This window comes from Eptesicus fuscus, chromosome 6 (assembly GCF_027574615.1).
Source record: "Eptesicus fuscus isolate TK198812 chromosome 6, DD_ASM_mEF_20220401, whole genome shotgun sequence".
Classification (NCBI taxonomy): domain Eukaryota; kingdom Metazoa; phylum Chordata; class Mammalia; order Chiroptera; family Vespertilionidae; genus Eptesicus; species Eptesicus fuscus.
This window is the reverse complement of record NC_072478.1, coordinates 65004197-65076285: the sequence shown is the minus strand read 5'-3', so window position 1 is coordinate 65076285 and position 72089 is coordinate 65004197.

Sequence of the window (72089 nt, the reverse complement as noted above, 5' to 3'; positions counted from 1 at the left end):
TGTGGCTCAGCACAAATAGGGCTCTTCCTCCATCTGTTTCCACATCTTAACCCTCCTGGACACAAAGAATGTCAGATTAGCTGACAGCACTTGTGGAAAGAAGAAAGACAAGTATGGCTAGGTTTATCCAAGAGTAGAGGTCCTGGCTCAGCCCAGTGATGTGGGGCATAGGCCACTGGAGAGTGCCAGAGAGAGAAGCTACTCCCACATATGTGAGCCACTAGTGTCCTGTCACCCCAAATAACCATTGTGGCCCAATTATAATCATGAAATTTGAATCCACTCAGAGTAATGTATCCGAGAGAGAGAGAGAGAGAGAGAGAGAGAGAGAGAGAGAGAGAGAGAAGGGGCATAGAAACACTTTCCCTCGTCATTAGACATGTGATGATGAAGAGGGAGAGAAGGAACCAGGCACGCCCAGCTAGGGAAGTGTGAGCATCAACTACATTAGAGAGAATCTGCAGATATTGAAGGCCACCGAGTCACCAGCGTGGAGACATCCCATATAGATGGCAACTGAGCCTACATAGTTGAGGAGCCAGGGCTTGAGGTGCAGGTTAGGAAGTCCTTTGCACAGAGATTCCGTGAGAGAGCAGAGGGCAAAGAGACTAAATATTCAAGAAAATTCACGAGAAAGTGGTCATTAGTAGGAAGACAATCCATGAAAAAGAATATAGGAAAGATGGTAGTATATGTTGAAACTAACCCCTAGTTTGACGGTATTAGGAGGTGGGGCCTTTGGGTCATGAGGGGAAGGCCCTCATAAGTGAGATTACTGCCCTCATTAAAGGGACCCCTGAGTGCTCTCTTGCTCTTTCTGCCTTGTGAGGACACAGGGAGAAAGAACCAGGAAGTAGGTCTTCACAAGACTCCAAATCTGCTCATGCCCTGACTGCTGACTTCTCAGGCTCCAGAACTGGGAGAAGTAAACACTTGCTATTGAAGCTGCCAGGGCTGTGGTGTTTCTGTTGTAGCAGAGAGAGTGGACTGAGACAGGGAAATGGAATGTTTGGAGATGGGCAGTTGGACTCGCTGCTTATTTCATCTGCTCCAACTCTTTCTCATACACATGAGACAGTAAATCCTTTTGTCTGGTGTGGTGGATTGCATTTCGTGTGCGAGCAGCTTCTATCTGGGACATTTTTGCCCAGTATTTGATGAATAGTGCTTTCTATTCCACTCTTCCCCATCTTCTCTTCTTTACCAGGGCTGGACAGGACCCAGGCTGCTTAGACTCTGACTTCCTTTTCCTGCTGTGTTGTGCCTGCATAGATCTACCAGGGGTTTCCAGAGAGTTTTAAGATGATAACATTCACACTGGACAGTCTTCCTGCGAAGCTTGCCAACCTTCTTTGTCTTGCTGGAGAGGAAGGGACCTGGATTTTCCCAGGGAGAGGGATTGGGCGATAGGAAGCAAGGAAGGGCTAGTGGGGAGGGGGGTAAGGGAAAGATGATTGGGAACATTGGTCTGCAGTGAAAAAGGAAATAGGGCACAACCATCATGTCTAGCTGACAGAGGAGGCTTAATGGGCATTAGGGTTACTCGTTGCTACTTCACAACTGTAATTTTGCTACTGTTAATGAATCGTAATGTAAATATGTGTGTTTTCCGATGGTCTTAGGCTCTACAGCAGCAGTTCTCAACCTGTCGCGACCCACAGGTTGAGAACCACTAGTAGGGTCGCCTAAGACCATTGGAAAACACACATATTTGCATTACGATTCGTAACAGTAGCAAAATTACAGTTATGAAGTAGCAACGAAAATAATTTTATGGTTGGGGGGTCACCACAACATGAGGAACTATATTCACGAGTTGCGGCATTAGAAACGTTGAGAACCACTGGGTTAGTGTCATGGTTGAGATAGTTGGTCAGGAAAGTTTTTATGAAGAATAGTGGAGAGAAAAGCTTTGAAGGGCATTTTGCTGAATGGGTGAGCATGATGGAATGGTCAGGTGCACGGAAGGAAGACAGGAGGAAGGATCTAACCTTAACCAGGTGCTCACAGGTAGACACTCAACATATGATTTCTGATTTCATCTGAACTTTAGCTGTGTGGGCTAGTTGTAATCTCCATTTACACATGAGGAAAATTAGATGCATAAAGTCAAATGACAGGCTTGCCTAGTGTTATAGAGCTGTAAATTGACTTTCAACTCAAGCTGAACTTATCCCAAGTCCCTTGTGTTTTTCTCTGCACATTAATACTTTCCAAAGAATGAGGAAGCATTTAGAGGAGGAGGAAATCAGACAAAGTGATAGGAGATGTGTATGGGCATGCGTGCGTAGATTGTAATACAAGCTGGGAAGTCTGAAAGAGGCAGATGGAGTCATTAGAGGTGCTGTCACTTTTCCTTTCCAGGTGTCTGTAACTCACTGCTCCTTCACGTGAGATATGGTATTTTTTTGGAATGAAAACAACTGCATTCCTGTATTATAGTAACACAATATAGCAGCCCTCTAAATAGGATGCTAATAATGTAACAAAGCATTGCACCACGTCATTGCTTCTGGATATTTTTATTGTAGTATCCTGCTAGGAGTGAACTTTATTTGAACTGCAGTGAACAAAGTATTTGGGAAACAGATCGTTTTCCTATACAGTGCATAAGAGTAAACTTTTCTCAACGTCAACTTGTAGTATCACATAAGCCGAGAGATTGTCTCATTGCTAAGGATGCTATGTAGCCTTTGGAAAGACAGGTCAAAAGAGGAAGGTGTCAGTCCATGGAAACAGAAGACACTGTCTGGAAATACTTGAAAAATAAATATACAGTGGTTAGTACTTCCAGAGGAGATGTAGCCATTTGCTGTTTCTGAAAAGCAAGCAATTTAAAATTTAGCTCTGAGATTTTTTTTCTCATCTGATTAATTTTGCAGAAAAGTAGCATATTTCCCAAGTCAGATTCTACTATTTCTGTGTTAGTCCTCGATCAGAAGAGCAGATATAAATAAAAATAAAGGACAGAAATGTTATTCTTCCTATATTTTACTTTTACTTTGAAATCAACAGTTAAAAGTTAAGGAAATCAAAATAAATATTTTGAGAATAAGCATTTTGTATAATGAGTCAAATTAATAAGTCCAGTTTGTAAAAAATGCTTCAAGTAATATAATTCATTTATTAAGCACAGTAAATATCTGTAGAGTAAAACTTCAGTCATGCAAAGCTTTTTTGCACATTTATGTGATATAAGAACCAACAATTTAATGTTGTCAAGTGATCTTGTGTGTGTGTGTGTGTGTGTGTGTGTGTGTGTGCTCGCACACAGGTCTGTATTATTTCCTCGTTAGGTACCCTGGGCAAATCTAAATATCACTACTGAAAACAGATTTTCTGCTTTTATTTCTTCTTGGGTGAACATTTGGCTCTCCTATTCATTTATCTTTCTTACGTATTTGTTTGTTTATGTGTCCAATAACTAAGAGTATAGAAAAAACAATATTTTCTGCTCTTTGCAATTTTTCTAGGATGCCAGGTTCTGTGAGAGACCTGGCTTATTAATGTACCTGACTTTTCCAGCATTTATCACAAATGTAAATGAACAGTCAGCGGTGTAGCCTGTTTCCAGGATTGCTCTGATGATCATGTTGCTATGGTGATAACAGAGCATCCAGGTTCATGAGACAGTATTAGTAATGCAGCAGCTTGAAACTTAATCAGCACACCGCGACTTCTCCCCCATATTTCAATATCACTTCGGCAAATTGAATTCCAGGCAGTTGTCAGTCCAATGTATTCCCTGTGGTTTCTTCTCTGCAGAATTGCCTCTTTATTCTATACACTGATGATCATGGAGTAATTGAAATCTGCAGCTGTTTGTCATGCTATTTATACAACTCTGCCTTGTAGCCAGGGACCTTTGTGTGGTGTGCACTGCAGGTGACAATTAGATCTAGAAACCTTTTTTTGGTTGAACAAGTGAGTGATTGTTTTCCTCAAATACGCCTGATTTTGGGTACTTTATGTGATACCTTGTTTTGTGGGGGGAAGTTCAGCCAAGGTTTAATCACCGTCTATTATGGCAGCGTGGCAGGGCTCTGCATTCGTAGCTCCCAAGGGTTGTGAGACAATGGGAGTGTTGAGAAAAAGGGCTCACTCCTCAGGGAAGGTGCCCCTGGTCCCCCAACAATCTGCTCTCCAGCCGCGTCAGAAACGGGGCTCCCCAGCCTCCAGTGGCCCTGAAACATTTACCACAACAGATGTGAAAGCACAATTCAGTGGGCAGAAGAAAGCAGGACCCGGGCCTGTGGCATGGCTGGGGCGCGGAACAATGCTTTCTCTTCGGACTGCTTTTGTAACTTGGGAACTTAAGCCCTTTGCTCTCTTCCAGCGGACTGTTCCATTGTCAAGTCTCCCCATAGCCCTTTGGGCTTGTTTTGAGGGTCACTACATGACTTTTGTTCTCTGACTCTGAACTCCAAGGGAACATAAACCGTTTTATTTGGAACCCAGCGGTGTCCCTTCTCTTCTCCTCTCTGTAATATGGGCTGACATAATTGGGAAGCTGTTGCCTTCCCCTCCCAGGTGAAGGTAGATGATTTTATTTTATGTGTCCCCCCCCATCAAGAAAGTGGGCATGATAGCATGAGATGGGAATGGAGGATTTCTATTTTTGTAAAATAAAATAGTGACTGGAGAGTTGCGGGGTCTTTAGAGACTCGGGAGGGATTGGTACTCTCGTCACCCCACGACCCATCATAGTCTTCCTACCACACTGTCCTTTCCCTGCATTGACTGAGGACCACAATGACCTCCTTCCAGCTAAGCCCCTCCCCTGCTGTGCATTCTTCTCTTCTCTTCCATCCACCTGCCTCCCCACTCCCTTCCTCTTGCTGTCGTATTCAGACGTTGACATTGTTTAGGGATTCTTTGTACAGTTGAAAAGTTACGGAAGGTCAGTCTGTGAACAACCCTTTTGTTGTTCTGTGGAATTCCAACTGGCTATAGAAAAGGAAGTTGCTAGAGAGCTCTTAATGGGATAATCAGCAACAAACTTGGATTGTATCTCCCCACTGCGCAGCCAGGCAAATATGAGAGCTAAGTTCTGCACTGTTTTGCTACAGTGTTGCTCCCCCTCCCTTCTCCCATCTCCCCTCCCCCATGATTTATTAAGACAGTTGTCCAGCAATTTGACAGTATTCGTACTTAGCTAGTTGTGGCCTTCTGGCCAATAGGTGTGCCCTGCAATACTTCTCTCTTTACAACAGATGGCTTTGCATGTTCATGGAAGAGCTGATGACAAAGCTGAAATTTAGTGGATTGATGGTAGTTGGTGATCCTGGAAATCTCTCTTTAGCATCAATTAGATTTATCCTTTATTTCCTTAAAGATTTCACAAGTATCCCTCCTCCCGCTCCTTGATCCCTTTCAATAATATTTTAATTTAGTTCAAATGCCAATGAAACAAATGTCAAGGGCAGAGCTGTAACTAGGGCGAGGGCATGGAAATTCAGAGGATACCCAAATAGAAAATAATGTTTGAAAAGATTGCTACATTTACACGTTTATAGCATAGCCAGTGTTTGGCAAACTCATTAGTCAACAGAGCCAAATATCAACAGTAAGTACAACGATTGAAATTTCTTTTGAGAGCCAAATTTTTTAAACTTAAACTTCTTCTAACGCCATTTCTTCAAAATAGACTCGCCCAGGCCATGGTATTTTGTGGAAGAGCCACACTCAAGGGGCCAAAGAGCCGCATGTGACTCGCGAGCCACATTTTGCCGACCACGGGCATAGACCCTCCTTCAGCAGCATTGCAGGAACAGCTGATCTTAATACCTACTTAGCAAGCGTGAGTGGTTCAGCCCTAGCCGGTTTGGCTCAGTGGATAGAGTGTCGACTTGCAGACTGAAGGGTCCCAGGTTCGATTCCAGTCAAGGGCATATGTCCAGGTTGCGGACTCGAACACCAGTGGGGAGCGTGCAGGCGGCAGCCAATCAATGATTCTCTCTCATCATTGATGTTTCTATCTCTCTCTTCCTTCCTCTCTGAAATTAATTAAAAAAAAAAAAAGAGTTAGTGGCTCAAACAGGAGGCTACCAGATGGCCCAGTTTTGTTAATATGCCCTTCTGAGAGCTGTACCAGGAATCACACAGTTGAGGCTCCAGGAGGCAATTGAAACGAGATTGTTTAAAATGTTTATTTCATAAAAAGGAAAGAAATGAATACCAATATGCAAAGTGGAACCACTCTTTTTTGTTATACAGTATACTCACTGTTACTCAGAATTTGCTGTGACTTGACTTGATATAAGAAAACCCCGAGTTGTTCAAAATGGGGGGGGGGGGGTTTCTTTACTTTTGAATTTCATTTCCTTTCCTTTTTCCCTTCCTCTTTCCCTCCCTCCCTCTTTCCCTGCCTCCCTCCCTCTCTTTTCTTCCTACCTTACCTTCCTGTGCTAGGATTATGCTTTCTTTCTTAAAAAATATGTTTTTATTGACTTCAGAGAGAGGAAGGGAGAGGGAGAGAGAGAGAGAAACATCAATGAGAGAGAAACATCATCAACCGACTGCCTCCTGCATGCCCCCTACTGGGGATCGAGCCCACAATCCAGGCATGTGCCCTGACAGGGAATCCAACCACGACCTCCTGGTTCATGGGTCGTCGCTCAACCACTGAGAAACACTGGCTGGGTTAGGATTATACATTGATGATATTAGATAATCTGGAGGATTATCACCTTGTATTGGTAGGTTTTGGTTTTTGATCACCCCAGGTAACCCTTTCTATACACAGAAAAAAATCATGTTTAATTCCACTTCAAAGTGGTTCTTCAAGTATGAGACTCTCCTCGGTTCCAGTCTGAAGAGTTTCCAGGCTTTTATGATAATCTACCTAAACCCTCAGGAAATCCTGCAGGAACAGGCCCTCTTTAGACCACTCCTTGGAATTCTTAGGAGAAAAATAGAGAAAGGATGGAGATATGAAATAGGATAGAATGGAAAATATTAGAGTATATCACAAGGAATAAAGACAATGTGGCTTTGGGAATTATTCTTTTCAGTTATATATTATATATTCATACAAATTATGTATATAGAGAAGTTTGTTTGTACTGAGTCACAATGTAAGATACATTTCTTCTTAATTTAAAGCAAGTTCAAAAAGATTGGAAGAGCCCTAGCCAGTTTGGCTCTGTGGATAGAGCTTTGGCCTGCAGACCAAAGGGTCCCAGGTTCGATTCCAGTCAAGGGCACATGCCTGGGCTGCAGGCTCGATCCCCAGTAGGAGGCATGCAGGAGGCATCCAATCAATGATTCTCTTTCACCATTGGTGTTTCTATCTCCTCCTCTCCCTTCCTCTTGAAATCAATAAAAATACATTTTAAAAAAGTTTGGAAGACACTCTAGGGTTTATTCATGGGTGTAAGTAGCTGAGGTTAAGGCGATTGAAGGTGTTTGCATGTCTTAAACAATCTAGAAAAAGCTGGCCAGTTCCTGAGCCTATTGTGTGTGGGGAAAGTTAATACCACAGCACATTCAAACCAGACAGTGACACACTTATGAGGCCTCTGTTGTTAAATTTCCAAGTCTTCTTCACAACTAAATACCTTTAAAGCTATTCTTTTCTTTTTCTGTATCTTACAAATACAAATTTTTTTGAAAAATAAATAAAAAGCTAACCCTTTTTATTGAAACTTTTATACTCACTGAATATATATTTAGTAACTTTTACACACACATACACACACACACACACACCACCCTGATTTCCTTCAAGCCCAAACAAAATTTGCCAATTGTGTGTTTATTTTCCTGGCCAAAATAACATCATTTATAAAATATATGAACTTATCGAGATTAAAAATGAAGACACCTCCATGACAAAACTTAATGACATTAAAACAGTACCCTTCAGCCAAATGGGTATATCCTAGTTAAACAGATTATGTTTCAAAGGTCCATATTTTATGAAAATTATTTGAAATTTAAAACCACTTCTCCATGTTATCATTTGGTGGTTAGCTCTTCAAGCAAGTCTATAGGATTCAATGCACGTGAAGTATGAGTAAAACAAACTCATAATTACTTCTGAGTACCTTTGACCCCTGGGAAGGGAAGGGTTTGTTGGCGAGGTTGATTTTAGGCCAGGATAAGCCTCTGGTAGGTGATGGGGGGTGAGGGTGGGGGAGTAGTTTCCTAGACTTCTGTAACAAAGCACCACAAAGTAGGATGGCTTAAAACAACAGACACTTATTTTTGCACCATGCTAGAAGCTGGGAATCCAAAATCAAGATGTCAACAGGGGCATTCTCCTTCGGAGAGAGGTAGAAGCCTTCCTTGTCTCTTAGCTTCTGGTGGTGGCTGTGAATCTTTGTGTTCCTGGGACTACAGCTGCATAATTCCCCTCTCTGCCTCCGTGGTCACATGGCAGTTTCCCACTGTGCCTACATTTTATAAGGACACTAGGCATATAGGATTAAGGGCTCATTTTAACATGCTATGATCTAATCTTAATGAACTACATCTGCAGTGATCCTATTTCCAAATAAGTTTGCATTCTGAACATGTGGAGTTAAGACTTTAACATCTCTTTGAGGAACACAATGGAACCCCTAACCATGAGCCTTTCTTTCTTTCTTTCTTTCTTTCTTTCTTTCTTTCTTTCTTTCTTTCTTTCTTTCTTTCTTTCTTTCTTTCTTTCTTTCTCTTCCTTCCTTCCTTCCTTCCTTCCTTCCTTCCTTCCTTCCTTCCTTCCTTCCTTCCTTTCTTTTTTTTGATTGATTGATTTTAGAGAGAGAGAGAGACATTGATATGTTGTTCCACTTATTTATCCATTCATTGGTTGCTTCAGTGAGGGTTAGGCCAAAAGTGAGGTGCATTATGTAATACCTGGTGAACTACAGAAAGGGGTGAACAAAGACTGTTGATTGTGATTCAAAATCTCTTAGCACTCAGCTCCTAAGCAATGGACAGGAGTATAGAGTGGTAAGAGCAGGGGCAAGAGCTTTGTAGCAAATTATTTTTTTCTACAAATATTCTTTTTCTCTCCGGGCTCACTTCAGTGCAGATGGCTCTCCTGAAAAAGTGAATTTCAAGGACCAATTTCTAATCTTGGGTCCATTCTGTAGATGCTGAGCTAGTCATTGTCAGCAGCAAATTGTGGGGCCAGGAGACACTAAGGATTATGGTTCAGACAGGGGAACACGGGAATTAACGTTAAGGCAGATTTTATTCTCCATTGGTGTCTTAGAGAATTGTTTTTTAATATAACAGGATCCTGAGATCCCATTTTATTTCTTCCGTATCCTTTCACAGGTACACTATTAAACTGATTTAAAATCTGAAGTAATATCACATCTCTACATCACACTGTTATTTTTAGCAGGCTTCTTATTTAATATGCGCAGGGGAAAAATGAAAACAGTAAAAAGTATATACTGGAAAGTCAGCCTCCTTCTCAGCCCAACAGTACATGTTCTTGTTTTGTCTTCATAAGAAATATGGCAAGATATTTCTTCCAGTGTTACCTTCATTCATGAAGTTGCCACTCCTGGCTCCTACGCAGTAGCTCTGGTGTGATGAGTTGCTTTTCCAGGATAAGAAAATAGTTTGCTGATAACCAGACTCTTTCTCTGTTAGTGGCCACTATGAAGAGCTTAAAAGATGATGGTCAGGGTGAACAGCAAAGTCCATAACCGGGTCACCGCTGGCTTCCATGTGTTGTAGCTAGAAACTCCTGAAGAACCATATGCAGGAAAGCACACCCAAACTGCAGTTGGAAGGAAAGAATGATCCGGGATATGAGATTTCTTTTTCTCATTAGAAAAAAGGAAGAATGGGCTTCAGAGGTGATCCTTATTTGGATGGGAACTTAAAAAGCCAGGGATGCCAGTTGTCCTCATTAAAATGCCACCTGTGTGCTTCAGTCCTCCTGGGAAAACCACCCACAGGAGGTGGGGTTTGGTGTGCTCAGGAAATCCCCAACCACATCAGTCACTTCCATGCAACCCACAATCCAGTTTCTGGTTTAAAACATTAAAATTCTCTCAAGGTGTTTTGCCTTTGCCGTGTGGACCCCAATGAAAGGGTATTATTATAAAAGGTGATTGTAGCCAGGTCTATGAAAGTCCTCTCGATTGAGAGGGAAGAAAATGCAAGTAGACGTTATAAAAGGTTACTTTCTGTGCCACTAATGAGCACTTTTGGTTTCGGTTTTCCTGAATGCTCAGGAAAGAACTAGAGCTCACAGGAAAGGAATCTGTTGCAAAGGAATAATTGCCCCGTACATTACACAGCACAGTAGGATTATAATGAGTACTAGAGGCCTGGTGCACGAAATTTGTGCAGTCAGGGGGGGTCCCTCAGCCCAGCCTGCACCCTCTCGCAGTCCAGGAGTCCTCGGGGGATGTCTGACTGATTGCTTAGGCCTGGGCCTAAGCCGGGAGTCGGACATCCTCAGTGCTGCCACAGAGGCGGGAGAGGCTCCTGCCACCGCCACTGTGCTCGCCAGCTGTGAGCCCGGCTTCTGGCTGAGGGCGCTCCCCCTGTGGAGTGCACTGAAAGTTTCTTGGGGGAAATGCAATTAGACACACGATTTAATAATGCCAAAGCAACTGAATGTGATGAGAGGAGCCCACCATGCTTTTGTTCTTTCTATGTAATGTAAGGAAATAGCAAGAAAACGATTGCATTATAACTAAATGAATTAAACAAAGCTCCAAAACATAAATTAGAATTTAACTACGCCATTAAAAACTAATTTAATTTGCAAGCCATCATTACTAGATAATAAAGACCCATTGCAAAATGTGCAACAATATCTTGTGAACACGTGAAACAAAACAAGTAATAAATCTCACCGAGCAGATGAGTTTCTGTTACATTAGCAGATAAAAATGCTGAATGGATGTTTCAGTATATAATGAAAACTAGCAAGTAATGGAACAATTGGTTTACTTATTTTATTTATTTCTTTTGCCATAAATGGTTTTATAGTTAAAAGAAGGCCTCAGGAAAAGTTAGAGAAGTACATAGTGTATGGATCTGCTGAAATAAAACCTGCTCTCGAACCAAGATAAAGAAAAGGCATTTAAATGTTTTGTTTGAATGAAATATAGTCTATTTCATTCAAGTGCCAGCAATATCTCATTTTAGCTAATTGAAAACCTGATGGCAAACACAGCCTTTTCCCTATAGTGTATCTTATTAATTTGTGCTGAGAATAACAAGGTATACATAAAAATTTCAACAGATGTGTGAATGAAAAATGTGTTTAGTTCCAGGGTTACCATTTTGAAACTTACTAAGAAAATATCATTAACATTTCCTTATCTGATTAGAACACAATACAAACAGGTTTGAAAATGAGTTTTAAATGTATGTTCTCTAATAAAATAGTAACGATAAGTACCTTCCTCCACCTGTGGTGTTACTGCTGGCAGAGCCAAGCCTGCAGGTAGAATTCAGTACCCTCACTGACGGTCATCATGAGTGCCGCCAGCAGATGGCAGTAAAACCCTGCCATTCCAGTCTGGCCTGCTCCAGCATTTACAATTATTACCATTTTTATGGCATCACAGCATTAATATAGGGCGGAGATGAAAGCCTACGTATTTCCCCTGGTTGTGTCATTCCCTTTGAGGCTGTGTGGTGACTGTGTAGTGATCTGCCTCAGACAGAATGGACTGACTCTTCCACATGTTTGACGCTCCCATGGAGAGTTTCACAGTCACATGCTGGATTATTGCGGTCATGATTTTATTAAATTGCCTTCTGATTTGATACAGTTGGACATGCTCACTGTTGTGGACTGAATGTTTGTGTCTCTCCCACTTCACCCTCCCCCCAATCACATATTTAAGCCCTATTCTCAATATGACGGTGGTAGGAGGGTGGTAGGAACTGGGGGCTTTGGGGAGGTAACTAGGTTTGCATGAGGTGAGGAGGTGGGGCCCCAATGATGGGATTAATTCCCTTAACCCTTTGCACTCGCTTGCTTTTTTTCTCGATTCCTTTATTCTACTCGGGATTTAATTTTTTAAATACCCCAGATTTTACAAAGCGCGGCAGTAGAATAAAAAACTGGAGTTTCTTTTCATACAAACTTGTTTATTTGGATTTTTTTATATTTCAAATTATTGATACATTCAAAGAGTAATTTTAATCTCGACATCCGAGTGCAAAAGGTTAAAAGAAGAGGAAGAGACACCAGAGTTTCTCTCTCTACCCTCTGAGCAAGAAGTGGTCATCTGCACCTTGATCTTGGACTTAAAGTCTCTGGAACCAGGAGAAATAAGTATCTGTGTTTTAAGCACTTCAGTCTACGGCATTTGGTTATAGCACCCCAAACTGACCGAGACATTCATTTATGTGTTATATTCCATTATGAAATCTTCATGTTAAGAAAGGTTAACATTTCGCCTAAGTGTCCTTCCCTAAATTACCCCTTTGGACTGACTCTCCCGTGCTCCTTTTCTTACTCACAGGCTGGGAGTCACACTGCTTTATCTTGAGACTTTCCGTGTGTCTATCTGCTTTCTCACTAGACTGTAAACTTCAGAAGGACAAGTGTTCTATTTTATTTTATTTATTTTAAAAATATATTTTTATTGATTTCAGAGAGGAAGCAGAGGGGGGAGAGAGATAGAAACATCAATGATGAGAGAGATTCATTGATCGGCTGCCTCCTGAACACGCCCCACTGGGGATCGAGCCCACAACCCAGGCATGTGCCCTTGACCAGAATGGAACCCGTGACCCTTCAGTCCGCAGGCCGATGCTCTATCAACTGAGCCAAACCAGCTAGGGCAAATGTTCTATCTTAGTTTTCCAATCCCTGGCACTCCACCAAGGGTTGGGCAGTTTGTATTGCAAAAGTTCTTGTTGCATTGACTCAAGTTTGTGTGACGGCTCAAAGGAAGTAAGTTTTTCTATATTGCTCCATTTCACAGAACAGCTAAAACATGTCTTTCGGTAGAAGCCAGACATTCTTGCTTTACAAAAGGAAGCCCCAAACTCCTACCTTTAATTTTGCTGAGCATACAAATAAGAAACTTTACTGATTATAGTAATTAATAAACATATAATATATTGAGTTGCATTGCCCAACTATGAAATGGGGCCACGTTCCAGCAGCAACTTTCTCACAGTTCATTCCAAAGAATGAAAAACTTTAAATCGAATGAAATGGCATGGGAGACAGAATATCAATGCTAAGGTGAAATGAACCTTTAAATGCAGAATTATCAATAAATGTGTAATTGATTTTTGGGAGAGTAGTCATAGATACAGTCATTTATTTGTGAAACCACTTATTTTTTGTTAATGATTTATTGCAGAAGAAGTGAAGAAAGACTATTTCATTTCAAAATTCTGGATTCAAAGTGATGAAATAATTATCCAAACAACCCTTATACTACTTTTCATGTCACACAACATTCTTTATTATGTTATGTACTAAACGACAGCTTAAAATGTCTAACTTGAGAGACTCCACCTATAAACTATTATTAATATGAAAACCTTTACTGAGCCCTCGGGGACTTTCAGCCAGAGAACATTTCCCCCCACAACTCAACTTGACTCGTCTTCACAACTAGATTTACTGGTTTCGTGTGGCAAGGAGGGATTTCAGTGCTGCGCCTGCCCCATCCCTCATGGCAATGGCCTCCTGCTAGGACCCATTCTGGGACCCTCTTGTCTTTCGAGGAGATGGATTCTTCCTGGTGGAGGATTTTGCTATCAACACTTGGGCAGACAGGGAGGACTGCAGGGCCCGGGGGCATGTGCTCTGCTGTGTGGTGGTTATTTAGTGCCCGGGCAGTGCACTCGCTCACACGCTCCTAGGTTTCCACCTTGGCAGGTCTTCTTTTGACATCCTTCATTCAAATGAACTCATACAAGAAAGGCAGAGGCTGCTGAATGAGAAACACAGACTCTGCCTCATCCTTCGGCTTCTGAAAAGCGTCTTCCAATTATTTTCATGATTGGGATGAACACAGGCCAGTGACAAGTTAAAGCTTTGTAATGCCCTGTTTTATGTGAGGAAAATAGAGGTACCTAAAGAATTTCATATCAGTGGTCTGTTTATAGTAGAAATGAGGAAGAAAATTACCTACTTCTCTGTATTTTTTTTCTTTAATGGGCAAATGAAAAATGGAAATTTAAAAAAATGCTTTGAATATGAGTATGAGTGTTCACAGTATAATTGTATTGTTAACAATTGTGAGACCAGGCCTTGGGATCAGATAAATCAAATTCCATGTCATAGGCCTCATGATGTGAGGAACAGTGATCCTAGTGAGTTGCAGCTCATGTCGTTATGACACCAATGGGCCAACATTCCCTGGTTCCTCTGCCTTTTACAGAGAATCAAACAGCATCATACTTCACTAAAAACCAAAGGGATAGGCCCGTCTTTAGAGACCCTCTCTCCCACTGCTGCTCCTCTTCTGTGTTCAGGAGATTGAGGGTGGGTGGGTGGGGGAGGGATTTTATGTTGGAAATCATTTTCTCTTGTTCTGGGCTTCTTAGTGACAAAGGTCATCATCAGCAGGGAGTGCTTGTTAATCTAGCGGCTCCTGCTTCCTTTTGTCACCACATTAATTTTCACTAAATCAGCCAACATGGCATTCCTTTGTTCCTCAGGGGGGAATTCCACATTCAGGTGGCGGCATTTAGCAGCAGGTTCTGCTATTTCTTCTTCATCCCGGTGGTACATTGGTGTTGCTCCTCACAGAGTTAAATTGTAGCAGGGAAACACGCAAAGAAAGCTCAAAGATGCTGTCTTGCATGGAACATAATGCACAGTTATAATAAACTGAGCTTGATAAAATACCAGCAGTAGGGAGCACAGTTATTTATTGCTTCAAGGGAAAATCAAGCAAAATAGCTACAAATTGTTTAAAGTACATTTCTCCCCAACTTTCTTGAGTTTCAGTCTCTTTGGCTATGAAACAGAAAAGACCTTTATTATTTCTGGAGCCAAGATTTTCATTCCTTAGTGTGCAGTGCCTGCCTTGGCTCCCTGCAAAGGAACGAACTCAAAGCAAACTCTGAGAGCAATTGCCTCCGAACCATTGTACAACACGTGTGGAAAGCCAAGCGTGTGCTCTGGGTGGATATGCCTCCTGTAGCCTCAGCCCGGGAGCTGTGGTTTGGGAGCTATCTGGTTATAATGCCAAATCACATTCCTGCTTTCCACCATGCCTTCGGACAATCAGCCAGAATCCTGCGGATGGACAATATTTTAAAGTGGTAGAGGAGTTGAGTACTGAGTCAAGGAAAACACATGGATAATCTTTAATTACTATGTTTCCCATAATTTCTGATCCACACTGCATCATTACATTATTATACAAGACAGTGACAGGCTTACACATAGGCATGACCCCCTGGCAGAGAACTTTGCACCCGTAAGTTGTCACTGATGTGGACAACGACTGGTAACTAAGAGGCAGGTTGCCTCTATTATAAGGTGACCAGATCGTCCTGCTTTTGGCGGGACAAAACCGATTTTTAACAATTTGTCCCGCGTCCCACGGCGTTTTAAAAAAGTCCCTAAAGAAAAAAAGATTCTTTCCAAAAATAGGGACTTTTTTAAAACACCGTGCGATGCGGGACAAATTGTTAAAAATCGGTTTTGTCCTGCCAAAGGCAGGACGATCTGGTCACCTTACTCTATTAGGCTGAAGGGGTCACCATGATGTTGAGAAAGTGTGTGGAAATGCCCACATTTAGTGACTGCAGCACAGGACCTCAGCTTGTCATTGAAACAGCATGTATTGCTTTGGCAATATATTCTACCATCTTCACTCTGTCCCCCTCATAAGGTCAATCAGAGTGTAATTATTGAAAGTAGCAAATAAAGGGAAATCTAGTTAATGATAGGAACTGGCCATGTATGGAGACCAGGAAAGTAATTGAACACAAAATCTGTATGTCTACAGGATGCTGGGGATTATATCAGTAGATATAACATACTGATATTGTACATTTGCAATTAAATCTCAAATAAATGTTAAGAATCAGAAAAGCAAAGACCCAGAAATACTACTCAGGTCCAACTTAGAGACCAACTGCTATAAAATGTACTGAGCTTGAGACACAGATGTTGCTATTTAACAAAAAGTCAGCAATGCAAACATTGGTTTGTTTGGCTTTCTTAAGTAGAAACAGGATAAAATACTTTGCAGAAATGAATGAGTAAGAATGTGATGATAACCCTTATCAAAACATTGAGAATGATGGCCTAAAATAACACATCTAGTAAATGGCAGAGGAGTTAAGGCAAATGCAGACACTGAGTATTATTCAGCTAAATCCAGTTATGATGTTTCAGAGTAACATTTTCTTCACATGAGTTAACTGGTTGGATATCATTTCAATCTGGACAACCGCCATGCGTTGGTATCAGTTAGGAATACAGTGTCTCTTTGTGGTATTTAAGTCTTTCAGCTCTAGATTACTACTGTGCGTTTAGTTAGTAGGTTCCATCCATCTGTTGTTATAGAAATTGCTCACAGGTTATTCTCTCATTATTTCCACAGGAATTAATTGAATATATGCTTGGGATTGCTGGGATTACAAACATGTTTAGGACTTGGTCCCTGTTCTTAAGGAATTTATAGCTTAGTTGAAATATAAAAAAATGGCTTATAACATAACAAATAATTCAAAGATGTGCATAATTAGTGCCAAAAGTTAGATCCTGTGGAGTTTGGGCAGCTCCCTTTAAAACTGGAAGCCATGGACTGGGTGGTCAGCTGCCTGCCAGTGGTTTGACCTTTGCATGTTGCATAACTTTTCTCAGCCAAATTGTATATATTTAAAATAGATATTATACTACTTCAATGAATACCCAATAATATGCTAAATGTAAAAGTGCTCTGTAAGCACTTTGCTATGTTCTGGACTACAGTTAGGATTCAGATGAGGGCAATGTTGCCTCAAATAAGTAGGATCATACAGCATTTGGCCTTTTATGCCTGACTTATGTTAGTTAGCATAATGTCTTCAAGGTCATCTATGTTGTCTAGTGTGTCAGAATTTCCTTACTTTTAAAGGCCAATTAATATTCTATTGTTTATCCATTTATCTGAGTCCTTGCTGCACACATGGGTTGCTTTATACCTTTGACTATTGTGAATAATGCTGCTATGAACATGGCTGGATAAATGTCACTTTGAGATCCTGCTTCTGTGTTATTGAGTTGGAGGAGTTCTTTATATATTCTGAATACTAAGCCCTTATCAGATATATAATTTGAAAATATTTTTTCCCATTCCACAGCTTGTCTTTCACTCTGTTGATGTCAAGTCCTTTACTGCATAAAATATTTAAATATTTATGTATTTTCTTTTGTTGCCTATGCTTTTGGTGCTATAGCCACAAAATCATTGCTTAATCCATCATCATGAAATATTTTTCTCTGTTATAATAGTTTTATAGCTTCAGGTCTTAATGTTTAGGTCTTCAATTTAATTTTGTGTATGCTGTAAGGTAAGGGTATAACTTGATTCTTTTTGCATATGGGTATCCAGTTTCCACAACACCAATAGTTGAAAACACTCCTTTCCTAGATGAATGAAATGTTTTGAAGAATGGAACACACATAGAGTAACTAAGGATGTAGTCAAAGAGCAACTGGCAGGTTTGTCTGTGGTCTCATTCTAGGCTGAATGTTGAGTTTGGTAGTTTGTACTTAATTTAGGAGAAAGTAAGATGTCATTGATTAGGGCTGTAGTTTAGGAAAACAAACTTTTGGCCAGTATAGGAAGCATAAGAGAATACTGTATAGAAATATTTTCTTTTTCTTTGTTAACACCCATCATATCTAGTATAGAAACTCTTACAAATGGTATTGACAGATACATTCACATTTTTTATGACCTATAAAGCCTTTTTTATGAATTTTTCAATGTGAATTATTTTTCTCATCAAAAATTTTATTGCTCATAATTCAGAACTTGGAAAATACAGAGTGGTATGAAGGAAAAACCCAAATCACCATTAATTCTATAATCCAGATGTCACTACTGCTAATATTGGCTGCCCGCAAGTCCAATTTTATAAACATACGCATTTTATGTAACTAAGACTAATATTGAATGTGAAGTTTTCCATCCTTGCTTTCCTTTTTATTTCACTTGGCATTGTTCTGTGAGCACATTTCCTTGCCATTTTAATGAGTTTTAAAGTGTGCTTAAGTAATAAGTATTGCAAAGGGAGGCTGGAGAACTGGCTCTAATCTTCGTAATACACAGACTTGCTCTGGGACCTTTACTCAGATATTCAGCCAATCAAAACCTCACTTTCAGTACCTGCAAAATTGGATAATACTTGCTTCCTATTCCCTGGGGGCGTGATGCAGAGCAATGAGGTAGTGCCTGGGGATTGCTTTTCTTTCCTGTCAACAAGGTGCTGTGCATGTACATCTGTCTTGTTATATCTGGCCCTTGCTGAGCAAATGGTGGAGTGAGGCGGAGCCACTTTCTTTCCTTCTCCACCATCAGCCCCTGCACCCTCTCTCTCAGTGAGCTCATGGATCTGCCTTCTGTGTGAGGGGCTTATCACAGAAACACACAGCTGCATTGTGTTTCTGCAGCTACAGAAAATATTTATGGCCTGGAAAGCAGTCACTCCCGATGATTTGATTAGTGTGTTATGAACACACAGACAGTAGCAGGGGCACCCAGTAGAATCGCAGTATTCCAATTTCATCTGTCCCTCTAGTTATATTTATTGTTGTTCTGTAAATCGGAGGTGCTGCTGCTGCCTCTGCTGACAGTGTTTCTATCTGTGCCAGCAAGTGTGGCTGTGACCTGCTGTCCTTGCCACACTCCCTGACTGTGCCATTTCTCTGCCCATCGCAGGGCCGGCATCTGTCAGTGTATCTTCCTTTGGCCACATAATGGAATGGACAAGATGATTGTTTCATGCCTTTCTTCTGATTACAGAATTCCAGGATGCCCTATCACCATTGCCCACATACCACGCCTATAATGATAGGATTCTCAAGTGTTCATAGGATGGGTTTCTTCTGGGGAAGTTGACTACATTATTCATTTTGTGAGACCATGGTTTATGTGTTCTCTGCAAACTTCTTTCCACTCTGAACCCACGCATTACTCAGTTTTCCATAGGTGGCAACTGCATGATTTCTCCGTAGTCCTCATGGCAGTAAAAGGCACTGGATAGCCAACCTCCTTATAAGAGCCTCTTCCACTGAGTGCTTGCAGTGGACAGCATCTTTAGAATCCTCCTTTGTCATCCTCCAAACAGCCTTTGGCATAGGATCACACATGTATTTTAAAGATGAGGGTACATAGGTTTCACATACCGAAGACTTACCTTATGTAATCAGCGGAATCAGGATGCTCACTCAGGGCTCCCAGCACTAGCCCAGTTCTCTACCCACTGCCAAAGAAGACACGAATGATTTTCCAAGTAGAGCAATCGGAAATAGGAAATCAAATAGGAATTTTGGACGGCTATATGCTAACGCAGCGCTCTTGTGTTACCTTGCTGGTGCTGGTGGTGCAGGTCAGCAGAGAATCTCCATTGCCTTTGCAGTGGGTGTGCTGTGCAGCACCTGAAATAGCACCCTGGGCAGGCAGCAAGGGCCCGAGGTCTCATTCTGCCATCCAGACCAAAGAGTGAGCTGTTTGTTTTTGCCGCAGAGGCCTTTCAGCACCCTACGCATGTGAACAAAGCCTCCAGCGTCCTGAGAAATCTGTCCAAGTATCAAGAGCACTTAAAAGAGCATTTCTGAATAGCAGTCTTTACGCTTTATTCCCATTACCTCTCATCTGTGCATCTTGAAATGCATTCCCAGCCCAGTTTTGTTAATTCTTCCACCTCTAATATGAGGAGGGGAGCACCCCCCTTTTTTAAAAACTATATTTTATGGATTTTTTACAGAGAGGAAGGGAGAGGGATAGAGAGTTAGAAACATTGATCAGCTGCCTCCTGCACTCCTCCTACTGGGGATGTGCCCACAACCAAGGTACATGCCCTTGACCGGAATCGGACCTGGGACCCTTCAGTCCACAGTCCGATGCTCTATCCACTGAGCCAAACCGGGTAGGACGGGAGCACCCCTTTTATCTCCATTTTACGGAGGTGCAGACCGAGTGGCAGCCCATGCCCAGGGAGGCGTTAGGCGTTCTGTTCTGACTCACAGGGTCTGGTGAGGACAGCGCTGGTCCCTTTGTGCCCTCCCGCTCCCTGTGATTTTCAATTTACTTTGTCGTCTGGAGAGGACATTTTCATTTTTTATATTCGGATGATAGTTTCAAGTTTCATTTGTACCGTCAGTCTTGTAAATGTGTTTGTTCTGTAGAAGGCCTGGTCAGGGCGACATGTCTCTCATTTTTGGTGGGGGAGAAGCAGGGATAATCTAGTAGATAGGAAGACCTGCGCCAAAATGAATCATTTTCTTTGCTTCTTAACTCTGCTTAGTTTATCATATGCTGAGGGCTTAGATTTAGATTTAAAAGGACTGGTAATAATGTCCATGACAATGACATTTAAAGTTGTAATACAATACCTAACTCATTTTTATCTCCTAGTGCTGCTTATAAACGTATAAATATAGATAGACCAATCTTAGAAAATTAAGTGGAAATCAGAAAATATATTCACAAAGTTCTTTTCTTTTCTTTTTTTTAAGTTATGTTCCAGGAAACTGACAATGACCATTTTTCATTACAAAGCTTTGGTTAGTATTACAAACTGGTTCTTGCTGGCCATTATGTTATGAAGTATGGTTTTTGTCTATTTTAATTAAAAATATATATTTCTATTGATTTCAGAGAGGAAAGGAGAGGGAGAGATAGTAACATCAATGATGAGAGAGAATCATTGATTGGCTGCCTCCTGCACACCCCACACTGGGGATTGAGCCCACAACCCAGGCATGTGCCCTGATTGGGAATTGAACCTTGACCTCCTGGTTCATAGGTCGACATTCAACCACTGAACCATGCCAGCCGGGCTGTTTTAATTTTTTTGAAAATGAAGGATAATCAGAGCTTAACAAACTGTGTGATGTGCTTGATGACCCAACAGTGCGGAGGTCCTATCTGCTAGTTCTGTTTCGTGACCGATCAGCGCATGCTGAAGGAATTAGTGAGTGAGTGAGTGAGTGAGTGAGTGAGTGAGTAGCTAATAGAGAAAAGAGAGCCAATAGAAATAAACTGGACATTGGAGGGCAATTCATGCCATCCTGTTAGAGATCAATAGGGACAACCACCAGGACTGTATTAACTGACCTCAGGAAAGTCCGGTGGGGACAGCTATAAAGGAGGAGATGAAGTCTAAGAGTAAATTTTCATCGAGGGAAAATAATCTAGAGGAATGGCAAAGGCATTGAGCCCATCAGGGCAGGCACAACTCTCCCAGATTCATTGCCTTAAAGAACAAATGTGTGCTGACTGTTCTGTGCCAGGCCCAGCGCTAGTGGTTGAGCCTACAAAAGTCACTCCAGTTTTGGCTTCTGTCTTCAGCTCAATTCAAATGGAGGACAGGGACTGAAAATCTGAAATCAGTATAATATATCATTATTGATATAGTAGAAATACCTATAAGATTTGTTAAAATTATAGAAAGGGAGTGGCCAGTTTTGCTTGGTAGCGTTACAGGTTTTACAGAGAAAGGAACAGGAAAGCTCTTTGTTTTGTTTTTTGTTTCATTTTAAAGTTTTCCATTCAGAGGCAGCCTACCATGAGGAACTAAGGATGGGTTCTTCACATCCAGCATCTTTAACCTCATGTCTCTGCTATTCCCACTTTATAAATAAGACAAGCGAGGTCCCAGGAGCCAAGTAAGGTGTCCAAGATTGGCCAACTAATGAGTGCATCCAACCCATTTCTGTGCAGCTGCAAAGCACATACTCCTTCCTGCCACTGGCTCTGCAGGCTTGGGAGGAACTCAGCAGGCAGGTACAGAGCAGGGAGAGGGAATTCTCAGCAGCAGGGGCAGCACCTTAAAGTGAGGGAGGCAATAGAGAGCGTGGAAACTTGGAGGGGCTGGGCATCTCCTTGGATTAGGAGGGAGGGGCTATGTTCGGGGCATGGCTGTCTGAGAAGCAATAAAAGAATTTTTAATGTCCCTTCCAGCCTAGAGGCTTTATCGTAGGTAAGAAATTATCACTAGCCTCAAGGGGCTTATTAAATCCTTCGCTAATTTGCCAAATATTATTAAGTACTTACTGTTTGCTGCCAGGCTCTATTCAGGTGCTGGTGATACAGCAGTAAGTAGCATAGAAAAAGTCCCCACTCTTAGGGAGCTTGCATATAGAGGGTAACAGAAGCCAAACAAAGAAACACACATCATTAGATAGTGAAAATGTCTGGGACACCAAAAAGTAGAGAAAGAGGGTAGAAACAAATGGTGTGGGTTACATGGGAAAGTCATCTACAATAAGTTGATATTTGAGCAATATTCTCTAGTAGAGGAAAAGACATATATATATAATAATATATATATATATATATATATATATATATATATATATGTATATATATATATATATACACACACACACACACACACATACATATATAACAACAGAGAGTGAGTATAGTGACTGAATGAGACAGTATATGATAAAGACTGAAAAAAATACTGGAAAGGACAAAAAATAATTTTTAAAAAGAAATGAACACTTACTGAATATGCTGATGTGTTGGAGAACACTCACAATATACCTAAAGGCCATCATCTGTCCTAATTTTGCACATAAAAAACTGATAATTAAAGAGCTAGATAACTTGTCGTAATGGCATAGATCCTGGATCCAAACTCAGATCTGTCTGAACCCATAGCCTGTGCTGTGCATCAGTCAGGATTGCAAGGACCTTCTCCTGGGACAAAGATGGGAAGCTTAAAGGAGGATTTCTTGGTAGAGGGGGTGGTATTGGGCTTCAGAGGATGGGTGGGATTTTGATATGAGAACATGAGAAAGATGAATGGGAATGGTACACCCAAAGCAACAGATAACAGAAGGGAGAAATTCAGGGTTTGCCTAAGAGCAAGTGGGTTTAAGCCCAGGCTAAGAGTGGACCCACAGGGAGAGATGAGACTAGAAATGGGGCCAGATTTCAGAACAAAACAGAAGTGGGAACAGATCCCCAGGACCTGGAGGGCCCTGCAGATGAGTCTGACCTTTAGGAGGCCGTGGGGAGCCACTGAAGGTGCTCCCAAGGGAGAGCTGCTCATCTGTCGGCTGGATAAGCCCTTTGGGGAGGCTCTTATAGTTCTCTGTTTCTCTGATTATTTTATTAAACTCACCAGATTGAGCAGCTGATTGGCATGCATGTTATCCACACTTGCTCACTTCCGGGTTAGATCTAGCATTAATCTGATGCAATGTTACATCAGAGAAAGGTATTTGGACATAGCTTTGCATGAAAAGCTTCAGGTGGGCCAATTCTCAACTGACTCCTTGAGAAACAGCATCACCCCAGATATCACATTGCTAGATGTGTAATTTTTGGATGAACTCCACTTGGCTGATGCAACCCCCAACACACCGACAGGATGCTGACAGGATGAGGAGGTAGAGGCTAGAAGTGTTGGCATTACAGTAAGCATCCAGGGGGATGTTATTCATGAGAGAAGAAAGATCACAACTCAATTCACCTTTGCTCCCAGTTGGAGAGCAGATTACATTCTTTACAGCAATGTGATGACTCAAGCCACCTGCAGAGGAGGGAAAATAGGCTGGGGCCAGCTCTTTAAGGAAGAACTCAGTGGTGTCATGAGAAACCGATATATGCCAATGTGATGCCATGCAGGGTCAGACTCCCAGAGTGTCCCTGAGGCATTTTTGGTGGCTATTATGTAATCTGCCCTTTTTGTGCTTTCTGTCTATTTTTCCCCTTGTGTATTGTATATCCCAGTCTCTGTATAACAAGCTGCTGTATGCCAAAGGCAACAGCCAACATGTTTTTGAAAATCATCTTTCAGTTAAAATTTTCATTCTGAAACTGGTTCTGTAATACACTGTAATGAGAAGGTTCAATCTATGAATGGGCTTTGAAGAGAGGTTTGTGTATTCTTGTAATTGTTTGTAAATTTTTATATTTATATGCATTTTCATGGGACTAGTCATGAAACTTTAAAAGATTCTATTACCCTGTTAAGGTCAAAACCCCTTTACTTCTGTTGGAATTTCTCCTGAAGAAATAGTCAAGGAGAAGTGAATCCCAATGACAAATGTCCACTCTCAGACCCCTTTCTCTGGCTTTACTCACCCTCCCACCTGCTGCATGGTGAGAGTTCAAAAAAAATCTCTGGTGTTATTATTACTGTCCTTGCTGCTCCATTCTTCCATGCCACAAAAGCGGGAAGATGAGAAATATCCAAGTCATGCTATGGGGCAACCTAGAGGGTTCAAGACCCTCTGCTTTCTCCCCGCCCCCTCTCCCCCCAATTACAAGGTGCTTCTCCTGACATGCAAATGTTAGAGGAAGCTGCACTTCCCTTTTCTTCATCCAGTGTGGGCTACTTTTTATGCAGCAGATTGTACACAAACATTTCATACTTGTGTCCCCTTAACTGGACCCCTACACACATTTGAAAAGAAACATGAGATAATAGTTTCTATTAAAACTGCTTCAATCATACTTTTCTTAAAGGGCTATTATCCATTACACAGAACATAATATCTTGAACAAAAATTTAAATAAAAAAATTTGAAGGAAGATTTCAACTTTATTTTTCTAATAGCTAAAAGAGTATGTGTGGCTTTAGACACCCAAGTTCCTCAGGAATTACTGTAAGACAATTCTGATGATGGGACAGTTCTAAAAAAATAATAGCTCTTCAAATAAGAGTGACTTCAAGAGATGTGCAGGGCTGGATGTGCCTGTCAATCAAATCACAGCCAACCCAAAGACATCAGTTTTAGAGGCCATGTGACACAAATTCATCCATTATTTCCCTTCTGCACACATTGTATTTCATATTTCTTCCAACACTTCTGACTATTCTTTAATTGTGTGAATCCCACTGTGTGGAAATAGGAACATTCAAGGTTGCCATGGACTTATCAGTGGAGATTTTTTTTTTTTGGCTTTCAGTCTTTGTTTATAGTTGTAAGTGTGAGAAAGGTTGAAATCTTTTTCTCCTCCATATACTTTCTGGCAGTGGAAATATTTCCCATCAATGGTTCAGTTTCTTTTTTCTTCAGTATTGCACTTTAGATTAACTTTATTTAGACTTTCCCAAAATTGAATAGCACACAGTTCTTTCCAGCCCATAATTCTAGCCCACCTAGGTCATTGTTGGTTTTATTGCTTTCCTACCATGTATTGGCTAACTATCTCTACTTTGTATCATCAGCACATTTCATCACCTTACAGTATTTTCCTTCTTTTAGGTCAGCAAAGTAACCAAAATCAATACTAATGCTGATCCTTATGACATGTCACAAGTCACTTACCTCCATTTGGCTCTGTTTCCATTCACAAACACCTTTGGCTTCAATATCCTATCCAGGTCATTAGCTATTTCAGCAACTTGTTTCTTCTAGTTCACAGTACGTCTCCCCACAGAACATGTCTCTCAAAGGAGAGCAGGCTTCCTTTTAAAGAGACTCTCATGTCTGTTATCAGAGATCCCTTTAAACCACATATAAGTACCTTTTGAGAAAGCAGTGGTCATACAATAGCATGTTACTTCTCAAGGAAAAAAGAACTCTATTATACTTCAATAGGATGATGAATATTTATTGGTTAAAATTCAGGAATGGGAGACAAGTTATATAGATACTAAAATAGTTTCTGATTCACCCTTTACCACCAGTGATCTCAGAAAAACCACTTAACCATTATGTTTGATTTTATCTTTACACTGGAATTCCCATTAAGATTGCATTAGGTTGCTGTACAATATTGATGCAATAATAATACACTGAGAACATCACTATAAAGAGAGGGATTTAATGCCTACTATCAGAGAGTGAGAAAGAACTTATTCCTCTCTTGGAAAAGGGGTTTCACAGACCTTTATTATAAAGTATCACTATATCTAAGATCTGAGAAAGCCTAACCATTTAATTTAGACCCAGGGATTTTATAATAACAATTCTGAAGCTGACTCAAGAGCTCAATTAATTGTCTCACAGGTCATAACTAATGAAAAGAAACTTAAAATATTTGCTCACATTATTTTTTTCTACTTTTGTATATGTTTCTAAAGAGTTTAAGAATAAAATACCTAAGAGTTTCCAGGATGCCTCACCACCCACCATGTTACTGATAATATTGTGGATTTTCAATACTCTGTGCTCTAGATTTAATGATTTTTAAATGCAATCTATTTTCTTGTGATATTTTCAATGTAGGTTATGATAAATACAACCTGGCACACTTCATTTGCTATAAAGATCAATGTCCATTGTGCAAAATTATATCATGTCTATAAATCACCACTTTGCTCTAGTTTCATCAAAATCAAAGGGTTGGATGACTAACTACTTCTGTATTTAAAAAATCACAGTGGTCTCTGCAATTTTAGCCTGAAATCTTGTAGCTGACAGATAATTTTATAGCATGTGTACAATATTGATTAAATCAAATTCTTAGGTTAATTCTGATTAAAAAAAGATATCACATGAATTCTGAAGGCAGTGAATTAGAAACATAAACACAAAAAAGTGACTGCAGGGTCTGAGGATAATGAAGGTAATATTGATGTAACTTGCAGGGACATCACACTACATTTCTTCCCTTTGGTTAGACATGGGCTAGATTAGGGTCTGTCTACCTCTAATCATTTTAGCTGTTGTTGTAATGAATGTCAAATTACCACAGACTCCTAAGATTTCAGTTAGGAAGACCTTCTGCTAAATCTTTTACCTTGTTTCCTTGCAGTGCAGCAGGAATTATAATGAAGAAATTAAATCATTGTTCATAGACAATAGGAATACAGTCCCAAAAGCTTTTATGATTTGATGTCCTCTTGGCAACAGCATTTACTGAGTTTCAGATTTGTATTTAATATTTTGGAAAATTGCTTTTTTTCAGGATAAAAATAAGTGTCTGAAATAACAATATCTTCAAAGTGAATGCACATACCTATGTCTTTGTATTACTCAATAATTTATGACTCAGTCCCATAGAAATATCTAGGCACAATGGAACCTTTGTTTACAATTCAGAAAAAGCTAAAAGATACTTAATTTCATATAAAAATATTAATTGAGTGTCTATTATGTTGCAGGGATTGTGGTAAATGCCAGGTGTATAATTGAAAAGGACAAATATACCTGCTTTTTAAAAGCCTTTGTTGTAGTGGGAAATTCAGAAATACAAATATGGTGACAGAAGCTGTGAAAGGGAATGAGGTATAAGGCTCCATGGGAGGACCAAGGAAAGGCACAACTCAACCTGGATCTGGGATTTAGGGAAGGCTTCCTGCAGGGGGGACAGATAAACTGAAACTTGAAGGAAGGCTAGGAGAGCAGTACTCTAGCAATAAACACGAAAGAAGGTTAAGAGAGTGCATGGAGCAGAAATAGTGAGTGTGGCTCAGTGGGACTGAATGATGGTGATGATGGAAATGGCGTTGATGGCAGAGAAAAGGGAGGCTAGAGAGGTGGACCCGATCTACTCATGTTGTAAGACATGTTAGGGAGACTGAATTGTATCCTGATGCAAGGGACTGATATTGGAAGATTTCAAGGGGACAGTGGTATAATTACATTTATTTAGAAAGATCCGTGAAATCATTAAACAACATGTAGCAAGAAGCTGAGATTTTAGTATCTGTAGTCATGGAGAACACAATGCATGCACTGTAGATTTATTTATTTTTTATTAGATTCAATATAAATGAACTTCTGCTTTTAGCAGTCAGGTAGTCTGGATTCTTTGACAGATCTTCTGGCTAAAAACAACAGAAAACATTGATGTTCTGGTAAAGAATTAAGAAATTTTCATAGGCAAAACCTAAGCAAAAGTGAGAACTCAGACAGGTAACTGGAACAATGTGAACAGCTTTCACTCTGAGAGTATTGCCAAGCCTAAGTGACCTAATCTTTATGTCCCCCCAGGGCATGGAAAATTCGAGAAAAAGTCTTGGCCCTGCTTAATATTGGGATTAAAATAAAAGACCTTATATGAAAATGGGACTTCAAAGCCCTGCACTCTTGGTGTAAAGATGAAATAAAAACTTGAAATAATAATATTTGCCTTGGGGGGGTAAGGGCATGAGTGAGGGGGGAATCGGGGGGTAATGGGGGAATAAGGACACATATGTAACACCTTAATCAATAAAGAAATTTTAAAAAATAATAATATTCATCTTGCCACTCTTATCACAACAAAGGAAGTCACTTCTCTCAAAGTTTGGCATTGATTTGAAGGAAAGGGATCTCTTTTAAATTTCTTGCTTCAGAATGTTCATCAGGTAGGTTTAAAGTGGTGTGAGATTGATGTGTTTTAGGAAGAAGCAAATACAGTAATCTCTGAAGGAATCCATCTTCAAGTCAATTCTCAAAGAATTCCCATGGATATTCCATGGAATATGAGCTTATAGCCCAAATCCCAAAACACAAAAGAAACAAAATAAGAAAGTGAGAGCTATCAGCTACCATCTGGTAGTATCAAGTTCAAAAGATCTTCATATATTGGTAGTATTAGAGAAAGCACAGAAAAAAAGCATGTTTAGTGTGCTTATAGAAATAAAATATATTTTACAATGATTAAGGAAGAAGTTATTAAAAATGACTAAGTAAATATGAAAAAATAGATGTCTAGAAATGGAAGATTCATTTTTTTTAAATTAAAAACTCAGTGAGCATGCTAAATACCAGATTGGAAATAGCTAAAGAGAAAATCAGTGATTTGAAAGACACAGCTGAAGAAATTATGCAGGATGAGGTTCCAGGAGACAAAGAGATGGGAAACATGAGACTTCAGGATCATAGATTAGAGAGTGAGAAGTTGTAGCATATATCTAGTCAAAGTTTCAGAAGGAGAGAACACAGAAAATGAGGAGATAAAATATTTCAAAATATAATGGCTATAAATTTCTTAGAATTGATAAGAGATACTATTGCTCAAATCATGGAAGCCTAGTAATCCATTCATGAAAGGTTAGAGAAGAAAATCTCTCTAGATTCATCACCATAAAATTACAGAATAAAAAAATAAGGACATTTTAATTCAATATAGAAAGGTTTGTTAGGATAAATTTTATCCATATTAACTTCATAATTTATTACATATAGAGATTTCCCCATATTAACATAGTACTTAATTATGACTAATCAGAGAACATCTTGGGTAAAACTTTGACTCTATACTACTTATTTATTAATCCATATTTATTTACCATTTTATTTTAGATTGTACCTAGTTTTTAACCACATGATTATATGGTAATATAACTAGGACTCCTAGAGTGAAAAGAGGTTATAAAGGTCATTTATTCCAGTTCTGACTTTTTTTAAATGAGGAAATAGAATTACTGCTTTCCTGTAATGTAGAGCCAGTTAATAGTTGCAGAAACATGTTTCAAATAAAAAGTCATCCTAAGTGATAATGACTGGTTAGTGCTATTTCCTTTCTTTGGTCTGATGAAGGGAAACTCTAGTTTCAGTTATAACACAGACAATACTCATGTGGTAGGTAACTATTCTTTGCTGAAACATTGTTGATAAAATGGACAAAAAATTGGAATCTTTTAAAATAGGATTTTCATGGGCACAGTGGGAATAAATATTGCTTTTTGGCTCAAAGTCACAAATAGAATTTTAATTAACCACAAAATAACAAAATTAAATGTAGGGATTGGAATTACAAGTCACAGATACTCCTTTCCTCAAGATACTGAGAACAGTACAAAGGCACTTGACTTCCATTGTTGCATGTGGGTACATTATATTTCTAAATGAAACCTACATCCTAACTTAAACAATTGTATGTCCAAAGCAATTAATAACATTCTATATAATAAAAGCACAGTATGCAAATTGTACCCTCTACTGGGAGTTCGACCAGGGGGCAGGGCGAGTTCGACCAGGGGGCAGGGCCAGCCGGGGGAAGGGAGGGCGGCCCTGGCCGGCAGCCATGGTGGTGGCAGCAGGTGGCTGGTGAAAGGGAGAGTACCCGGTCAGCAGCTGGCAGCCACTAGGGACCCTTCCAGTGCATGAATTTCATGCACTGGGCCTCTAGTATCACAATAATTACTGTTCTCTTGCTGTACCTGGCCTGTTTATTGATGGAAACATCAACACCCCTATTTTCTTAGCCCCTCACCCCCATAAGCTCAATAGGTTTCATAATGTCTCCACTTTTAGCTTCTTTTTATAGCTATAGTTATTCCTGTTTTCATAATTTCTAGGCTATTTTACGTTCATATATACTGAACATCACTACGACTTCATTTAGGTGAATGGCAAAACATTTTTTAAAAAAGGAAATGGTTACATTATGCTTTAAAGAAGAACTATCAGAAAGGTGTGGAAAGAAATAGATGCACTCATTTGGGGTCCAGCGGTCTAAGGGCAACCCATATGTGATCCTGTGAGTGTCAAAGTAATTTCACACAATGACAGCGGTACGCACACCAGCTCTTGTGTACCTGTCTGTACTCAGGGAAGCCTCTTGCTAGGAGAGAACCACTTTTCCTGACATCCGTTTGTCCTCACCTAGTCCATGTTTTTGTTAGAACAAAGGGTGGGTAAAGGTGGTGTCTTCTCACCAGAAGGGAAAATGAGTGGCTGGGCCGGAGGAGAATGAAACTCATTCCCTGCTTGCCGAGTCCCTCGCTGTCTGCTACCACCGCTCCCTCTAGATGGCAGCAGCACTCTTTCATTCCAAGACTGTTTTGCTTTTTAAAAAAGAAAAAAAAAATCTGTTCTGTCTCACTCTCCTGGATAGTTCTCAGATCTGCTGGGCCACGATTTAAACAGCACTTTGATGCTGCAGGATGTTGGCGTTCACAAATCAGGTCTATCCTTTCCTTTTGTCTAAAAAGATAATATACTGCCTTTTCAAAGTCAATTAACACTTAGGGCAAATGCAACGGGGAAAGCAAAAGGCCACTTTCTAAAGGGTTGCCTTGAAACCTTTTGATATCCTTCAGTTTTTCATCCAGGAATTGCAACTCATTGGGAAAAGAAAGGAAATAATAATGAGTTCATTTTGTTTCTTGATAACACCCAATAAGATGGCTTAATAAGGCTTTTCTGCTTTATTTCCTAGTGATGCCCAGGGTGTGTGCAGAGTGCTGGCTGGTAATTTCTATGTGTCTTGTAGTCACAAAGGCAGTGGGAATGCTTTTGGGCTATTTTATGCACCGGGAGAGGGCAGTTGGAGAGAATCACTAAAATGTCTGCATTGCACTGTGGCTAAATATGTTTTGTTTTGTTTTTTTTTATAAAAGAAAGTGGTCCAGTTTGTGGCATGGCAGAAGATAGGGAGGTGATAGTAAAAATGGCAAAAATTATAGGACTCCCTCTTACAGGATAGCCAGCATCAACTCCTCCCCCAAAACAGTGCTGCCTGACCGAGGCTCTAGCGTTGGTACAAGAAGCATAAACAGGGGGCAGTTCCTGTTCCCACCAGGGAAGGACTCTGAAATCATGGCTTCAGCACCGAGATGGTTCTCAAATCAGCATCTCAGAATGTTACAGCTCAAGGGTGTAAAAACTTACTTGAATTTCATTTAGAAAACAAGCCTGGACACTCCAAAACAATAAGCAGAAATTTAAAAAGAACCAAACACATTGCAAATGAGATTATTAACAAACTGACTTTTAAATTGACTGCTGGCACTAAGCCAGTCAGGACATGTGGACCTGGAGCCGGGCATGGCTCTCACCCCTGGCCACGTGCTGCCCGGACAAGACTGCAGGCACATTTCTTTCTTGTTTTTTTTTATTTTTTTTTTTTTTGGCTTTAAAATAGAAAAGACCTTCACTTGGTTTAATAACCTTTCCTTCTTGAATTAAGGAGTTCCTGTTTGCAATCACATGGATAGAAAAAGACCTGCTCCAGAAACTTTGGGAGATGATTTCATGCTTAGCTACAAAAATAAGGTTTTGAAAGAGCAGAAGGGATGGAATAACGACATAATGAGCAATTTCTTGTGAGGTAAATTATTACTCAGGATTTTTTAACCGACCTTTTAAAAAAGCAAATAATAATAATTACCATCGTGCAAATACTGTTGCCTGGTGGGAGGCAGCTGTAGCTTTGCTGGAAATACCGCCAGGCGCCTGCACTTCTTCCTCCCACACCAAAGCCGGAAACATTATAGACCCAGGAAAAGTCCGGAGCTCACCAACCGGCAGTGTCTCCTTGCTTTGATTCTCCTGCACTCCCAGCTGTACAGGGAAGGACAGACACCATGATGTGTTTCTTTCCCCCTGTCTGGGTCAGAGTAATGTTTGAGACCTCAGGTCAATTATAAGCTAGCAAGCGCTGGTACAACTGTTTCTATTGGGGTGCGGGTGTCATCCGAACACTCATGGTCTACCCACAATTGGGTAATTGAAATTAGTTGAAGGAGCAAAGGAGAGGGTGTGTGCAAGCTGAATTCACAGGTCAGTCTCTCCTCCTCGTCCTGGAGTTCCCATTAGACTCTCTGCTTCACCGAGCTCGGGCCTTTGATCTTCTCCACCACTTTTCACAGCTACTGGGACTCACTTGATTCCCATTCTCCAAAGCTTTACTAATGACAAATATCTCTCTTTGCATTCAGTTGAAGACTTTAGCTGCGCTTTGGGAGAGAGTTGGTGAGAGCAGTTAGGAAGGTCTAGGAGGAGGGAAAAGCACAAGGAGGGATGATTCTCTACCAGCATCAGAAACTCGCAGCCAGGGAGCAGGCAGCTGAACTGAGGCAGCCGCTTACAGTGCCCTTGACTATTCCTCGTCTGATCGTGCTCTCTCTCCCACTGCTGTCAGGAAGGACTCCTGTGTCTGTCTTCCTCTCAGCTCCTATGTCAGCACATTCAGTACATGTGACACAAGATTGTCACTAGAATCAGCCTGGGCCTCCCCTTGTCAAAAGGACCATGAGCGCCTGACCCCGCTCTTCCCAAGTGACTCAGGCTCTGGCAGGTGTTATGAGTTAAAATTGAGTTGTGTGGCAGCTGGTCTTGGAATCCCTGCGACAGACCAGCATGCCTGGAATGGGGACAGTTTGGAAGCTGCCCCTCGTGGTCTGCGCCTACACCACTCCTTCTTCCAGACAGTGTTGCTGCTTGTAAAAAAAAAAAAAAAGTTGTTTTATCTTAAATGAAAAAAAAAATGTTTTCTTTTCTTGCTTGTTTACCCACTGCTCACCATTTGAAAATCATGCAGCATCTTCATTAAGGGGTAAACTTAAACAAAACATTACTCCTACTTACATTTTTCTCCAGGTACCAACACACACCTCAGCAAGCTCGCAGACAACAGTCACCTAGCAACAGTTTTTCATACATTAAATGATTTCAAACTCTCACATTTCCCACCATGAGAGCTATATATTTCACCTTTTCTCTCCCTCTTATGACTCAAGAAAAGAGCAGCCAAGAAAGGGAAAGTATATTCTAGTTATAAATGACTAGAGGCCTGGTGCATGGATTTGTGCACTGGTGGGGGGCGTGGCCTGTGGGGATCGGCCCACTGTGGACCTGCCCTTTGAGCGGCTGCTCCCACTGTAGGAGCACACTGACCACCAGAGGGCAGCTCCTGCGTTGAGTGTCTGCCCCCTAGTGGTCAGTGCGCGTCATAGCAACCAGTTGTTCTGGTCAACCAGTTGTTCTGGTCATTCGTCATTCGATTTGGTCGCTAGACTTTTATATATATACTAGAGGCCCAATGCACGAAATTCATGCAAGGGGCTTGGCCCTCGCAGCCCCAGCTGCCGTGGCCGGCCCTCACAGCCCCAGCCAACCTTCTCATTCCCTCTCAGCCTCAGCCGGCCCTCACAGCCCTGGCTTCGTCCAGAAGGTCGACCGGAAGGTTGTTCGGCTGTTCGGTCTAATTAGCATATTAGCTCTTTATTATATAAGATAGATTGCTTTTAACTGTGTAAATGTTTTCTGGAATAGTTTACTAATCCATGTGTGACTTTTTCTCTAAGTGACCAGGTATTATAGGGATTAGGTTCCATTGCAAGTGACAGAAATACCAAAATGGAGTGATTTTGACAGAGAAGAATGGATGTGCAGGCTGTCCTGGGCTGGCCCAGCAGTGCCCAGCTCCCTGGGAATTCAGGTTCATCATTTCTGATTTATCTACCATCCTCATCTGTTTCTTTGTCTGGGGTGGCTGTTGGTGGTCCAGTCATCATATCCTCATTTCCGATACCAGGAAGAAGAGAGGAGAAATAAAAAGGCTTACTCCCTCAGTTCAAGGTTACTTCCCAGGTGTTTCAAAAGTCACTTCTGGTTATATTCCATTGGCCAGAACTTGGTCATAAGGCCACACAGAACTTCAGTGCAGTCTTTATTTTGTGCTTTCATGTGGCCAGCTGACATTCAGGGAGTCTGTCACTGAGGAGAAAGAGGAGGATGGATTTTGAAGAACACCTAATAGTCTCTGCTATAGGTCAACTATTAAAATTTAGATAAACTGCAGAATTCATATTTATCGCTAGGTGTTTTGTTCTTCTAGAAGAAATATTTCTTTGCTTCTCTTGAGAGGAATCGATGATGGAGACAAACATGCAAACATGACATGAGTTGTAGTTGTTAGCAGGTTTTGAAAACTTCCTGGTGGATTGCGCAGAGGCTTAGACACTATTGATAAACGATATTGGAACTTGACTGTGCTCTCTGTCACCATGAGGAATTCAGAGTGAGGTCCATCTTGATGCCCACCCAAGGGCATTTTCATTAAGTATCTTATGAAAAGAATTTCCGGTGAACTGCATGTCACAGCATGGAGACAAGGTTGTAGATTACCAGCTATTGAAACAAAACTTATCTACACTGAGGGATGTGTGCTGAAAAGTATCTGGCATTTTAAGGGGAGGTTGAAGATGTTTAGTAATGCCCTTGGGTTTAAAGACAGTGAGAGTTTAAAGCTTCCTTACAGAATGGGGCTTGGCATCTAGGTCTTCACCAGCTGCTGGTTTCCTGGGCCAGCAGGACCATCCCATCATTGGTTGAATATTTTCCAGTGGTTATATCTACAAAGTTAAAACGTATTAGTATATAGGCACCTATTCCTCACCCCTGGGATGCTGATTTATTGGCCTGGAATAGGTCCAGACAGTGGTATTTTTTAAGAAGTTCCCTAGATAATTCTGGCACTCAACTAGGCTTGAGAACTAATAGATTAAATGCCTCCAAACCAGACACATATGAACTCATACAGGAATCACATGGGGAGTACCATCAAACCAAGAGTAAGTCCATAAATAACTTTCATCTTTGGAAGGTGGTTTAGTCCATACATTCAGTAATTTATTATTTTGCCTTTATATTGTTGAAGATTCAGTAATAGTTAAAAGCAAAGACTTGGAGTCATGTTTATGTGTATCCAAAACTCAGTTCTAATTAACAGCTGTGCAATTGGGAGCAGTCATTTAATTTTATATGGTTTCCTTTCCTTACCTGAAATGGGATTTGTGGGATTCTATGAAAAGAATTTTTTATTATTCCATAATTATATTTTATAGTATGTCTTTAAGATTGCTAGGACAGATATCATTAGTATACTTTGGTGACTAAATACTTACAGGGAAGTTAAGTACCTTACTCTGGGTAATTTGATTAATCATATTTGTGCATCTCTCCAATATGGAATTCCTGACTGCTTTAGACCCTCTGAGAACATAAAGTGTATATGTACTATCTGGGGGAGTTAGGCAGCCAAGTCATTTGTATAGAAGGGACAAAGTAGAAATATAGGCAGTATATTATAGTGAAGGTTGCATATTAACCACTGAATTTATTTTCACCATGGTCCATTTTTTAGCAGAATAGAGTACTTCTAAATTTCCCTTGTGGGCTTTGTGGTCAGGTGACTTAATTCTTGCAATTGGAATGTGAGTAAAAAAAAATGTCATGTGTCACTTCTGGGTCTGGACCTTAATTTCCTACTTGGTGGTACCTGCATGTGGCAGATCATGTAGAAAATATTGTCCTAAAGAGCAGTGGAACAATAAAATTGAAGAATTCCATATGCTACAGGACAATCCTGATGTGAAATTCCCTAGGTTGTTGTACAAGAGGTAAATTAACTTTGTTCTTTAAGTGGCCCAATTGTTGTGTTTATTTGATAGGGATGCATAACATAGCCTTGCCCTAACAAATACTATTTACTAAGCTTCCAATTAGTTGCACATTCTACAGACAGTGATTCTGCAGAATAGTGGTTCTCAAAGTGAGGTTCCCAGGGCAGCAGGAGCAGCAGCAGCAGTAGCAGCAAGTAGCACCCATGAATTTATTAGAAATGGGAATTTATTAGGATCTCAGGCCCCACTCCAGATCTTCTGAATCAAAAACTTGGGTGTGAGGTTCAGGAGTCAGTGTTTTGACACATTCTCCATATTACTCTAAAACAGACTGAAATTTGAGAACCACTGTTATGGGGGGAGAGGAGGTTAGGGAAGGGTAGGAGAGTAGAGTAGACTTGAAGTGCTTTAAGAAATGAACTTGCAAATCGAATTCCAGGGTTTGAATCCTGGCTCTGCCACTTGCTCTCTGGGTGACCTTGGGCATGTCAATCTGTTCCTCAGTTTATTTATCTGTATGGTGGGATAATAATCTACATATATAAAAAGCCAGTGACCGTGATGACCATGATGACTAAATGACTGGTCACCATGAGGTTCATTGAGCACCTCGTGGGGCGGGGCGCGACTGGGGACTGGTGAGTGGGCTGAATAGCTGACCTCTTGATCCCTGCCCCTGGCCCACAGGCTCCAATGGATTAGCGATGGTGAATGGGGGAATTGGGGTGGGTGGCGGGAGGACCGAGCTAGCTGTCAGGCCATTGGGATCATCAGCTCATCCCTGGCTGCTTGGGGGCTCAGGCCTGTGGGAAAGCAGGTGCCAGCAGCTTCATCTCCATGTGTGTGTGCCAGGCTGGCCCTGATGGAATGTGCTGCCCGCTTGGGACTGCTCATGCTGGGGTGGGTAGGTCGTGGGTGTGCCATGCAGCTTCTGTCAGTGCCTGAAGCCCCAGCAGCAGCGGCAGCAGTAGCGGCACCAGCGGCAGCACCTGAGTGAGCAGCCCTGAGCGAGCAGTGTGTTCCATTAGCGGCCGGCCTGTGCACACACATGGAGGTGAAGTCACTGGTGCCTGCTTTCCCGCAGGCCTGAGCGCCCGAGCAGCTGGGAATGAGCTGGTGATCCCAACAGCCTGATAGCCCGGTGGCGGAGGTGGTGTTCGGCCTGGGGACTGGTGAATGGGCAGAAGATGGCCCTGATCACAGGAGGCTAGGCCCTAGGGACCCTACCTATGCGATTTCGTGCGCTGGGCCTCTAGTTGTATGATAATAATAGAATTGTTCTGAGGATTAAATTAATCAATATGTATAGTGAATTTAGAACAGAGCTTGGCATGCGATGAATATTATAACAGTTTCTTAAGCAATGAAGTTGTGTTGCAGAGTGCAAAATTGATCTGTATGAACAAAAGGTGTAGAGGTGGGTCACATAACCTGTCTATAGGAAACAGTGGATCTAAGATTTATCAAATTATTTAATACACATGTATTTCCTTGCTTGGACACTTCAAGAACATAACTCAAGAATTCTGTTGTTATTGAGCTCTTCCTGACATTGAGTGGAATCTGTCTCCCTCTTCTAGTCCCAACTCTGCAAAGCTGCACAGAATAAATATGATTCTTTTTCTACATTGACAGTCATTCTTCTGGAGTGATAGTGGCAGTGATTACTCCAGAGGAATCTGTCTATTTATAAAAACAATGCTCTGGTCTCATTAAAAACAACAACACTTCAACATAATAGCTACAACTTCCCCCTCTTGCTGCGATTCCTCCACACTCAATCAGCTTTGTGATTACTCCCTTCCCTCCAGATTTCAAAGCCTGGTCACATTATCCAACTATGTCCCCAAGGCAGGATGGAGCCTTTGGGGGTCTATAAGCTAGATTTTAGCCTTGAGGTTCTGGGGAGGAAGGGCCACATTGCCTCTAATACCTTTGAAGACCTTGTGAGCTCTTTGTTTCCTAGATCCGCTGCCTCCTATAGGCAGCTGTCAAGTCAAAGCCAAGCTCTCCGGTGTGGACTCATTGCTTTGCATTATCAAGGGGTCATATTGCACAACACAACTGTAGTTGTACTGGAAGCAAGTCCCAGGATATTGTATCAATAATCTATTATAGGTCCCCTTTAACTCCCAGGCAATAGTAGTATAAGCCCTCTTGTCTATTCCTTCATATCATACCCAAGTCCTAGTTGGTTTCTTTCCATTTCAAGATGCCTCCCATTCATGAAACACACACAAAAACAGCACCTTCCCTTGATCCCCAATCCTTCCTCTGGCCACCACTCCCCTATATAGCAAAGTGTCTTCAAAGAACTTTTTGTACATGCTGTCTCTATTCCTTCATCTCTTATTCTTTTGGTGTAAAAATACATATTTATTGAGCATTAGCTCTTTGCAAGAGACAATATTAGGTGCTGGGGTAAGTAAAAAGAAAAAAACCGCATATAAGATATTAAGTGCTTTAAACATGGGTTTTTCTGACTCCTAACTCTGACTTAGACTCCACTTTGTCTTGAAATGATCTAATATCTGTAATTCTAGCCAATTTCTAGTCAGTTTCAAATGTGGTTCTCAATCATTCCTGTATTCATCAGAAGACCCTCCAGGGGGCCAGAGTTACAAAGCACCAAGGCATTTAACAGCTTATCTATCTGATTTTAATGTTCTATAAAAGCTACTTTTTATCGAAAAATCTGGGCTTTTACATCAAGTGATTTGACATTAATGCACATACCTCTTCAGAAGTAATCAAAGAACTGAGGTTTTCTATCAAAGTACCTGATTGCACTCTAAACTTTATTTTTCTATGAAATAGCATGAACTGAGAACACTTCTTATGATGTAGGAACGATTATGCTCCTCTATATTCCACCCTATCTTATATATAGTAAATAATAAGGTCAGGCTTACAATCATGGAAGAGAAATGCCAAGTTTTGGTATAAACACAGTTTATTATTGCTGCTGGGAGGGTATATATTTCAAAATTAAGAAGGCTTTGCTAGTTTATTTTAGACTAAAACATCAGCACATGTACACAGAAGAATTCATACAATTTTCATTTCTTAAGCAACATTTAGTCAAGTATTAGAATCTTAGCTCTGCTCTGATATTGCTTTCAGAACCAGGAGATACTGCTTTCCTAGGAGACTCATGCTTCTTCTTATTAGAAGCTCAACATCTGTTTCTCAGCGGCCGAAAGAGAATGTGGCTAATGAATTTAAAAAAAAAAAAAAAAGGAAAAAAAACCTGGAATCAGCAGCAACTTCAAATCTCAGCAATTAGAATGCAGGGCTCTGTGACTTGGCATCCTCAGGAAATATATTGTGAAATAAGATAAGAGAAAAAAAAAAAGACTTAGGTTGAATATCAGAAAAAATTCAGGAGAGCAACACATATTCAAAAGAAATGTCTCCACTTGGAATCAGACTAGACCTAGTGTAGAAAAATATACTGAAGAAGTACTCTTGACCAGTAGAAACCGCATGCAGTGACCAAAAGATGATTTTTCCATTATTCATATGAGGATTTCTAAGTAGTTTTTATAAATCTAAAATATATATCTAGTTTGAGATGCATGTAATTAGTTTGAGAAAAATGTGGATACTTACTATAAGCATTCACTGTTGCTCTTTTCTTTTTTTCTGTGTGCTAACCCCCCCCCACACACACACACACACAGAAAGTATTTTTAATCTTTTTCTTTTTCTCCACCTTGAAGCATTATGAATAAGTGAGTTGTTATTTGTAATACATACTATGGAATGAAGATTAAATGTTTATCTTTGTGGAGAAGAAATTTCTTTCAACCAGATATGTTATGGTTTCCTCCTAGAAATGAGTTGTAGTTTCAAATGATGAGAAAAGTATCGATTATCTAAGTATATGCAGGCATACATGAGGCACTGAGCAGACAGATTTGCACAGTTACAGCTAATCTGGCGTCTTGGCAATCTCTCTCACTCTGAGAGCGATTCAGGTGAAATTCCCTAATGTTTGGTCGGAAGCCCAGTTGCCTCTGTGCTGATCTGTTCTGAGTTATGGCTCTGAGGAATAACTTTGCAAGCTCCTGAATTGGGTTGATGCAGGCTTTGCTTTTCAATTAATCTAGGATTTCAGGGACAGTGTAATTCCAGTGTTAATAGCTCAGTGTTACCAATCAAAATCAAAACCTCTCCCTGAACCCGGCTAGTTCACAAAGTTGAGAACCCAGAGAATTATGACTGACTTCTGTGTACATTCTCAGCCAGATGTGAAGGTCCTTAAAACATCGCCTATGCTAGCCAGCATTAGGTTCACCACCTTCTGTTTATGACTGCTCATGGCTCAGTTCCTACCAAAATAGGAGTAATCACACAGGGATTTTGAGCTCAGCCTGGTCTCTGCTTCTGCAGTGGCTTCCTTACTGCCTGTTAAAATTCTAACCCCCCTCACGGTCCATTCCAAAAGCCACCTTCTCCACGAAGCCTCTCCTGACCCTGACTACCGCAAGCCACCCAGTCTGCATTGTCTCCCCTGTCCCTCCCATTGTCTGTAGCCTCCTCATTGCCTTTCCCAGAGTCTCCTTTTCGTATTTACTTGAATCTTTCCCTTCTCCCCAGCAGGCTGTACCTGAGCTAGAGACTGGTTCTTTTTCATACTTCTCATGGCACCTAGTGTGGCGTTGTGCATAAACTCTGTGTCTGATGTTAAACCATTCTCCAGTAACAGTGAGCACAGGCTTTATATCAGACACTGGGTGGGCACGATGACAGACTATAAATTAGTATCCTCAAAAATGATCTAATGGGTATATAGTTAAGACTTGTGAAAAGATAACTATTTTATAAGGAAGAAAATAAGAGAAGTCAAATGAGAGGTAATAAACATAAAATGGGAACATCAATATGTATGTGGTATAGGACGGCATGGAGTAGGCAATGAGTGCCAAAGAAAACTTTACAAAGAAAATGCCAGCTAGTCCACGAAGGATACTAGGGACAAAGATAGGAGTCAATAGAGAAACCAGAATCCCATGCAGAAAAGAATAAAGGAGCAAAAAGATCAACCTGGATGACCGAGTATATGCAAAGTTCTTAAAGACTTAGGGAAAAGCTTATACTAGTAAAAGGTCCTCCGTGCCAGTCAGAAACCATTGTAAGATACTGTCTCAGGAAAATTCATCTGTGTTTGTGTGTAAAATGTTTTCACAGGAGTTCTTCTAACACACATTCAAGGCAATTCTCCATGTAAAGAATGATAATCATTTATGCTTATACCATAGACATATTCACAAGGGATTCAGTGCTTTATATGGTGAGCATAAAATTATTTTTGTTCAACTTTTATAAAATTCGGAAATATCACTAGTGTGTAATACAAGGCACATGTGCACGCTGCATTAGTGCACAAGGTAGTTCTGGTTCATAAGGAAGAGTGTCCTGAGCAAATGTGCCTGCACCATTTTATTTAGCTTTTAAGACTTTCTCAGAGTCTAACCTTCAAAGATCTCAAAAGTAAATATTCTAGCTGAATAGAAATAGACAAAGTGCAGCAAGTTAAAACTCACAGATTTTTTTTCTTGAAAAAATGTTGCAATGACTTCTAAACTTCCTTGAGACATGAGAGATTCACAAGGCCCACTCAGCCATCTGTTTTAGTTGATTTCAGACCATTTCCATCTTTTCCAAAGACACAGAGACAAAGCGTGTGAGAGCAAGCATGCTCACACACACACACACACACACACACACACACACACACACACACACAGTGTTCTCCATATCAAGTTTTAGAAACTGTTCTTTTCTTGGTTTTGTATAACCAGTTATTCAGCAATAATATTTGCTTTTAAGGTTATTGTTATTTTAAAAATAACAGAAACTTTTTTCATACCTTTTTTCCCCTTTTAGCAGCAAAAAGCATCTTGGATGATTATAGCAACTTTAAAAGTCAATGTTACTAAGTGTCCCTTCCATGGTCACAGGATTATGTAGTTTGTATTTTTATACAGTATTTAGAAGCTTTGGGGGATGCTGTTGAAAGAGTCCTTGTTAAGAATTATGAGATGCACATCTAAATATGTATTATGAGAGTGTTATGGTTTGAATCATGTGCCCCCAAAGGATATTTTGAAGTTCTAGCCTCCTGGCACTCAGGATGTGACCTAATTTGGAAACAGAGTTTTTGTAGAGGTAATGTGGTCTTTAGAGTGTCACTATGAAGAGAGATGAGGAGGCTCAGACAGAGGCACAGAGAGAAGGCAGCCATGTGAAGATGCAGGGAGAGGCCATGTGAAATCAGAGGCAGAGATTAGAGTGATGCATCTACAAGCCAAGGGATGCAGAGTTTTGCCAGCACACATCAGAAGAACATATCCCTAGTTTCTTCAGAGAGATCATGGCCTTGCCAGCACCTTGATTTTGAACTTATAGTCTCCAAAACTGTCTCAGAATAAGTTTCTGTGGTTTGAGCTATTCTAGTACTTTGATATAGCAGCCCTAGGACCCATTACAGTGGAGCTCTGAAAGCAGATGAATTCGAGAATGCCACAGCAGATGGCATTTTTACTCAAACAATTGAGAAGAGCACAAGTAGGCATTCCCCTTAAGGACCTCGCACACCATTGATGCTTTTGCCATGATCTAAGGCAAAGAAAAGTTGTCAAACAAAGTAACTATACCAGCTATCGTTGAGGGCTTTAGTGCCAACTCCTATTCTAAGCACTTTCTATGTGTCATCTGGTTTATTCCTACAACTACCTGTATGAGATAGATATTATTATTCCCTTCTACAAATAGAAGGACAAAGGTTAAATAACCTGCCCAAAGTTACAGAGGTGGTAGAGCTATGGTTGGAACCCAGACAGTTTAGCTCCTGAGCTTGCCCTCCTACCCAGTGTTCACTTTTTTTTTTTTTTTACATAATGCCAGAATCCCATGGCATTATGCCCTGTTGGAGAAGTGGAATAAGAAAGAAGGAAATTAGTGTTTACAGAGTTCCTTAGTAACTGACTTGGATATGTTATCCTATTTTATTATTTAATACTCATAGCAATTCTTCAAGGCAGTTGTTATTTGTGTAGCTTACAGATAAAGCATATGTGTCATAAAGTTTGTAAATGGTGCCAGGATTTAAACCTGAATCTAATAAATGATATTTGTTCTGTGCCTACTCTGTGCTAGGTACTTTGTTTATTTTCCCTTTGATCTTTACAGCAGCCTTGTCAGGGAGTTGTCTTTGGGAGTCATGAGAATGAGGCACCAGGAATGAACAGCAAATCTCGAGTAAGTTTCAGCCTGTGGAAAGCAGGCTTGTTCTGGGTTGCTGTGCTATATTGTAAAGAGAAGCACCTGTCTGTGAGATGTGTAGACTATAGATCATATAGAACTTGTTGTGGTTAAGAGAGAGGGTGTGAAACAAGTGAGAGAAAGGGCATTGGCTTTAGGCATGCTACATGCATAAATAGGTATGGAGCTGTCTAAAATTGGGACAAATGCATCAGAGGAAAGGAAACATGGCATGTGAGGTTAAGTTAGTTTCTGGCTGTGGGAAGGTGGTTCCCCATGGACACATATGGGACTGAAAGCTTGATCCTGAGGTAGGAACCATTGTTTTTTTTTTGACTGTCCCTTCATCTGTCTAGGTGAGATTAGCCATTGTCTGAGCCAGGTGGCAGGTGCCCATGCATGGCTTACATGATGTCTAGTCAGTATTCTTTTGTTAATCCTCACCTGAGGATATTTTTCCCATTGATTTGTTTTGGATAGAGTGGAAGGGCAGGAGAGAGACACACAGAGAGAGAAACAGATGTGAGAGAGACATATCAATTGGTTACCTCTGGCACACATCCTGATTAGGACTGGGGATCGAGCCTGCAACCAAGGTATGTTCCCTTGACTGGAATTGAACCCATGACCCTTCAGTCTGCGGGCCAACACTCTAACCACTGAGCAAAACTGGTGAGGGCAAGCCAGAATTCTTAACCATAAAATATCCTAAGATTCTGTAAGTCAGATTGGCTTCTGCCTATGTTTAAATTACTCCAGGAAACCTACGTGTATAGCTGTTGAAAAAGGTTCCAGGTATCAACCACAGGTACAACTTCCATTTTCCAGATAAGGATCTGACACCTAGAGAGATCCAGTATCTTGTCCAAGGTTAGATAGCTAATAAATGTAGAGCCAGGATTTGAAGTACGGTCTATTGATGATTACAACATATATCAGAGTATAGCAACATATTCTCTTGCAGAATTTCTCACCTGTCTTGCTTGTATAATTTTTATTTCAGAAGTTTCTCCTGTTATTCAAACCTTATGTGAAGCTATTCCAGCAAGCATGTGTAATGGAGAATAGCATCATATATTGGACAGTCTATATTTAGAAACTATTTTGGATGCCACTCATCCTTAAACTATTGCTGAATTTTTCTACACATTCCCCACTCCTCAGCATTCTTTGCTTCACAGAAAATTGTCAGAAAAAACTTATTAAAAAATGGATCACTAAAACCTGTAGTGGCTCACCATTGCCAATAATAACCGTTTCTAGCTTCTGTGCCCATGCAACTCAGCTTTGGAACATTTTAAATACACAGGTGTTCATGTCTTGCCCTGGATAGATGCTTTTAGGCTGGGTACTATGCAAATAGGTTACATATACATATGTAATTTTTTAATTATAAAGGATTAAATGTCCATAATAATCTCTTCATCCCCCACAAAAATTTCCCAACATGAAAATAAAAAGTCTATATCTTACCTTCAAAGCCATTTCTAGCATTAGGAACAACTTCTTACTGGTACAACTTTGGTTCCTTTTACAACTGGCTCCTAATGCCAGGTATTGGCTTTCATAAGAAAATGCTTCATGGGTGGATCTGACTCACACCAAATATTGCCACACACTGATTATAGGGTGAGAAGCAAGCTCATTGAGCTGACATCCAAAGTTCCTCATGTTCTTACTCTAACTCCATCTTTCTCTGGTCTGATGTTCTAGGCACAGGCATTTTCCAGATGCCAATGTATTTTTTCACATTGTTCTCTCAGAGTGGTATGTCCTAACCTCCATTCTCTACCTATTATTATTATTATTATTATTATTATTATTACCATGAACTCACTTCAAATGAAATTCATCTATGAAAGTGTCATTTAATCTATTTTTTAAACTTTTTTTGGGGGGTCATTTCCCCTACTACTTCCAGAACACTTATTTTATTCTACTTTGAACTATGCAATGACATTGTACGCTATGCTCATTTAACTCACCAAAATCGAACTGCAGACCTTCACAGGAGAGTAAAAGCAAGAGATGATGAGTAGAAATCTGTTGTTCCCACAGTTGGAATCAGTTCTCCAGGTGCTTCTTAGGGTGTTGATCCATGTGAAACGTTTAAAGTTGGACTCTACTCAATTTTCATGTTACATGCTGCCTTTAGAACCCCACTTCCCCAGCCAGATACTAGTCCCAGTAATTGTTTGCATGTGTCAGCGCACTAGTTGAGTATTCCCCTGTTTCTTAGTTTCTTGAAAAAGGAAGTAACTTCTAAGCAGAGCTTAGTGGTTAAACTTCTGGGCTCCGGGGTTACTCTGCTAGGGTTTGAATCTCACCTGTACCTCATCCTTGGGTAGAATGACACATATTCTAGTTTATCTGGGATGGTCCATTTTTATACCAACTGTCTTAGCATCCTATGTAGTTAGTGCCTTCTTTACTCTAAAAAAATGTTCTGATTTAGATGAAAAACTATATAATCACCCTTCTTTGGCATATCTGACTTAGTCTCTTTAAGCCTCAGCTTTTTGAGCCTTAGAATGATATCTACTAAGACTTATGTCTAAAGCATGAAGAACAGAACCCTGCACATAGTGAACTTATGTAATCCGTTAGTCATATTTCTGTATTGTTTTGTTTACATGTGGAGTGTGTCTAAGTCAAACAGTCTAGTACTCACTCACCAATAGTCAGGGCTGTGGCTTCCTCCCACAATACCACTTCCTCACAGTATTTACTTTCAACTGTCAGAAAATTGTTTTGATATACAAATTTTGTTAGACCATGACATTTCATTACCACATATAAAAATTGTCATTATATTTACATACATATATAAATACATATACATGTATCTAGCTAATCTGTCTGTCTATAGATATATAGACACACATACAAAGATAAGTTCATAAGGTCTTAATGTGAATACCCCCTGCCCTCACAGATAGGATGCTCTGATATACTACAAAGCATGTGTGACATCACTTAGTGATCTACAATATTCCAATAATCGGAAGAATCCTACCTAATAAAAAGTTAATATGCAAATAACCATCACTCCGCTACGCCCACGATTGGGCGTCCGGAGGCTGGGGGGCGGGACTCGGGGTGGCATATCCGGCCATTGAGAGGCACGGTGGGCGGGACTCCTGCGCCCTGCGCCTCTCAACGGCTGGATTGGCGGCTGCTGAGGGGGGCTGCCTCGGACACCCTGGACACCCAACTCCGCTGCCATTGGAGGCTTTTGGCCTGGTGTACGGGCATGCACCCGGATCCCCTGCCGTGCTCCCCTTCATCAGCGCCTCAAGCCCCAGCAGCAGCGGCAGCGACTGGGGATGAGCTGGTGATCCCAACAGCCTGGCAGCTCAGTGGTGGTGGCGGAGGCAGCATTGGGCCTGGGGACTGGTGAACAGGCAGAAGATGGCCCTGATCGCAGGAGGCTAGACCTAGGGACCCTACCCGCACGAGTTAATCGTGCGCTAGGCCTCTAGTTTGGATAATAAGACATAATCTTTTATGGCTTTATGAGATCAACTTTCAAATGTTTTTAAGAGCTAAAGGAATTGAAGAAATCAGAAGTCAAAATGACTTCCACCTAATGAAATATGAACTAGTTTTGGGGTTTTATTGAGTTGGGGTTGAAAAGCACTTTTAGAAATACCCTTAAGTATAAAAAGGCAGAGAAAAAGGCAATGATTAATTAGGTCGCAAGTTTGTTAAGATAAAACTTTGTGGAAGATTTATAGTTTTCTAAGCTACTTATTAGAGCTCAGTAAGTGGTTGAGGATCTGACCTGTAAAATATGAAACTCACTTAAATAAACTACCAAGATCAGAATAAACGGTCTTTGCTTTATAAACCTTGCTCTTCAAGTTGAGAGAGAAGCCATCTAGAATGCAGTCTCATTCCCAGGGTTCTGAGAAGCATGCCATTACTCCTTCCACTTTGAGAGAGGAGTCTGCCAATCAAGCAAGCTTATTTTGCAGGTCCTGCAGAGGAGGAATAACCCATTAAGTTTTACTCTCTCTTATTCTTGGTAGCACTTTATCTGAAGAGCCCATTTACCAGCACGCTCTCTAACTGGGCTGAGTTATGATGAAAGTGCTCTCAGAGAAGTCCAGGGCATCTGCTGCAGCCTTTGCTTTACACGAATGAGTTTCTATTTACAACCAACATAGGTGCAGTGCCCTCTCTAGGATCTCCGCAGAGCCTACCCCCATGAAGGATTAGAGGAGATTCCATTGTTTTCTCATTCTCTCACGTCTCCTGCTCTATCTTAGAAGTCAGTGGGCTTCATTTCACCCTTTATAATGACAGATGTAACAGTTCCTCTTGAGATTCAGATCTTAATTTTTCAGTTCTTTTTTTCATGTCATGATAAAAAATTCTGGGGAATATATAGTGTCAGCTTCCTTTCAGATTCATCATTTCCATATTTTCATCTGCTACAACTGTTTAATTAGGAGAGGCTTCTTTTGGTAGGCTCCTTTTGTATAACTTTAATGAAACTGAAGAGCATGAAATGTGGTTTCCCTGCTTTTAAATGAAGTTACTTTTATAGAAATAAGATGAGAAATGGAGAAATTGTTGAAGTCACAGTGCATGAAATTAAGGGAGCCCACACTGTATTGCCAATAGTGCTATTCCCTCCTTAAGTTGATGTTTTGAGGACCAAGGTTGTGGTTGATAACAAACAGGGCTGATGCTGCTTTCTTTAAAAATTTTTTTTCAAGTCCATAGACTTCTGAAAGACATGCCCTTAAAGATTTAATTTGTTGTTGTTTAGGAAAATTGTATGAAGCAAACTCTGAGGTGGAGGGCTATTTTCATACAGCACAAGAACAAATTAACGATGACATCTAGTTATGAGATAAAACCTGAAGTTGTGCTGGGTTTCATGTAAAGCAGGATTCAACATGTAGAATTGGAACAGGATAATTACAGAAGATTTCAAACAACTTGTACTATAATCAGAAGCCATGTACTAGGAGGCCCCACCAAACCAATAGGGTGTTAGTTTTTCGGGTATTCTAGTCATCATCAACTTTTCTATCATACATTTCTGTCTCTACAAATACAAAGGGAAGAGATGAAGCAACGATTTTTCTTATGCATTAATTAATGTAACAACCACTTTTGAAATTCAGGTATCAAATTCAGATGGTCTGCATTGCCTCACTATACAACTTAGACTAATGTGCCTCACTATACAACTTAGACTAATGTTATAATAGGCAGTTTTTGTTTTTTTTTTGCAGGGGGCAAAGGGGTAGGTTTAAAAACTGGTTATAAATGCCAGTTTGAAATTATGAAAATATTGAGACATTTTTTCTGCTGTCCTAGAATATTAGGTGATTAATACTCTTAGAACAAAGAAACATTAAGTAACCCCAAGTTTAAAGAGAGAAGCTCCAAGAACTAGTAACAGTTGGGGCCAGAAACCTCCATCAGTGATTATTAGCTCATGAGCCTCAGCCTTCACTCCAGCACCCTCGCACCCCATGCAACAATATAACATGGCATTGAGGAGATGAAGACAAGAGAGGCTCATGGGCTCATGTTTCAGTGCTGCAACATTTCCTTTTCTCCTCAAGGGACAGCTGGGTGTTTGTCCAGTTCATTCCCACCCATCTTATAATATGGGGAGTTCGGAGCTGAGGGGCTTGGGAGGTCTGACCAGACTTATTTTCTTTTGTCAGAGGGCTGAGAAGTGTGTACACTTCCTAGAGCCTCCTGAAAACTCAGAAACAACCCTCAGTCAGCACTTGGACTTCTGACCTTCAGGGAGCACAGGTTGGTCATTCAGTGTTAGCCAGGAAAGCGTGGACCAGCAACCAGGAGGAGGAGGCCACAGTCAGGAACAGTCAAGAACTCTGCACCTTTTTTCGTCTTTCCTCCCACCCACTCTAACTCCAGAGAAGTAAAGTCTTGAAAAGGAACGATGGGTTAGTCTGCAGTCCCTCATCCACTCAAAGGTGCTGAGTAAGAGTGACAGAGCTGTCCTGGCCCTGCTCTCTACCTCAAGCTTCTGGAGCCCCAGACCTGGCCTGGGCTGGGGGAGGGGAAGCAAGAGATAAGATTTAAATGAAATAGGAGTGTAATTTTAAACTGGAGGGTGCTCTAATAATTGAGAGTGAACTGAAATGCAAAAGGCTTGCTAAGATGTTGGGTAAAACAAGATTGAAATCAGTTGGTAAAAAGAAGCAGATTCTACCCAGCAATTCAGCTAAATCAGTTTCTATTTAGTTCTTTTGTTGATGATCTCTTTTTGTAATGTTTGTTTTTACTTTAGGGCAAAATCACTGAAACAATACCTCTTTAATTGACTAAAATTAGACAAATAAAAGCAACAAATGCTGACTTTTTTTTTTTTCAAATCAAAAACCTCTGATGTTTAATGTTACATTAAGAATACTCTCCCTAACCGGTTTGGCTCAGTGGATAGAGCATAGGCCTGCAGACTCAAGGGTCCCAGGTTCGATTCTGGTCAAGGGCATATACCTTTGTTTTGGGCACATCCCCAGTAGGGGGTGTGCAGGAGGCAGCTGATTGGGTGTGCAGGAGACAGCTGATTGATATTTCTCTCTCATCGATGTTTCTAACTCTCCCTCTCCCTTCCTCTCTGTAAAAAAAATCAATAAAATATATTAAAAAAAAGAATACTCTGCAAGAGAAGAGACTTGTGTGAAAAACCAACAAAAACATAAAGAACAAGAAACTCACAAAATTGCTCTGCCTTCTCTATTCTTATCATTTTTTTAAAAACAGTGCAAAGCCAGGTAAATAATGTTATAATTAGTTATCTTTCAGGAATGGTTTATTTTCTATTTTTGCTCTGCTCTGGGTAATACTTTTTCTATCCTGCTTATCCCTCTGTTTTAGGTTGGGTTTTTGAGGATATTGGTGTGTATGAGGGTTTATTGGAGAGGGCTGTTTGCATCACACTTGTGAGGGAACGAAGGAGGCAGGATTGAGTGCAGGGTGAAGTCAATTGTGATGCAGTCATAACAAAGAGTTGTCCTGAAGTGCCATTCTGGGCTGGGACTTTGTCACGCTCTGCATTGACCAGTCTTGGATGCAGGATACCCTCAGGAAGGGAATGTGACCTGATTCAACTGAGAGTTTCAGCTGCCAATACTCCCAGCAGTGTGAGCTGGTAAACCACCTTACTGGAAAAAGGAAACCCCAAAACCTCAAACCCAAAACTTCACAGAACCCTCATTTGTAGTTTTTGCCTATTTCCATAGTGTAAATAGTCCCATCATGGCTGATTTCAAACTACTGAATGAGGGTTGGGGGGAGATCCCCCACATCACTGATTCAGTCTTTGGTGGAAGGATCTTAGCAGTCCCCATGACATCTACCTCAATTACTTCTTTTCAGGTACAGCAATACTATAAAGAATTTAAACATTTTCGGCTACATTGGGTACACCATAATGAATAGTTGCAAGTTTCAATTCAGTGAAATTAAATCACCCAGAGTGAGAAAGTCATTTATATCCCATGATATCCCAACAGCCTATTCTTTTGGCAGTCTCATGCTCTGAACCAACAACAACATCTGCTGGCAATTTATTCGCTATTATTTTTTGCCTCTTACTTAACCTACCAGTTCAGAACATCCTATGTTCACTGTTCCCTATTCACCTGTAAGTTAAAGTATTCATTTGTAAAATGTAAATGTAGCTTTTGAAATCTTTTCATATTCTGATTGGGATGTCTTTATAAAGACTTCAAACATATAATAATCATTTTCTGCAATCCGCTGCTACCTTTGGCCAATTTTTAATTTATTTCTCTATGACTTCAGCCCGACTGACTTTCTGAAGGCTTAGGAAGGGCAGACAGTATAAAAGGACCAGTGAGAACTGAATGGAGAAGTGCCGAATGATGGCACACACTGTGGCCATGTTGCCTTTCTGGAACCCATAGTGATTGCTGATCTCAGAGCCTTGTCTGCTTTTCTCACACATCATCAGAGATGGGCCTGTCTTCTATTGAAGATCTCTCTTCCCTTGTCTACTGTGGAATTGAACGTAGTAACCTAACTTCTCTCATTCTTGTTCCTAATATAAGGAAAAATTGTGTGCTTGTAATGTATAAAATGCACAATAAATACATACTGTTTTATTGGATGAGACTGTATTACTTGAAAAACGAAAAGAAAGCAGACAGGGCCCATGAAATAGGACACAAGTGGAATTTTCAAAACAATAAGGTATTTTCACTCTTTGTAATAATAGTTATCATTTGTGTCATGGGAGTGTAAAATAGATCCCAATTTTATTTCTCATCTACTTAATTTCTTTGTTTTTGTTTTTTTATGAATTGGTGGTTTCCTTTATTTCTGGGGATGGCTTCCTCGGATTGACCTACCTTAGACAAGAAAGCCCCGAAGTCGTTAAGAAGGGGCAGAAATGTACATGATATGCTAGTTTTGGCCAAGGCTAAGCTGTCGTAATAAAGGGAACCAGATACAAAACAGCTTCAGGAAGATAGAGGTTACTTTTGTTAACAACCAAGCCAGTCCAGGTCCAGGTGACAGGGACAGCTGTGCTTCCCAAAGGACACGGCCCTTGAGGAGCTCATATGTATTCCATCTTGTTCCGCCAGAGTCACCATCCGCTAGATTGCTGTTCTAATTGGCGAGACCCCTGGAGGGATCTGGAATGCCAGCAGGCTGTGTTCCAGTTCATGGGAAGGGGAAAAGTCCAGAGCAGGAGATTCCTTTTTAACAAAGTGACAATGAAGTTTTAAAATGCAGATGCCACTTCTACTCACATCCACTTGCAGGCTGGACAATGTTTCTAGGTGGATGGCATGAAAGTATGTGAGGGGCAGATTTGGGGGAGAGCTAGCAGTCTGCCACTCTGGCCCCATAAATATTCATGTTTACATTTCTTACCATCTTCTTTGTCCCAGGGGAGAGTGCCCAAACCCTGATCCATTGTGGCATCAGATAGATCAAAGTTTAGGAACTCCAGGTGTGATGGACACTTCTCTTTAACAGGCCCAGGTAAAGTTCTTCATGGTCTGGTGACTATACAGCAATAGACAAATTGTCATCCTAAAATATGCAATTCAAAACTGTCATGCAGAGACAGACAAATACCATATGACTTTACTTATATGTGGAATCTAAAGAAAAAATAAACAAAGAAACAAAATAGAAATAGACTCATAGATAGAGAGCAGACTGATGTTTGCCACAGACGAGTGGGATTGGGGGACTGTGTGAAAAGGTGAAGGGATTCAGAAGTACAGATTGGTAGTTACAAAACAGGCACAAGCTTGTAAAGTACAGCATAGGGAATATAGTCAATCATATTGTATTATGTATGGTGCCAGGTGGATACTTGAAATATCGGGGGGATCATTTTGTAAATTATATGATTGTCTAACCACTATGCTGTGCACCTGAAACTAATACAAAATAATGTTGAATTTAAACTGTAATTAAAAAGAAAAGCTCCCACTCAAAAAACGAAAGAATTGGAAAAGTCCTGAGTATTACAAAAACTTCTGTCCTAGCACTGGAGCAGCAGAGTATGGTCAGTATAGCACATCTGACAACCCTCTTTTCTGCTTTTTAAAAAAATCCTCATCAGAGGATATGTTGTTATTGATTTTAGATGAGAGAGAGAGAGAGAGAGAGAGAGAGAGAGAGAGAGAGAGAGAAACATTGATCGGTTTCTTCCCATACTCATCCCGACTGGGGATTGAATCCTCAACCTAGGTATGTGCCCTGACTGGGAATTGAACCCACAACCTTTTGGTGCATGGAATGATGCTCCAACTAACCGAGCCACTTGGCCAGGGCTCAGTTTTGCTTTCTGAGAGAGCTCCCATGTCCATTTCCCTCTGTGGACCCCAGCTCTATCCTTTGTAAGTATCTCACTGGTCAGTTTTTCTTTATCTGAAGTGGGTATTGAAAAGTTTTTGCCATCTGCTCTGGCTAAAGCTGGCCTGAGGCCTAGAGTTTCACCAGGTTTGTGATTTCTTTGGTAATCCAATTTCCTAAAAAAGAATGTAGACCTTGGATCTATTTGCTCCAGCCATTCCGTTGACAGATAACCTTAAATAAATATTTTTTTCTAGATAGAGTCCCATGCCTGCCTATCTGCTTTTATTTGCTGGCATCTCTGCCCAGTCCATCCCCAGTTCTTCGGATAGGCTTGGGCTGGAAGACAACACTCTCCCACTGCCTTCTGTACTGGATGCATTTCATGCTAAGACACTTACAGGAGGGGTTTGACAGGGACCCCTGGTAATTGACTTACGTCCTACTCTTCTCAGGTGTAGAGCAGCTTGTTTCCAGTTCTGTGAGTCCCGTTTCCAGGTTCTCAGGTGATTTAGAGATCAGACTACACACAGAGAGTTTCACTGAACAGATGTGTAGTTCTTCCCAGGTCTGCCTTCCAACTGGGAAATTCATGCCTGAGTTTTTCTCTTTCTTATGTATCTTATTAAAAGCGACAAGGAACAACTAAGCCCTAAATTTCTGGTTGATACCCACCGCTTTCTCTAGACTTATAGGCTCCTGGGGCCTGCTTTCTGAGTTAACACTGGTGAGAGTTTTGCTAAATGCTCTACCAGCCACAACAAGGGGTACAGAAGGCTAGTGGGCCATCTAGCTCTTCACTGCCTATGACCACCTAATTTCTAAACCAGTTCACAAATACATTTTAGGTTTTGTTACTTAGTGTCCTGCTTCCAGGTGACGATTTTTGTATTAGGCTAAGGCAAGGAGAAGATTATGCTGCTATAACAAAACAATCCCAAAATATGACATATATGAAGTACCAGTCTGGCTGGTCCAGGTCTTAGGATAGTTCTGCTACTCAAGATCACTGGTAGACCTAGTTTTTGTCTATTGTGTTGTTTCACCAACCCTCACCAATATTTCAAGATCTATTAATATTTTATAAATTACTACACTATGCTATTACTATAATTTTCCTCCTGTTTCACAAATAGTAAGGATCTGAAGCCATTCTGCACAAATGCCTTTTTGACTGGAATTGGTTCTTAACTGGAGGCAGTCCAGCCCCCTTAGCAGGCATTTGTGGGGATGTTTTGGGCAGCTGAAATGTCTGGTGATTGCTGTAAGTATTTAATGACCAAGAGGCCTGAATTTAAGGTGAGGGACATGATTGCAAAATTAAGCATGGTCCCACCCAAAGAGTGTGAAAAATTAAATTTCCTATTCTCGGCCCTCATTTTCAGGTCATTAGTTTCAGAACTGAGACAAGAATATAGATTTTCTGACTATGTGTTAGGCTCAATTTCTAAAATCCAATCCATGAATAACAGTCTTGAGGGAAGTTACAATTATTTTATTTTTGCTATGCTCTTGGTCCCACCTGTTCTATAGCAGCAGAAACTTACCTGCATAATTCTATTTTTCTCTTGCTGTATTAGAAGAGTGAAAAATCTCTTAAAAATAGAATGACAGTTGTAGGGACAGGAAATAAACATCTACACACAGTATCTCTATATGCATATATAAATAGGAATGAAAACAGACAAATATAGACTGATTATAGAGCAGGATGACTTTATTTTGCTATGAGGTTTGTGGAATCAATCTCATTGCTTTTCATTCAGATGTGTGGGCATGAAGGTGCTATACTTTTTCTATTTAAATAAAGAAGGTACAGGAGTGAAGTTTGGAAGCTTCGGGATGGGTGTGACTGAGTCCATGTGCAGTGGGCAGAAACTTGTGGATTAAGTGTCAGGCCGCAGTCTTGGTGTCTAGGAGGCTGAGACTAAGAAACCGCGGGACAGAAAAGAAGCAACGGAGATCTGGGCCAGGGAGGCCACAGGGACGAGTGCAGAAGTGAGCGGGCAGCAGGCTTGTATCCAGCCCAGTGCTGAGAAAAGAAGCAGGTGGCACCAGGAAAAAGAGATCTCAACACTGAATAACACGGTACAGCCAAGTCTGCCTTGTATGTTTCCTGCTGCAAACCATGTAACAGCAACAACAAAACAAAGTAGAAACAAAACATAGTAATCCTATCTAATAAAAGAGTAATATGCAAATTGACAGTCACTCCGACATACAAGATGGCTGCCCGCATGTGGTCAAAGATGGATGCCCCCTGTGGACACAAGATGGCCGCCACAAGATGGCCAGCAGGGGAGGGCAGTTGGGAGGGACCAGGCCTGCAAGGGAGGGCAGTAGTGGGCAATCAGGCCAGCAGGGGAGGGCAGTTGGGAGGGACCAGGCCTTCAGAGGAGGGAAGTTGGGGGCAACCGGGCCTGCAGGGAAGGGCGGTTGGGGAAGGACCCAGGCCTGCAGGGGAGAGCAGTTAGGGGTGATCAGGCCTGCAGGGGAGCAGTTAGGCATCAATCAGACTGGCAGGAGAGTGGATAGTGGGTGATCAGGCTGGCAGGCAGAAGCGGTTAGGGGCAATCAGGAAGGCAGGCAGGCGAGCAGTTGGGAGCCAGCAGTCCTGGATTGTGAGAGGGATGTCCGACTGGCAGTTGGACATTCCTTGAGGGGTCCCAGATTGGAGAGGGTGCAGGCTGGGCTGAGGGACACACACCCCCGTGCACGAATTTTGTGCATCAGGCATCTAGTAACAATAATAATAAACACTGTGACAGGGCTCCCAGGGAAAGCCAACATGTCACCTGGGAGAATGAAATCAGGAGTAGAAAATATGTTATCTTGACTACAGGCATGGAAGGTCGATAGAAGAGCAAACTGTGACATCATCAGAGCCAGTTGTCTGAGCAAAACAGCATATTGTGACTGCAGATCCAACAATGCCCCTGGGGAGGGATATTATATTATTTGGCCTAGTATTTTTGTGTTCTTCCCTTTCAGGTACAGTTTAAACAATGAAAAAAATCTGTTGTGAATAGATATGACAGGATTTGGAGAAGAGACTATAAAACTAAATCCAGTTTGTGAATATGCTGAAATGGGACTATACGCACAGACTTATGGAAGAAGATACAGTAGGAAGACTGTGCCACCGATGGCAGAGTCTGCTCTGAGGGTGGGTCCTTGTTCAGTTTAGAGTCACAGACTGTCAGGTTCTGGAGCTCCTCTGAGTTCCCCATAATGTTCTGATTTCAGGTAGTTTCATATATGGGTAAAAAAAGAGTGTAACTTATTATTTGCCTCCTTGAAAACCTGTCCCATCTTTCTGTTCAGTTTGTACTAACTGGCATTTTCAAATCTGGTACCAGGGAAGGTCACCTTATGGACTTCCTTTCACCTACTCCTTTTCTCAGAACACCTAGCTCAGTAGGATTCTGTCTTTTCTCAGTGAATGGCACCCTCCCATTCCCAGACGTATAGAATGTTATTATAATTATTTTTTAAAGTAGCTTCAGTTTAGCAACATAGTGGACATGTTTGAAAGATGAGCTGGCTAGCCACTTATCAGTCCGCATGCCAAACCTCTCCTTGGTTAGTATTGTCTAATCTGGAGTTCCAGAGTTTAGAATGGGAGGATGTGGGAGATCGGTAACGCAAGATCATTCTTTTCCTTCCCCCATTGCTGAGATTTCTTGCTGCCACGAACTGCACAGCCACAGTTGGCCCATGACAGCCAGGGTGGCAATAGCATGTCACTAAAGTCTTGTCCATCTCATTCTTGAGTCTTCCGTGCCACAGCTGCTCTGATCATCCAGGTGTCTCTTTGCCTTCGCCCAGCCGGATTCCAGCTTGCACTATGGCAAGTGGTCTCTCTGGCTGCTTAGAGAGAATCAAGAGAGAGAATCTTGGACAGTTAGAGCTGTAAGGGAACTCATGGACCATGTGCTTCAGCTCCCCTTTTGCAGAGCAGGCAAAGGAATGAAACACTAGCTGGGAAGTTAATGAGGGAGCCGCTGGTCCTGGAACCCAGGTCTCCTCTGGTCTGTTTGCAAGAGGCCATGACTGTTCCCTTGCCATCGACGAAGACTGCACAGTGCTATCCAAGTATTTGCTCTATAAATAGACACTTCTCAGGGTGCTTTATTCTTCATGTTCTATATAATAACACTGTCACCAGCAGCAATTTGCTGCCACCACACAGTTAGCAAACAGAAGAATGAAAAATCCCACTCCCCTCCTTTTCTTTCCCTTTCTGTATTGTGACTCTTCTCCAAGGAAGACCTGGATTGGATGTAAAGAGGAGGGATGTTTGAATCCCTCTTCTTTGCCCTGTGTAATTTCTGTATTTTAGGAAAAAAAATTGTATCTTTGTTCCAATTTCCTAAGAAGATGGTAGATTCCTCTGGCCCCATGAGAAATCTTCTTTTCCCTTCATATCAGATTTAATCTTGAAGTGCTACATGTTGTCTGACGGCCTTGCCTAAGATGTCAGGTAGCTCCATGCCACTGTAACTGGAGTCATGGTAATCACTCCTCCCAGGTGGCTGCATCCCCTTCTCTCTGTGACGGTGTCTTGGCTGACGCGTGTTCAGGTGTGTTCCCTGATGGGTGCTTGGGCTTGTGACTGCCATGTCGTGTCAAGAGCGACATGTGCATCACTATCTTCTGGGCGATAAGTCCCTGAAAAAGCATTCATTAGGGATTTGTGGGAACCCCGGAAGTCTGGGTGTGCAACTATAGTGTGATAAGCTCTTTAGTAGTCTATTTATTTGTGCTTTTTCCCATTTAGCAGCTTTTTACTGAGTTTCTATTCTGGGCTGGCTGCTGGGGTTACTTCACTGAATGGAACACACTCACTGCTCTCCAGGAGCTCAGAGTCTAGTTGGGGAGATGGAAGAAATGTGAATCCTATATAATAAAGAGCTAATTAGACCAAACAGCTGAATGACTGTCTGGACAACCATCCAGACGACCTTCCGGATAAAGCCATGAAGCCGGGGCTGTGAGGGCCAGCCGAGGCAGCAAGGGGCTGTGAGGGCTGGCTGGGGCTGCGAGGAACTGCAAGGGCTGGCCAGGGCTGTGAGGGGCTGTGAGGGCCAGCCAAGGCTACGAGGGCCGAGCCCCTTGCACGAATTTCATGCATTGGGCCTCTATTTATTACATAATCTAATCTGATAAGCACTGTGAAAAAAGGCATATTGAAAGCGTTATAGAGGAAGCACAAAGAGATTGAATTTCACTTGATCCAAGAGGGCAGAGATGTCTCCTATTGTGGTGATGCTTGAGTGAGTGAGTAAGGACAGGTAGCCATGGGGGCCAGGTAGTCAAGTAGAGGGCAGAGCACATGCAGCAGCACAGAGCAGTGAGCAGACATGTCTTCTTGCGAAATCGCAATATTTTGGTAAGGCAGGGGTGCTACCTGAGAGACAGGATTAGAAAGGCAGCGAAGGCCCAGATCACAGCAGGCCTTTTTAGTTAAACTTGGATGTTGAACTTGACTGTGAATTTAATGGAAGCTGTTGAAGCATAATGTTACTAGATTTATGGATGGGAAAACGGACCCAAGCAATAGGGTTGGTTCAGGGGTAGGTTGTGAAACTGAAGGCAAAGAGATGGGTTAAGAATCAACCATAGTTGTTTACACAGAAATGTTGGCTTGAAACAAGGCTGTAATAGTTGGAGATTGACAGCTGGGTCCCAGAGCTGTTGTAGTCTAAGAATTGGTGGGACTTGCTGGCTGAACATGGAGAAGGAAACAGATTAGGATATCACTCAGCAACTGAACTGGTACCAACTACTGAGATAGGAAGAGAAGGGGCAGGTTCTCTGATGGGGTGAGGCGGGGGTGGGACAAGCCTGTGGCCCATGTGAGTGGACCTGTCTAGGAGGCAGTGGAACATAGAGGTCTGTAGTTCAGCAGAAACACCAGACCAGAGATATGGACTTGGCCATCAGCGAATTTATGGTGGCTAAACATTTACATATGGACAGGATACCCAGGAAGATAAGTCGGTATAAATAAAAGAGTGGGTATGAATCAGGCTTCCTGGGTTCTCATGCTGGCTCTACCACTCCTAGGCTGTGTAACTCTGGTCATGTTACCTCCCTCTCTAAACCTTGTTTTTTTAATTGTAAAATGAAAAATGGTAACCACCTCATGCATAATGTGAAGTCTTTAGTCAAGTGCCTGGCACATTGTAAATGCCAATCATATTGGCCACTATTATTGATATTATTAAATTGAGAGTCTAAGGTGGGAGCTGCCCAGAGAATTTCAGATATGGGCTATTTAATATTTCAGAAGAAGCAAAGTGAGAGGAATAGCAGGAGAGTTGGGGTTAGCCATGAGCAATTTAGAACTGGGGAGGAGAATATATTTAGAAGTGAGTGGCCACCAAAGTCAAATATGAGTGTGAGCTCCAGAAGGAGTAGGTCTGACAAGCACATTAGATGGTGAAATCAGAAGGCAGTGGATCTGAAAGTAAATGGATGATGGAGATGAGTGTAGAATACTGTTTTAATAAGTTTGGCTATGAAATAAAGAGAATGTCAGTATCTAGATGAGGTTTTGAAAAAGAGAAAGGACTTTTCTAAAGTTGGCAGGAAACTGGCATTTTCATAAACTGAAGGAAAATAAATTGTGGGATGGTGAGACCCAGTTTAAAACTCAATGCTGATCTCTCCTTCCTATGCTAGATAAAGTGTATTACATCCTGAAGTCCAAGGTCAAGGGAGAAAAGAGAAGAGAACCAGCTTTAGCTAATTTCTAGGCATTGTGTAACGTGCTTTTTATTCACTCATGTATTCAGTCTTCGTGGAGACTTGGCAAGAGAGTTGCCCATTAATAATTCTTTTTAAAAAATATATTTTTATTGATATCAGAGAGGAATGGAGAGGGAGAGAGATAGAAACATCAACGAGGAGAGAGAATCATTGATCGGCCGCCTCCTGCACGCCCCCCACCGGGGATTGAGTGTAAACCGGGCATGTGCCCCCAACTGAAATCGAACCCAGGACCCCTCAGTCCGAAGGCCAAAGCTCTATCCACTGAGCCAAACCATCCAGGGCCCATTAATAATTCTTATTTCCATCCAAAGAAACTAAGACTTACAGAGAGTAGGTAATTCACCCAAGGTCACAAATAAAGGTTGGGATTTGACCATGCTCTGTTGCTTTCAAAGCTTGTATTATGTCTTCTGAGCTATTCAGTGGTTTCATTTATACGATAGATTTTTGGAGAGTAGATATTTATTATGATGGATGCTTGTGGCAGACAACTTCAGCTCTGCCCGCATTCCCTTGGGTCCCTTCAGACTTTCTCTGCATATTAGCTCACATTGCTTTCTTTCCCTATAGCCAGTACCTGCACCTCTTCATTGGAAGGCTGTCCTTACCAGTAGGCTATAAGAATGTACTTTTCTGTGTAGAAAGTAGGAAATTCCTGGGATAATAGGTTCTCTACTACCTCCCCATACTCCTATTCTTTAAGCAATGTTCAATGGGTGCCATGGGGTAATACCCAACCCCCTAGCCCCTGATATAAAAACTGAAGTGTGACTTACACTGTCATCAGATTCCCTCTACAGAATCTGCTAATTACCCTCAATGGCAACGATTTTCAACTGCTGTGCCACAAAAATGTTTAAAGCATGCAATACCTGACTACTTAGTCAGGGCCACTGACCTCTTTTCCCTTCGATTGCCAAAAAAAAAAAAAAAAAAAATATAATATATATATATATAAAAAAAAAAATTATAACAGTTAACATAACAATAGATGTCTGATGCGAATGAATCAAAGTTTTACCAATTTTTTATCAGATTTGCAAAAATATATATATATATTTTTGGTGTGCTCAGAATTTCAGTAAGTAGTTTACTAAATTTCATCTCATGTGTGCCATGAGATGAGAAAGGTTGAAAATCGCCACTCTCTAGTTCTTTGCTTATTATCACATCTTCACTTGTATTCTGTATGAGTTTCCTACTACAGTTGTAACAATGTCACCATTTTAGTGATTAAAAACTAATAAAAAATAAAACAACAAAGGTTTTTCATTTTTCTGCAGAAGTCCTGTTGGGTCTCACTAGGCTGGCTGGCAGGACTGTTTCTTTCTGTAGGCTCTATGGGAGAACCTTTTCCTATAGAATTCAGTTCCATGTGATTGAGGCTCGGTTTCCTTGATGGCTGTCAACTAGTTCCACCCTTATCTCCTAGAGAGGCCTCTCTCTGGTCCTTGTCCATGGCCCCCAACATCTAAGAGCCAGCACAGGGCATCAGACCTTTCTCATGCTGCCATCTCCCTGACCTACTCTCCTGCTACCCCTTTCACATTTAAGGCCTCTTGTGATTAGATTGGGCCTGTCCATATAACCCAGGATAGTCTCCCTATTTTATGATCAGCTGACTAGTAACCTTAATTCTATTTCAAACATCACTGGAGGCAAAGATGACAAAACAGAAGCTGTCCTTCTTTGGGCAAATCTTGAGAAGACACATTCTTTGGAAAAGACAGTAATGCTGAGAGAAATAGAAGGTAGCAGGAAAGAGGAAGACCAAACGTGAGATGGGTGGGCTCCATAAAAGAAGCCATGGGCATGATCTACAGGAGCTGAGCAGGGCTGCTGAGGGCAGGACACTGTGGCCATCACCCATTCGTAGGATCACCAGGAGTCAGAGCAGACTCAGCAGCATGTAACAACCTTACTTCTCTTTTGCTGTATAAGGCAACATATTCATAAGGTCTGGGTACTAGAAGGTAGACATCTTGGAGGGGGGAGCATTGTTCTGCCTACTATAATCTCTTTGAAGTCCCACTCTCCCTCTTTTTTTCTTTTCTTCTTGAAACAGTTCCTAATAAATATTTTCACAGGAATCTCTGTCTTAGGGTCTGCTTTGGGGGAATTCAACCCAAGACAATGATGAATGCTCTGAATTCAAGGACTGTTTTGGTTAGTGAATTGGGAATAGCTGTGAGGAGCTTAGGTCAGCATTGTACGTATAGGCAGAAAACAACCACTGCTGGGCCTGAGCACGTACTTGCTGGGCTCGCTGGCTCTCTGGCAGTCAGGCAGGAAGAACAGGGGAGATGCTGCTAATGAGATTCTCCCCACTCCCCTGAAATCCTCTGCACATCATCAGCGGCCTTGCCCACCAGCGAGTCTCTGTGCATGGCATTTATAAACACCAGCGTGCAGCTTTGCCACACTGTCAAAGGTGGCAGCTCGTTAGTTAGCAGCAGATACCAGCCAAGGCTGGCCCAGCCCTGATCCTGGGTGGTGAGGCATAGAAAATGAACATGCCACCCAGTTCAGGGTCGATATGCAAAGCAAGAAAGGAGGAAAATGGAAGCTTGACAGCCTGTCACGAGGATTATGAGCTGCCTTCCAGAACCCTGTGGGCTCCAAGCTCCATGTACACACTTAGCCAGTCAGTGTTCTATCACAGTTCTTTATCTGCTTGGCTCTGTTTCATCAGGTGCCCAATTCCTTGTCCTCTAGAGATGCAGACACTCCCGTTACGTCCCCTGCAGGAGAGTCCCCAGTGTTCACCTCTACCACTAGTGCACACATTGAAACCTGGGACCGTTACTGGTGTGTTAGCCAGGTTAATCACGGGCTCTGCCAGGTGACAAAAGGAGGAGGGGGCTCTGAGCAGCCCTGCTGAGCAGAGCTTACATCTGATCCTTGAAAACAGCACTTCAGAAAGCATTAGTTAGAAGGCTGTGCCTGAAGGAGGCCTGTGTTCATGGTTGTGATATGTGCCCCATGCCTGCTTTTCCTTTGCCTCCACTCCCTTTCTTTCACCAGCCTAAAGCTTCAATTTATACTTCCACTTCCCTTTACAACATAATCCTCACTCCCTGAAATTTACACCTACATTCCAGACTCCACATGACGGCTACGTTCATAATGCCACGCATGAAAAGGCTTTTATGATGTTGAATTTTATACTTCTCAACATTTTTTACCACTACTTTCAAAATATACATTCTTAATATCCCAACAAAGGGGAGCAGATTAAAAAGAGAAATACCATAAAGTAATTCAGTGAAGAACTAATAAAAGATGCAATCAATCAAGTGAGTGACAGGAGAAGTTTCTCTCAACATCAAACCTAATGGTTTCTTTTTCTAGTATAAAAGTGCTCCATTAACAGTGTGAGTCTTTTATTTCGGTAATTCACACAAGTGGTTGCCAGATGTAGTTTATTTTCAGGAGGGCACACTTACAGAAGCAGCACACTGAGTGGAGACAGAGTTATCGCCATCTAACGTACTCTCTGATGACCTTTCAGAGTGAAAATAGCAGTGAAATCCTAAAACCCAACCTCTCAAAATCAGATCCAAGGAGCACTTCACATTTAAAATGATGGTCGGATGTCAGGGCTGGTGTATAGAGAAATGAGGAGTGATTCTTTGCCTCACTATCAATCGACATTGCGCAGCCTTGGTATGCCGGGGGCTGCCCCTCCCCTGCTGCACCTGCCAGCTCCCTCATCCTGCCTGCCTCTGCTGCCGGCTTGGTATCTGCTCTGACTCCCTCACTTCAATCAAAGCTCACCTGTTTGAGCCCTCTTTCCCTCAAATGCTTCTTTTCTACAAGGTACTCCAATCAACTAATGTTTGCTAATATATTCACTCTGTGATCAATAAGTTTCTACTCTGAATGTCCCTTAGTAAAGGGCACTTTCTGAAGATGCTGCCTTTCACCCAGGGATGGGTGTCAAGTAGAAGGGGAAATAGATGGTTTCAGAGACATGGGTTGGGATTCAAACGTGTTATGCATTTGCTAGTGCCTCTGGATAAGTTATCCATGTCCTATGTTGATGAAAGTGTGTATAATAGAGCCTAAATTTTATTCCTTAATTCTAAAGTATATATTAAGTACTATGTTTGATGATTAAATGAGAAGAGGTGGATTAAAATATTTAATACAATATCCATCTAAAAGTAATTTTTCTAAAAAGTTATTAACAATCTAGTGAACATTTCTGGGAAGAAAGTTTTCAGTTGTATAACATTTCTTCCCCTTCTGTTCATATCATAAGTTGGCTGCTTTGTCCATGGACCAAAATGGGCCTGGCTTTGGGTGTCGTATATCTGAGGTGCTTTAGGAGATGTTTGGGGACATGGAAATCTAATCCTAGTGAAATATGATAGACAGTTCTACCCCAGGAAAAGTCCTTTTATCATTGAGAAGATAGGCAAGTACATGAAATTAAAGACTTTTATGAATGAATAGCTTCTTTGGTTAATAACCTTGTGGACATGGATTTAGGGGTAGAATGGCTGTGTTAATTAATATTACACGCCCTAAGAAAAATCATTTAAACTGTCCATACCTTAATTGAAAATTAAATAAAATTGTAGCCCTGGCTGGGTGGCTCAGTTGATTGGTGAGTCGTCCCATGCACCAAAAGGTTGCAGGTTCCATTCCATGTCAGGGTGCATACAGGAGGCAACTTATCGATGTTTATCCTTGGGTGAGGATTAAAACAAAATAAAATCTATTTGGGATGTAGCAGGTTATCTCTAAGATTGTTTCTGGGTCTATAAATCTCTGCAAATTGTATTCTTGTGAATTCCTCAAATGTCACATTATAGGAGCTGCCATTGTACAGATGATATTTGGGTCAAGCCTTGATAAAACCCCTGTACGCACTTCAATTTCTTTCCACATTTCATTGGGCTGATCATTCTCTTTTTTTCTTCTGTTACCTTCTCTCAGTTTTTCTATTAAATCTCCTATGATGGGTAAGTTAAAGTATGAATAGAATTTATTTTATACAGGGCTTGCTAGACATTCACATCCTTGAGGGATTCAATAAACCACTTTTTAGTATAAAGGCAAAGAGAAAAACAATTCAGACAAATTAGTGGGATGCATTACAAGAATGGGAAGGAAGAATTTATAAACAGTTTTAGGATGAGGACAAAATATTTTGTTGAAGGTAAGCAGAAGAAAGAAAAGCAGATCAAAGCTCTGTGGCTGTACGATAGGGCCGAGGAGTAAAGGCTAATGTTTACTGAGTTTTCTACATGCAGAAGGGACTGGGCTAAGGGCTTTACTAAAACCTTAAAAAGAGGACACTTTTAATAATCAGGCAAAGATGAGGAAACCAAGGTCCAGAAAACTTAATGTTATTACCCCAAAGCAGATGGGAAGTGGCATAGTCAGCAAATAGATTCAACACATTTGTCTCCAAAGCCAGGGCTGTTTGTTACTATAGTGTATGGCTTTCCAGGACCTGAAAATATGAGTTTGGAGAGAAATGAGGTACAAGCCCTATAGGTATTCACATGAACATGACAGATAGGCACTGAGCAGATCAAAAGGAAGCCAGGTTGAGTTAGATTGGAAGGATATTTCTTCCTATTATTATAGATGTCTTTGGGGTGGGGGTGGAGATAGGGGAGGTTGCTTTATCTGGGGCTTATATTAAATGGGGACATAGGATATACATTAACATCTATAGGTTTCCTGAGGTTAGTTAGTCATAGTTAGCATGGGAAAGCATAAGGTAGCATAGGTACGTTTTAAAATGAAAAAGAGTGTATGTGTGTTTGTGTGTGTGTATTTGCTGAAGTGTTATTTGGATGACTCACTAAGAAGATAGGTTAATGCATTAACTGAATCTTTCAGTTGTTTAAAGACTAATCTACTCTCTTGCTTTATGCCAGACTAAAAGGGCTTCCCAAACAGTTACATTAAAAATGAAGTAAAATATACCAAAAGGTGTTGTCCTTGAACCTCCCTCCATACACTTGTTTAAAATGAATATACTTAAATAGAATAACCCACCTACTGGAGTCACCCAGTGGCTTCGAGCTGTATATATTATACATATTAATAAACTAGGGAATGTGGTTCCTGCCACACTCATTTTGTTTTCACCCTCCTGATGGGGCTCTTGCTGTCAAAGGCTTCCTCTCAGATAATGAAAGGCAATTTGAGACACACACATTCCTTCCTTCCTCCCCCCAATCCTCTGTCCTGTCATCTCTAAGCAGCAGAACCTTCCATTAGTGTTCATTCCAATAAACCAATTTCTTTGGGTTTATAAGTGACAACTTTTAAATGAGTGGGGATCCATGCCAGTGTTTCAAAGGGGGGTATCTCCATGTTACTCTCTCACAATTAGGTTTTAATTAGCAAGGTCATTGCTAGTTTATGAGAGTGCAGCAGGGCACCTTTTCTCTCCCCTTGCCCCCGCTTCAGTAATGTCTGGTTGATAATGAAATGATATGTTTCATCAGGACGCACCTAGATGAGGTCAATAATGTCAACAAGCAAGTAAGCCAGACTAATCCCTCCAGTATTTACGCATAGATTTCCTCTTTCATTATAACCTTGCCCTGTATGTCTGTCCTGCTTCTGTGACTTATGGATGAGGTTTGGCAAAGTTGTGTGCTTTTTAAAAAATTTATTTAAAAAATGTTCACTCGCTTTAAATAGTTTAGAATTGTTCAGAAAGAAGAAATAAAGCTTGATATTAAGTTTGGGCAAAAGTTGCAAGGGGTTTAAAAGCCAAGTTTGTTTAATGAAGACAATCCATTTTCAACTGGGGACTCAGTAAGAGGTAAGTCAAACCAACATGCTAGGGAAGCGTTGGCCATTTAAGTTCTTTCCCTAGATTCAAGGGTGTGAGTGGGAGCAATGAAGTATGCTTCTGTCTGCTACGGCCCGTGTGTCATTTGGTCCTCCCAGCTGCTTGCAGAGCATCTGACCATCAATATCTTTACACCATACATGCTATCGTTGGTGGACTCTCCAGATCTCATTGTCCACAGCCCCCACATCATGTGGAAAAAGCTTCAGCATTGTATGCTCATACTGAGCCGTGGGGATGGCATATATCATTTTGAACCCCCTTTCTGAAAGCTCAACTGCACCTAGTATGGGCAGGCCAGCTGCTCAAACCAACACAGCAAAACTAAAAGTTCACAAGAAGTTTATCTGTCTCTCTTATAGCAGTCCAGGGAGGAGTTCCCAATTTCATGCATCTTTCAGAATCATCCCATGAAACCAACTTGATGTTGTTCTGAAAGAGTAACTATGTTAAAAAGAACCAGCCTTTTCCAGTCTTGTACCATACATACACTCTTCTTTGAAAGTCCACAAAACACTTTGATGTAAGATGTTTGAAGTTAATTGCTGTGTTGTTGTATTGTATAAACAAAACTGAAGCCTCAGTTTGACTTATAGTCCATCACCGTGGGCTGCTGTGAGACAGTGGTGGCCTGGAATCCAGCCCTCTGAAGCGTGCACTTTAGGGTTGGGAGGGATCCCACAGATCTGCTTCTCCTGGAGGAATAGATAATGAGTGAATATTACTTAAAGCAAATTTGTGAATGCAAATTAGAGAACCACTCTGAGATCAGAGTAAATTTTCTATTGGTTTTAAATGCACAATTTATTACTTGGAGTATAATCATTGTTACTAAGGTAATTCTTGAAAATGTGTGAAAAAGCATGTGTGTAGTTAGATTTAGCAGGAAGAGTGATATTTCTGTGTCAGTGTCACTGAGATGACCAGCTGTTGAAGAGATTTGTCAACAAGTTATTTCTTATTAAGGTCTTCTGTGGCTCATATAGCAGTCCAGGGGTCTGCTGTGGCTCCTTCTGGCTGTATAACTCAGAGGAAGTACAAAGGTGATAATGAGTTGTCAGAAAAAAAAAAAAAAAGCCAGGCTAGAATTTCAACTCCAAACCAACAGCTTCCATTTTGACAGTGTCATTCAGCCTTCACGGCAAACTCTTTAATTAACTCAAGCTCCACTGAGGTCTGACTTGTGTTATTTGGATCTTGTTTATGGTTAATTATTGTGCTTTCTGGATCAATATTGTTCAAATATCCAGTGCATATTTGTAAGTAACGTTGGCAACTTTTCTTTTTTTTTTTTTTATGACTGCTAATATTCTTTCTCAGGGTAAGAAACCACATCTTGCTATTCTTAAGGAAGGCTATCATTTTCTCCAAAGAAGGACTGAGTGCTATTATAGAACCTGACTGAAAGTTGGTAGGTAAAAGTGTGTGGAAAGCAGAAAGCTAAAACCCTGCTTCTCCCACCGTGGGCTTTCACACGGCTCCCACAGAGTTACTGAATTCCTGAAATGGATCAATTTTATCTGTAAAATAGGTGAAAAATGTATCCCAGCAAGATAAACCCTGAACTGTTCCTGAGTTAAAAAAGCAATAAGGAGTTATGAGTAGGGCTTTTGCTTGAAGGAACAGACACACATGAGACAGTATCAGGTGACAAAACTGTACTCTAACATGGGTTGAACTCCAACGTCAGATCTGTAGAGAAGGCACTTCATATTGTCATCTACACCAAATGAGTTTATGTGTATAAGGCAGTCTGGGGAGCTGAAAGTTTCCCCCTATACAGCCTTATCAGGGTCTCTGTGGCAGTGAATAATTCAAGTCAACAAATATTTATTGACCAACTATTATGAGGACATCACTGTGTAAGATTCTCCAAGGTTAAAAAAAGTAAGACATAAACCATGGCATCAAGGTATTATAAACCTAACAAGGATAAGACACGTAAGCAAAGTAACATAAGGCATAATATGACATGTCCTTAGACTCTATACATGCATATACTGTTGGACATTAAAGGGAATCATGAAAAGTATTTTATACAGTTAAATGAAACATCAACTCCTAAAGGGCAAAGGCTATGCTTTAGGTCCTGTATAACATAAAACACTCAATATAGGTAACAAGTTTTTCAAATCGCTGAGGCTGTATTCATTAACATATGTTGACCAAGAAATAAGTGAAAGCGAAAAACGTCTCGTGTAAAACGTTGGATTTGCTCCTGTGAAGGAGGCCTCTAGCCATTTATTTCCCAGATTTAGTTCTAAGGCCATTTTAGATACTTAAAATATCTTTAAGGAATTATAAGAGAGTCACTTATGTTTAGGGATCATAATTTTGATAATTTTCTTAGGAAGATTACAGTGGACTGAATTTCAGGTGCAAATATGGAGTCAAATTAGAATTCTTGAGTCCTTTGAAACAGTGACATCCTCAGGACTGGGTGCATCTTAAAGAAACAGCAAGAGTGGGTATTCTTTTCTAACATTAACCTGTCTGCAAATAGAGATCCTAGTGCATGATTTTCCTGAAATAATCTTTGTTGGGCCTTCAGAACCATGGAGACTTGGGTTACATCTATTTTTTCAATTATTCTAGTTACTCCCCATATAATTTGTATTTTTCATTCTGAATGAATCTCTACAGTTATACTGGAAATATATGTCTTCGGAGGGCACTGGAGCTAACCTTTTGAAATACTCAGAAGGGGTGGGTGGAGGTTCTCATACTTTAGCTTTAACACTGTATGTTATTTGAGTTCCAGGACTAGACTTTATATTCTATTAATATCCTCAACAACATAATTCAGTAAATATTCATGTGGACTCAAAGTGTCAAAAGAAGGGGCATTTCTACTTTAGATATCAAGTCTAAGGAATGTCAACCCTTTGCTCCAATTCTTAATTGAACTTTTTATTTATTTTAATTTAAATTTGTTCTGCTAAAACAGCCTGTAGATTTTGTCTTTGATGGAATCACTGTATCACATCAGACAAACTTTGGACTATGTGTAAGTCTGTTTTCCTCACACATTATGTCCTAACAAGCTATTGAGAAAGGGAGAGAACACAATGGTATAATAGGGCATTGAGTTCAAATTATAGAATTCAAAGTGATATTATTAAATATGAGGCTGAATCAGGCTGTGTTGATAGGTTGCTAATAAATCACATTTTCCCACTTGCTGCTCTGATTTTAAAAAGTATCAATTGGAAATTAGGGGCTTAAATAAGAAGGCTTGAAATGAATTTTAAGGACTAATATAGTTCATTTTTCTACCATTGGCAGATTTTGGCTAAATTCTTCCATAGAGGGAAGAATCTTTCCTATTTGAAAACACCTGCTGGGAAGAAAATTCTAGCTTTCCCCATAATATCATTTATGATCAGTGGAAACAACTTGTTTCCTTCAAAAAATTAATTCTCAGTTATTTTGTTTCTGGCATTGCTCATTTCAGGAATAATAAATTGCAGTGTGTCACTTTTTAGCAAAAGGTTTTAGTAGAATATATTAGACGGAGAGAAATATGTATTCAACAGTGAAGAAAGTTTTTTCTTCCACATCAAGGTTAATTCTAATAAGAAAATAAAGGTCCATTACTAATGCCTTTGCATTAAAGCTCACTTCCTCTTGAGTGAGCCTGAAGGATGTTCCTGAATATCAATGTTGTATGAAATGCTTTCATTATCTTTGCAGTTTTGTTTATTCAAATATTATTCCCACATGTGATTTCTTCATGTACAAACTAAATAGATGCAAATACATGTCTTTTAAGAAGTCTGTAAATCTTTCATTAATGAAGGTGCCCTTTAGTGCAATGGGCCTATTTAGGGACTGTTCAAAGATAGGTTTATTCTCATTAATCTTATTTTTTTATTTTTACTTTTTTTAAGTTTAATCAGAGATGACAAAGTACAGATCAAATAGAAAGAAAATTTTCTCTTTTTTGATATGATTCAAGTCTCTTCATCTTCCTGGTGTTCCAGATAGCGGATTGTTCTCAACCCAGCAGGATTTAGGCCTTTATGGAAGAAAGGGTTAGCTTCACCTGATCCTGGTGACCAAGGAGAACCGCTTGAGTTAAGTAGAGAAAAGAATTGTTATTTGGTTAGTTGACTGTATAATTTAAGTCATTACCCATATAAACACAGCAATGTACTGTGACTAAAAAGCAAATAACTCACCCTTGTCAAAAAAAAAATGTAGCTTTCCCCCTCCTGGCTGTGAAATTAACTATCAATTCACATGCAATCCCAGATAAAAAATGGTGGTGAACCAGATGCACGGGTGCATAAGAATGGAAGTAATTGTTTGTGGTTTTCATGAGAAGATTGCCAGTTTGCAGCATTTAAATTACACACAAACTGCTTTTTACATCTCTAATTGTGGCTCTGTTGTTTTCAGGGAGGGTTGAATTGACATTGACAAACATAGACTTAGAAAGAACACAAAGACATGAAAACAGCACTAAATTTGCCCCAAAAATGATTCAGTGAATAATTCTGCAGCCTTCTATGTATTCTTTGATATGCCAAAATTTCCTTTATTTTTTTCTCCCTAAGGAGCAATGCTGACTTTGGTTAGTTAATGAGAGTAGTAACTGCAGAGATGTTGAGAAAGTCAAGCACATGGCTTTCAGGAATGATTGTATGCCAGCTCCTTTTCAGAATTACTTAAATTTAATGTCGTCCTTTGCCTGTTCCTTTTCCTTCGCTCTTCAAATCCCCCATTTACTTTCAGCATTTAATTCCTCTGCACCACCTTTTCCTTATTCAAATCTCTCTATATTTTAGTTCTGGGGAAGGGTAGAAACAGGGTCCTATTAATAGTCTACTCATCACTTTTGCTTTAATCCTTGACTTTCCTGTAAAATAAGGCCACTAACCTCTTGTGCTTAAAGAATGAAAAGCGGGCTTATCAGAGGCACAAAATCTGAAACAAAGAGGTAATTTACATTTTGAATTTTTAAAGCCAACTGAATGTGCAGTATTAATCCTAGTGCACAATACAACAACAACAACAACAAAAAAAAAACACCCGATCTCCAAATCTACAATTCAGTATTGGTTTCTTTTGAAAATTTGTGGTTCCTAAAGGGTCATACTGAGTTAAAAATGTGGTAATGAAGATAAACAATAGCTTAGCCAGAGGGAATTCAAGGTACCTATGTTGGGCAAAAGGACCATGTTAAAGCAGAAAACAAATGAGGGAAAAAAATAAAAACCTACATTTGGGCAATAATATAAGG